Source organism: Sminthopsis crassicaudata, chromosome 5 (assembly GCF_048593235.1).
Source record: "Sminthopsis crassicaudata isolate SCR6 chromosome 5, ASM4859323v1, whole genome shotgun sequence".
NCBI classification, from domain to species: domain Eukaryota; kingdom Metazoa; phylum Chordata; class Mammalia; order Dasyuromorphia; family Dasyuridae; genus Sminthopsis; species Sminthopsis crassicaudata.
In genome coordinates, this window is record NC_133621.1 from 200,484,573 (window position 1) to 200,556,661 (window position 72,089).

The following is a 72,089-nucleotide window of genomic DNA, read 5'->3' on the forward strand; positions in this document are numbered from 1 at the left end:
TAGCTCTCTCATTGGTTGGCTGTGTGTGTGTGAGACCTCATAAGCCCTTTATAAGCCCACTGCAGACAGCAGTCGCTCTCTTTAACCTGGCGCTCTTTAACCTGGCTCTCTAGCCTGGGGTAGCCAAGCCAAGCCAAGCTGATGGATAGCCGAGAGGTAAAGAGTTTGGTAGTGAACACGTGGGTCTTCAGACCAGGTGTTCACTAAGGAGCTGACAAGTCAAGGCACTATGTGAGTAGGTATAATAAAGGCTTTTAAGATTACATGTGGCTGTCCTTGAGCGTGCTCTTGGTTATTAAACTATAGATTCAAGAGATCGTGGCCAGAGACCTTTGAAGGCCTCAGAGGAAGTGAGCTGGATAGAGTTGACACTGCAAAGGTCAGTGGTCAAGGGTACTCTGTTGGGCCTAGGACAGACTGGTAATAGTAACTGCCAGGAGGGCATGTTACAAAATCCAGACCCATTTCAGAATGCTGAAGGAAAAGGCTCTGGAAAGAAATTGTCAGGAGGGGAATTGGCAATCATCACTTCCCTATCCCCAGCTTGCTACACTAGAAACTTTGAGGAATGTCTCCTTGGATGAGATCTAGAACTCCCTCTTGTGGTTGAGCTGAGTCATCTCACTTCCAAAGGAGAGCTCTAGTGTTTGGTATATTTTCTTATATGATTTCTGTTTTTGCTACTGGATTAAATGGGCTTCTTTCCTCATTGCTGTGCATGTTCATTGTGGAAATGTTATTTGCTAGGGAATTAAGCCTTAGATATAAAACTTGGAGTCTGTTAGCTTGAACCTGAAAAGCAGATCCTTTAGACTAAATAGTATTTAAGAGATTAGATAAATATGATTCTAGCTTGGTATCTTCTCTCTCTGAAGAGAGAAGAGTGGCCAGATTTTTGATCTACAATCCTGAGTCCTTTCCTGGCAGGAAGGGTGGGGAAAAAAAGACTAGAGATGTCTATTCTGCCCTCTTCAAGCTATATATCTTATTCTTGTAGGAATAGACTGTCACTTATAAATGCTTATAAATTTGAATATGGATGTGTGTATTTGTGTGTGTGTATGTTGAATATGAGACCTTTATCATAGAAACAGACTTCAAAGATTTTTTCCCCAGTTATCAGTTTATCCTATTAAAATAAAAGATTTTGCACAAATAAAACCAATGCAAGTAAAAACTTACATTGGTTTTGTTTGTTCAAAATCTTTTATTCTCAGGTGAACTTCTTTATCCTTTGTTTAATTAAACACTTTCTCATCCATACATGGGAAATGTGATTACTTCCTCTCTTATATGATCTTTTATGTAGGTTGTATATTCACTGGCTATTTCATAATCTGGTTTCTGCTGGACGGACCTACTCCCTACTGGTTTGGAAATTGAGGAGATTAGGACAGCAAATGGTTAATTGAGTGAACCACATTGATTCCATCCTATGACTTAATTCTGGAGCTAACTCAATTCTCTTTCTATTCAACTATAGGTCTAGTCCAATATCTGTATTGTGAGAAAACTTTATTCATTTGTGAGAATTGGAAGAAAACTTTATTGCATTGTTTGAATCTAGCCCTGCATGGCTGGGAAATTAGATCACAACTTCCTGATGCTTAGGGACCCTTAACCAAAGACCTAGGTTATGCTGACCAGAAACTTAATCACATCTAAAGATTGATTCTCACAAATGTACATCTCAAGCAACCCATATGTCTTCTCTGAAAACTGGTCCATACTGATCTATCAGTTATTGTTTCTATGTTCCTTTGATTGTTTACTGACATTTGAGGAGAGGGGCACCTCTTTTTCTGAATTAAAGAATTGTATCTGTTCATTCTCCCTCTCCTGATTTGGAAAGTCCCTAATCTTTTCTCCAGCTAGAAATCAGATTGCCTTATATTGTATTGTTCCTTTTCAAATATTTGATCTTATTTGATTAATTGTTTATAACTTATAAAAATCTGTCTCTCCCTGTGTTCAGGGTCTAGTTCCAAGTTGAGCAAGATGCCTGACCCTGATTTGTTAGGCAACTGGCATACGTTACTTAATTGGAAAATTGAACATTTGTTTCCTCAATCATTTCATCTTTCACCTATTACTGGACACATCGTCTACCACTGCTATTCTAATGAATGTTCTTTATATGCATACTACACGCTGATGCCTCCTGGAATAGGCTTGATTGGGCATGTGACGATGGAGTTTTTATCTGTTTCCAACTTTTGGCTTTAGCTCTAATCCTTGGCTAAAAGTATTCCTCATGAGAAGAATGTGATCTGTCAAGCTTTTTTATTTCAAAAGCCAGAGATTTTTTTAAATCTTTTTTTAGTGAAGGAGCCACTCTTATCTCATCCCTAGGTCTATCACTTCAAATATTTAAATATTCAGAAGGACCTGTGATTTCATTGAGTTGGAAATTCCCCTGAAGAGAGGCCCATGCATGCCTGCCCAAGTTGCAAGATTGTTGTATGTGTTCTTATATGTTTTGCCACAGGGTTCCACCCTGACTATAACTGTCTGTTATCTCACCTCTTTGACAAATGGCCACTCCATCATTTCTTCCTACCATACATTTCCATGATAACATCTTTTATTCTTGTTCTTTAAAGATTCTCATTGATTATCTGTTGAAGCTTGTTCATACTTACCATGCTTCTCTCTATTACTTGTAATATACATTTTTAATTCTTCAAAGACTATTATATTCCATGTCTCACTGTCATACAATATTAATAGAATGTTTCCATAGCAAGCGTGGGGTAATTCAGGGAACTTTGCACGTTCCCTAAAGTAAGCTAGTCCATTTCCTGAATGCTGTCTACTCCCTCTGCTAGACTCTGAGCTTAGCTTATTGTAATTCTGTATTATTTGTCCTACATATACCTACTGCCTTAGGACTAAGAGAGAAGAAGTACAAGCAGCCCTCCATTCCATTGCGCCCATGGGTATTCTCCCTTTTTTAGAAGTGGCTTAACCCCGAACTGTTACTATTAGCCTTCTTGAATCATGATTTCCCTAATAATAAATACGTTTTATATAGATAACACCTATAAAGATTTTGTAGAAGTTGGGTTCCTGGCAGCCTCACTGTGAAGGGATGAAGGTGAGTGAATTTGACTCATCAGATGAAGAGCCAATTGAAAACAAACAGAATCCATTTCAGGTATCATGACAACCCTTGCCCCTTGTGAAATGCTCTGTTTTTAGATTTATGTTCTCTTCTGGGTTGTAGATGTAAAGATGTTAGGAGAAATTTCCAAAAGGACATGGTAAAACTAAAAAACTATGGTATACAATTTTTTTGTGTATATATTTTTGTGCTCTGAAACAGAAGAGAGCTGTCAAAATATCTGGTACCAAACCTTTTGGACATCTATTAACAACACTGAATCATCATTCACTGCCATTCATCCCAGATGGACTTACCTCTGCCACAGAACTATGCTACAGAATCCTGTAGGAGCTTGCAGTCTATCTTTAAACTAACCAGAAAAACTGAATACATTGTAATGGAGGACTTGGATGATCTTGTTTTGTAGCATCTTGTCTCCTACTATATCTATCTGATACAGTATCATCACAGCAGGCAATTGACATCCTTCCAAATTTAATAGCATATGGAGCCATGGAGACTATAAAGCAATATAATTATCTCCATGATTCTCAATATAAACTGACTGCAATCTGTCAACAAGCAACTCAGCATCAAAATTTGTAGATAAAGAACAGTATCAATTTACACACATAAGTAAGAGCCTTTCTGAAATTTTATATAATCATCAGAAACTGTTACTAATTAGTAACCAATTCAATGAACCAATTCAAATGAAAACATACCTGTGTGTGTGTGTGTGTGTGTGTGTGTGTGTGTGTGTGTGTGTAAAGGGTTTTTTTGGATAGTTTTCATTGTGTGTTCTTATTTGGGGATAGTAGATGTATCAAAATATTCTTTCTATAAATGAGTTTCTTGTAAGTTTTGTATGATATTGTGTCGTAAGATTGCATTTGACAAGCATTTAGATATTTGTTGTGACCCCTATGTAATACTAATTAGTCAGAAGAATTGAAACTATGATGGTCCTTTGCATCACTATGTAGTGCTTGACTATGAGAAGACTGGAAAATGCTCTGGGTACCTTGGTTCTTGATTTTTGTTGATTCTAGTTTACTTACTTTTAATTATCTGCATCCTGACTGTTATATAATTTTTTTTCCTTTTTGTGTACTGTACATCTGAATTTCTTTCACTTACTTTTCTCTTTTTAACCTATAAAATTATATATGTATCTGTTTTCTTTAAAGGTCTCATGAATTACATGCAACAAGACTCAACTACATTAAGAAAATCTAAACCAATTTAATAAAGAGGTATTATGTTTTAAATTATGTTCATAAGAACACCCAAAACTCTCACATGAACTTTCGATAGGGAAGACAACAATAATTTTAATTGGTCATAGGCAGTGATTCCATACTCTATAGAGTATTGATGTATCTCTAAAGTATAATCAGCTTCCATTGTACTTTAACACTAAGACACTCCAAAGAAAATCTTTGTCTATCAATAATCCAACAACTAAAGCACATTTTGCTAATAGAATAATTGTAGTACTTCAAAGAGATGCTTCAAAGTTATCATTGTTTTCAAGAATTGTAAAACACAAAACTTATCTGTGACAGAAAGCTCATTATATTAATGTCTATTTTAGCTAATTAGAAAGTCATCTCACAGTGGTACTAAGAAACATGCATATTCCATTTAGTCCAAGTGAAAATCCTAGTTACTTAAATTACTTTCTCAAAGCACAAATGACAGTACACATTACCAAAAGCAAAGATTATTTTTGAAGTTGTTGGAGGACCACACCTAAGTGTGAAGGGGTGGGTTGGTTCTCTGGAAGCCCTCACAGCTATGAATCATAACACCCCTGAAGGAATTGCAAATCAGCCTTTACTTGCTCAGATGTTGTTTGTGGATTGGGAATGAAATAAATTGGAGTAAAAAGGGAAGAGAATGCAACTGCCTTTCAGTCTCCTTGTATTGTTATCATCCTCTCACATGAAGGATCAATTCTGCTGAATAGAATTAGATCCCCAGCAGCCAGTAGCATTGGCTTCTTAAACAAACGGTGAAGTCAGAAATAATGAAATAGCACAGAGAGTTTCATGAGAAATCACATTCTGCAATTTGAATAAAAGTACAATCTAAACAATTTTTTTTAACCTCAGATCTTGATTTTGCTTTCACATATTATAATTTATTCTGCCAACTCTTTTATTCAGGATAATAGAGAAAGATAATGCTTATGTTTCCATTTACATGCCATTTTAAAAAATCTTTAACATATAGAAATCTACTTAACTAATTATTTTAAACAGCAAACAAACAATATTTTCTCTATAATAGAAATATACAAGACAAAAGAAACTTATTGTACCTAATACTGCAAGGAGTTGTTGTTAGTGTATGGCATGATAGTTGGAGAAGATCTTTTCTCTTCTTGATCTTGGGTGAAGAAGTTCATTATGAATGACATAGCCAAAACGGGAGTGGCAAGGTGTGGAGAGAATAAAAACTAATCTGAAAGAGTTTGATAATCCACAAAGCAAATAAGAAGTAATTGCAATTCAAATTAATAGCCTAGGTTGCTATCGACATAAACTACACAAACCACAAATACTTTGTGACATGACAGTTTTTATTAAATATACAAATGTAGAATAAATCCATCGAACATTAAGAACCAATTTTAAGTTGATTTTCTTTGGTCACATATAAAACTTTGTAAGGTTAAAACATGATTATTTTAGCAAATGGCAAAATGCTAAAATAAACTATATTTTGTTCAACTTGTCAGTCTTAATGTCCAGACTTATCTCTTGTTCCAGTGTACTACTTAATTGCACCATTATTTCCAGGAGAGAAAACAAGAAAATTGTAATCAAGGAAATGCAGATTATGTATAGAAAAGAACTTGTCAATTTAAATGTAAAATCTAAAATGCCAATTCTGAAATACATTAAGACACTCTCTAAATTAATGTACAATGAATACAATGAACATTACTAAAACCAGTAGTGCTTTTGAAGTGACACCATTATTACATTACAGTAGCACCTCATACTTAAAACTCCCAACAAATCAAATAACAAAGTTAAAATTTGGTGATTAAAGCTATATCCTTAGTCTAACTAAAGCAGTATCTTTTATAATTAGATAGTTACCTCAAACAGTAATAGCAATAAAAGCAGAAGAACCCTACTTTCCCCTCACTACAAGCTATTATTATATACTGATTAACTGAATTTATTCATATCAAAATATTCTTTGCACAGTAGTAAACAAGCATAAGGCTAATACTAAAGAACTTGTTTCTGGAAAAATAATTTAATATACATTATTTCACTTTATACAACCTGACATAAAAAGTTGCAAAAAATTTAAGAACATTTTACATTACTAGTGAACAGTTATCAAGATTTTCTTCCTCACAAAAATGATTATTGCCATGTCAAAACATAGTTCTTATTTATCAATGCTTCTGAATGACTTACAGTTATATTGTAGCATTTCTTGCCAGATGCACAACATTTATGGAAAAGCTTATGGAAAGATCAAAGACACCACATAAACGCATTTGCAGTTTTGATAAATTTTGAGATACAAAATGTCCAACCAATTGAAAATCTGCTATTGCATATAGGATTTTCTAAGTACACTCTAATGTTAACTTACATTAAAAGTGAGGATCAATAAACTGCATTTGCAGACAACTCAAGGGGAAGGAATGCTATTTTATTTCTTCCAAACCAACAGCATCTAAGAAGGTAATATTTCTCTATCTGTATTTCATCTTAATTGTAAAAAGTTGATTGAAATTGATGATCTCAAATGACTGAAACATTAAAAATTTGACATTAAAAAGATTTTATACAGATAGGAGAACATGCATAAACAATGGTAGTTATTAATGTTTCTTTAGTTTCTTTTTTAAAAAATTAGCAAATTCTAAGATATTATCTTTGATACTCATGTATGCATATATGTTTACACATATATGTATGCACATATGTAAAATATAAACACACATGTATATGTACATATATTCCCTCCTTTCCCCCAACTGAAAAACAAAGGTGTTGGGATTGATATCTCAGATCTCTTTCTAAAAAAGGTAGGGTAGTAAAGTGACAGAAAACTAATTATGGAATCAGAAAAACTGTGTTCAAGATTCACTTCTAGTACATCCTGGCTCTGTGACCTTGAGCAAATACTTTTCAGTGCTTGCTAAATAGTACAATATTTTCTGATCTGGTTTTTAAAGAGTGTCTCCTCCCATCACTTACATTAATAAAATCACAGTTCTCAAAAAAATAAAATCTTTTCAATGGAATCTACAACTTTTTTATTATGAATTAGCTCATGGTGCTAGAGAGGACAAGGTTGTTTATTGATTTTTTTTCTATAACTAGAAATTATTTTTAATTATAGTCAGCTATCTGAAAAACATATGCCCTTGGGACATGATTGGCAAGAACTCTTTAATGGTTCCACTCCAGAAGAAAAAGAACATATTCTTACTAATATTCAAGAATGTGTCTGAAATCTTTCATGACATTTTTTTTGAAGCAAAAATCAGCTAATTTTTTCATTAATTATTTCAACTTTTTAAAAAAATTATTTCTGCAGTGAATGAGAGTCCATTAATGTTGGGAAGAAGTCTTTGTGAATGAATCCAGGTATTATCCTTTGAAAACCTTAAATTGGTTTGCTATAGGCTAAGTATGGGAAGAAAGAATACATTTATAAGATGAAATTTGTTCTATTGGAGGAATAATTAGGAGCATATTTCTCCTTTGTTATGGCTCACATTTAGAAACCAGTTCTATTTGTTAATGGAAAATAAGCTCCCTTCAAATCAAAAGAACTATACTCAGTGCATAATAAATGTTTTGTATTGAGTCACACCATTTAAACCCACCTCATTTTGAAATAGTATTCCTTTTTGGGTGGTGGTGGTGGTGGCAAGGCAATTTGGATTAAATGACTTGCCAAGCATGACATAGTGAGTATTAAATGTTTGAGGCTGAATTTGATCTCAGTAACTTCAGGACTGGTGCTCTATACACTGTGCCATCTAGCCACCTCTGAAATAGTATTCCTAATGGAATTGTAATACCTATCTTGGTAATAGACATTATTTAATATCTAATGTGCATTAAGCTAAAAATAAAATAATTCATAAAAGTATTTCTTTACTATGCATAATTTTGAGAATTTTGTTTAGCTGAAAGTCAAAGACTATAGAATTTGTTTGGACAGAAAATTACCTATTTGGCTTAGCTCTACTCAGCTAATAGTACAAATAGTTTCAAATGATCTTAAAATGCAGATTTAAAAATTTTGGATGGCTCCTACTTGGCCATATGCTTATCTGAAAATAGATTTTAGATTTGTTTTGTAACATATATACATGCTAAGTATGAAGTATATTCTATTTATGTGGGGCTTTGCTTTGTGCATTCTCAGATTACTTAACATGAAGACTCCGATGTGGTAGATGTTAGGGACCTGCTTTTGGAAGAAGACTTTCTACATTTTATTACCATCTACTTAAAGATAGTCTTTTCCCTTTGTTTGCATAGTCAAAACGAACTATACCATTTTAAAACTACCAGACTGAGACATCTTTTCTGGTGATGTTCAAAGAGTGGCTATCCTGTTCACTCCCATGATGGCTTCTCCCACCAGGCTCTATAGGCCTAAGAAATGGCTCAGGGTTTGGTTTTGCTGATTGTTTTTATTTCTAGGCACAAGTGGTAGAATCTCTGGATCTGGAATTGAATCATGATGATTATGCAGGCAGGATTTCAGGCCAGATTTTGCAGTCAACCTGGCAAAGAAGTCAGGACTGCTAGGACCTGAGTCCAAGGGGAGCTCTGGATTTGGAACTCTGGTGGATCCATGCTGTTTCTACCAAGAACAATTTGGGAATTGAGTTAAGCTACGAAATCAAAAAGAACTCCAACTCCCACATTTGCTAAGAGGTGTTTTCTGATATGTATGTTTGTCAATGTTAGTCTCATACATTCTGATTTAGGTCAAATGTGGTCAGAGAAATACAATTAAATAATTGACTTGATTTGTGTTTTATATGTCATGTATTCTAGTCAGTCACCTATTGAGGATAAAGAATTATAAGCCTGAGTGTTTCCCTGATATCATTGGGATGTCAGGAAAAAAATAAAGAGGGCCTCTGCAATGTTGATTGAACCTTGTGTGGCAAACTTATGGAGGACATAGACAAGAGCTTATATAGAATGGGCAAACATGAATGGATTGACAGTTTTATCATTAGAAGGAGTATAAAAATCAATGAGGTCACAGATACATTGGTGTATTTGAATTACAGTCTAGTCCCAGTGGTAATCATCTGAGATCCTTTGAGCCCTAAATTTTCTGATTATAACCATAGTGCCCAAATGGATGAAATTCTATGTGAAATGCTATATAAAGTTATAGTCATGTCACTTGCTTTCTGCGAGTTTATAATCTAAGTAGCTGTTTCTAATGAAGACAAGATAGAATTAAGCTATCTTAATAAGAAAAACTGAATTTGTCTGTAGCTTTTAGTGTGTTTAACATCAATTCATTAATAATCAAATATTTTAAAAATGCCAGATATGCTCTAGTCAGCATGTTAAGGACACAAATACAAAAAAAAAAAAAAAAAAAAGAAGAAGAGAAAGAAAGAAAAAGAAACAATCTTTTGTTTCTTAAAAACTTACAGAAAGCAGGGCAGGTCATTAATGGTCAGCAAAGGAGCCAAAGGGTCAGGTATCCACTTATATTTGTGCTGGAGTTTTGTTTGGTTGTGTCATTCACTATTAGGAAATTGGGGCAAAAGTAAAACAAATCCTAAAATAGTGAGCATTTTTTCTTTATGCTCTATGTAGTTTTTAGGAATATTATATTTATTAGCTAACATCTTCATTCATATCTCTGGATGATCTAGATGATCCTTCCCTTTTCCCTCAATAATCTGAAATTTCAGATATGATATCCACTAAACAAATGGTGGCAAAAGGGTTATATCATAGTTCTAGTTTTGCTTTTTAAATTTTTTTGTCACCTTAATAAAATTTGCTTAAGGTTTGCTTAAGCAAATTTACTTCCCCTCTGTTCACCTCTGCTTTCCTCCAGTTGAGACAAAGATATTAACAGATAATATATTCAAAAAGATCCAAAAAGGGGACAAAGGAAATAAGAAGAAATTTCCTGTGCACGGGAAAAGAATGAAGATTGTATCTAGATACTGGAAAGAAGGAAAATCATATTGTTTATTTGTGTTAAAATTTTGAGGGTAGGTTAAAAATTTGTAGTTATACAGTAGATTTCAGGTAGGTTGATGCTTTAAAAATAGTAATTCTTTTCTCATTTGCCTCTAAGCCTGGGAAGTAAGGTCAAATACACTGATATTCTATTCTCTTGAGAATTATTACTAAAGAAGTATGTGTGTGTGTGTGTGTGTGTGTGTGTGTGTGTGTGTGTGTGTGTGTTCACGTCCTTTCTCACCCCACAACCAAATAGAACTCTTTTTAAGGCATAAAGCAAGACTTATTTATCCTTGTATTTCATCAAGTCTTAGCACATGTTCTATACATAACCATTGGATAATATACATTTTGTTGAATGAATGAATATATGAATGGAAACAGACTATTTTGACACTTAAAGTGAAACTTACTATTTTAGTTTAGCAAAGAGTTCTATTTTTTTCTATTTCCCTACTAGGCCATTCTAATAGAGAACTCACCAGCTTGTCACAGCAGATGGATCAAGATGGACTGAGTTTAGAAGCTGATAGAGCCCATGTAAAGCAGTCCTAATGAGCACTGATCTTTGTTTTTGCTGTAACTATGGTACTATGTCTTCCTTCTTAAATTAAGTGATCAAATATGTCAGTAACTGACACTTCTGGAAGATTTGCTGCCATTAACTTTGACTCGACAGGTGAACATTTAGCTTATATGGTTGCTCTTTGGCATGTCAGAGAAAAATAAGGAAGGCTTCTAGCATACTAAGTATCTAAAAGTCCTATGGGATAGTCAGTCATATGATCCTTGCCACAGTATTTCTGGCTTCTTACTTCTCTTGCTTTGGTCTTTTCTTTGTCAGTTTGCCTTCTCCCCCTTCTCCTGCAATAAGAGAACACAAGCACAGTTATGTAAAATAATATAACACAATTCTAAATAAAATGCTATTCTCTATCCTCATTACAAGAAGAAATTAAAATTAAAACTTTAAATAAATATTTTTAGTTTTAAATTCCATTCCAAGATATTGTTGTAGTCAGGACACTGACAATATTTGTCACAAATTTTCACCAAAAATTTTTTAGTCTTCAATGACTATACTATACTATACTAGAGGTCAAAGCTGACTGTCTTTCAAAGCTGGTTTCTTTATACTATTGTTATTACAAATTTTTTTCCTACTGATTCTGTTTACATCATTCTGCATTAGTTTATATAGTTCTTTCCAGGTTTCTCTGAAACTATTTTCCAATTTCTTATAGTATAATTCTATTCTATTCTATTTATATATAATTTGGCTATTTTCCAAAAGATGGGCCCCCTTTTAGTTCCCAGTTCTTACTTCTTCAAAAAAGATGCTACAAATATTTTACACCAACATAGTTTTCTTTCTTTGATCTCTTTGGGGCACAGACCTAATAGTAATATTGCTTAGCCAAAGGATATATACATCTTCAAATCATTTTCCAGAATGGCAAGATCAATTCACAGCCCCATCAACAGTATATTACTTCATATGTACCCATACTACATTTCCAGAAATTATTATTTTCTTTATTATCTTTATCAACTTTATATGTGAGAATGAACCTCAGAGTTACTTTCATTTGTATTTCTCAAATTATTAGTGGTTTTGGAGCCTTTTAAAATTTGTTTCTTGATAGGTGGATTTTTTCCTTTGAATACTGCATATTCATATTGTTTGACCTATTAGAGAATAGCTCTTTTAAAAATTATGTATCTTGGATATGAGATTTTTATCAGAGAAATTTGCTGTAAAGCCTTTCCCTAGTTATGCATTTATCTTCTAATTTTAACTATATTGGTTTAGTTTGTTTAAGATCTTAAACATTTTGTGTAATCAAGATTGTCCATTTTATCTTCTGTGATTTTCTCCTGTTTTTAGCTATAAACTCTTCTTCTAGTCACATATTTGAAAGATAATTTCTTTCTTGCTCCTCCAATTTGTTTCTGATATCATCGCAACTCAATATTTGTTACAAGGGTTTGAATTTTTTCCCCCACCCCCCACCCCAGTGGTGGTGTTAGGGAATGGAAGGGATGGAAGAAATGGAAGAGAAAGAAAAGAAATGCTTGTTAAGTAAATAAAATAAAAGTTAATGAATCTATTCAAGTTCTTAATATGTTTCTTGTTTATCTTTTGTTGCTTTTATATAGAACTAAAAGAGAAATATTTTATAGTCTATTTTTGTCTATTATCTTTTTTATTTGTAGTATAATTAGCTTTTGCTTTAAGTGCTTAGCTATTATGCCATTAAGTACGCATATATTAAATATTTATTTCATCAACTATGGTGACTTTAAGCATAATGTAAGTTTCCCTGTTTATCTCTTTGAATGACATTTATTTTTACTACCATGATTCTTACTCATTTCTGCTTCTTTGAATTCAACTGAGGCTTAACACATTATTCTCCAAATCTTAATTTTATCTCTTTGTGAATTTTTTTGTTTTGGGTTTTTCTTGTGAATAATATATTGTTAGATTCTTCTGATGTATCTTTTTCCATTTTATGAGTATTCACATTCATTGCTATGATTGTTAACTATGTGTTTTCCTCCATCATATTGTCTTATAATTTTTCCTTTCTTACTTCCTTCAAAGCAAATAAAGAAAAAAAAAGAGCATAGGTATCTACTCTAATAATGTATAACTGGAGCCATTCTTCTGCCCCTCTTTTCCTTTTAGCCCATATACTAATCTTTGATTTTCCTTTTTTTCTCTTCTTTAAAATCTGCTCTTCATAGCTGGAATTAGTAGTACTTTTGAATAAGAAATAAGGGTCTGATTCATGAGATATATGCACTCCCTAGCCAGCATTTCCATGTTTGTATATTCTTCTGGTATACTGTCCCTGCCAAACTCACCTCTCTTTTAATCTTTGCTGTCATTAGAAGACCATTTTTTTTTTCCAGCTTGGGTATCATTTTTCAAATCCTTACTGTTAGTAAACCTACAGAGAAAACTTGTGGCCAAATCATATCTACACAATATCACTTGTATAAATCAACTTTTAAAATTTAATCTTCTGCATTATTTCTTCCATCCACTTTTGGAGTCCTTATGGCCAGCCATTCTTTTTTCAGAAGTTGTATTTGTTACTTGTTTTAGAATTAATTTCTTTTTTTGTGGGAGTTACCCTTTTTGGGCTTCTCTTATTCCATAGTATTTCTTTATCATGCCAAGACGAGACCCACTAAAAGTTTAGTGACTTGCTTCTGGAATTCTTTATCATTATAAACTTCTAGAAATATTCTTATCAAGCATTAATATGGGTACTAAGGATTCTGTACATATTGCCAGGATTGAGACTGTATTGGCTATTTTCCTATTACATTCATGTCTTCATTTTTAGTTCCTTTTTATGACTTTGTACTTTTCCAAGTTCTATCCTATTTTATAGTTCCTTTTCCCTGAATTTTTCCACAACTTTAATCTGGAATAAGAAACAAGATCTGGAGCTACCACCATCTCCTGCTTTCTATGTGATTCCCTACTTGCCCAGTACACTGGCCTCTATCTTATTCCTCTTGTGTTCAGTCACCAAATGGTAGCTGGTTCCCTTACTCAATGATTCACAGGCCAAACAATATATCTAAGACTTGCGATCAACCTGGGTACATGCTTTCTTGGGAATCCCAGCAATAGTTTCTAAGAAGGCTCTGATCTGTCTATTTCTCAACTTTTACAAATGATATGTCTCTGACAATTTATAACTAATATTGGACTGACTCAAGGGGAATTCATTCATGCTGAGTTCAGAACCCTGACATGTATTTAAAACACACACACACACACACACACACACACTGGACATCTGGTCTGATGCTTCCTTTTGTTTTTTAGTTGCATCATTTCTTCTTTTGGTGCTCTTTAAAATCTTTTCCAGGGGTATTTCTTAGGGGATATAGACTTTTCTAGACATTTCATATTGCCATCATTGTCAATAGTTTTCAGTAATTTTCCCAAAGTCACACAAGTAATAAGTGGCAGATTTAGGATATGCACTTGTGCTATCCCATTATTTCTTTTCTTTTCTTTTTAAAATTCCCTTTCTGATTTTATATCTATTTCTCTTTTTTTTATTAAAGTTTTGGGTTCCAAATTCTACCTCTTTCTTCCTTTCTCCCTCTCCTCCCTGCTCTCTAAGACAGTAAGCAATCTATTCTCACATTTTAAACCCAATACTTTAAAAACTAATTCTGCTTTTGTGACAGTTAAGGTTGGTTTTTTTTTGGTATAAAAAATTAATCTCAAGGAAGCAGAAAATTCTCTCCCTAATTGTTTATCACAATGATAGAGATTCTTAGTCAGGAGAAAGAAGGAACAGTAGAGGCAAACTCAACCCAACACTAGTCTGCTTAGCAGTCACCAATTAGCTGATTGCAAAATGAAGTGAGAATGCAGACAGAGAACTTTCACAGTTCTTGTGTCTGACTCACATGACAGTAGAGGTGATGCCAGGCTCTTTTTTTGATGCTATCAAGGAGATTTACAATAGTAGTTAGTCTGGGAAGCTTCTCTTCTACATTTTACTAACAGATAATAAGGATAGGTCTCTTTTTAAGAACTACTACTGTTAATGAGAAATCAGAAAGCAATTGAGACCTCTCTTCCCTAACTCCCCTTTGTTTTACAGTCTAGCAAAAATGCTGTTGATCATTGTGCAAGAGAAGTGAGGCAAACCAGAAAATGGGGACTAGGATGACCTAGGGAAAGGAAGGGGATAAAGGTAGAAAATGTTTTGCTTATAGTTTAGAAACCAGTGGCAGTAAGGATTGGGATTCCTTTAAGAGAGAACTCTGGGAATGAGAAGTCAGAAACCAGTTATCAGTCAGGGAATTTCCTCAGAAGAATTCCCAAAAGATCATGTGATAATGGTTGCTAGATTACAGACTGCTTCCCCCCTCCCATACTAGGACATAGCCCCCCCCCCCATACATTTTTGTGGCAAAAAATATATGGATGTAAGGTCCCTACCCCTACCCCTACCCCTACCCTCAGTAAGATTATGTAGTTGGTCAAGTAGGACAAGCAGTATAAACTAGAAGACTGGGACAAGGAGGATCCAGGAGCTCACCTTTAGAATAGATCACAGAAGAACTTTGAGTACTTTGGTAGAATAGGAAATTAAAGAGAAGGAAATAGGAGAAAAAAAGAGGAGGAGGAGGAGGGAGGAGGAAGAGGACAAGGAGGATAGCTTGGAAGATTTGTTTTCTATGAGACTGCAATCTCTGTCCTACAACACTGTAATTCTCCTCTTTCTCCAAAAATAAGAGATCTTTCCTCTGTGCTGACCTCTTACTCTTGAAACCAAACAGGAATAAGATCCAGAGGTAGTCTCCAGGCTAGCTCTCCCCCTTCCACCAGGGATATGGAAATTACAGACCATATGTCCTAATGATTATCAACTGACTGAATGGGAGAAATAGGCATTTTCTGGATTTCTTAATATTGAAACCCAAATGATTGTAGTTCCAGGATACTCATGTGTTGAAAGTAGAAGAATTTCCTTTATCAGCTTTGACCCAGGACTTACCTTGTGGGGATTCTAATTGACTGCTGCAATTGTAAAAAGACCATTCTAGCTTATCTAAAGGAAAAGTGGCAACAAGAATTAACAGCAACAAATCTTCTTCTGGAGCACGAATGCCACTGGATGATTGTACCTCTAAAATCATCCTACTGTTGTGCTTTCATTGTTCAAAGGACAATGGAGACAACTAACCAACACTGTTCCACATTGGTTTATATTTTCCTCTTTCTGTTGTTTGTAGTCATGAAGTTTGTTAATATTATCTCTCTTCAAGGCCAGTACAAATTTATTGAAGCCTTTCCTAATTCTCACAAATGTCAGCACCATTCATCCTTCCTGATTTTTTGGTACTAATTGCATACATAACCTCTTTTTTATATATCTAAGAACATGTAATTCCCTGAAAAGTATAGATTCTTTGCTCATAAGAACTATTCAATTTTTATCCTTATTAATTATTATTGATTTTATTAATATTAATTATTAGATATCTTCTATATATACATCAAGATAGATGCTAGTAGGGAATGGAAATATACATTATATAATAATATTAACATGTTAATATTATTATTATTAATTTTATCTTTAGCACCAACCAAAGTGATTGGTACATAGTTGGGGATTGATATTTGCTTGCTGATTGATTGATTGAAGTTATGTGTACCTCACAAGGATATTCCCCAGACCCATTACCTCTTTTATTCTTAAGTTTTTTTCCAATTCTGAAAAAAAGTTTGTGTCAGTACTTGACTTACCATCTTTTCCTCCAGATGATCCAGACCAGGAAGATTACAAAACTTATGAGGAAAAAACAAGCAGCAAGTACTAAGGAGATAAAATACAGAATTAAGTCTATTAGCTTATAGGAAGTAGTAGGTAGCCTGAGCCTGGTAAACTAGACAAATCTCCTTTATGATTAGATTTTTTTAGGAAAGTGTTCCCCAAAGAAGGAAATGCTTATTGGTCAATTGATTGCTGCTTTCTTGTTCAACTTTGAGCAGATATAAAAAAAAATTCAGGTTCATTCAACTGGGTTGAGGAGGAAATGTGGTGGTTTCATCCCTATTATTCTTTACTTGAGAAGGCTGAGAGAAAACAATTAAGAAAGGTCTAGAGGTCCAGCACACAACAGTAAAGAGAGAATACAAAGCTCAGGCCTATTAACCTTAAACTTATTTCCTTCCTCCAGTGCTGGACATTACGTCAGCTAATGACATCTGTACTCATGGCAGCTGAGCTAGCCTGTGGAAAAGCCTATTCACGTCACCTCCCTGAAAATCTGGCTAGGAAGGCAGGGAGTCATATCAATATAGGAAGGGAGGTAAACAGTTGGGTCCACACTACAGAGTGAAGCCAAGTAAAGAACCCAGCCAAGGCCAGTTCAAAGATCTGAGTTCTACTTTTCACATATACTGATATCAAACTAATTTCCAGGATGAAATCAGCCCTTGTCTTCTCACAGCAATAATGGCTGATGAACAGTAAGCTGATCTTGAACCTCAAGATAGATGTTAGTAAGGAATGGAAAGTTCTAAGAGGTTGGGGAAAGAACAGCAAGATGATTAATTTGCTTGGAGTGTAGAATATGTGAGGAAGAATGATATATAATTAGTCTGGAAGGATATATTGGAACTATGTTTTCAAGGACATTAAAGGTCCAAACAGAGGAGTTTGTACTTTGGAGATAGGATATGTCAGAAATGTCTGGGCAGTTTGCTTTAAGTCAAACCTGGAATTTAATAAATTTCATAAATGTCTTAATATGAATTATTCTGCATTTAATCTTAATTTTGACAAAAATTACATGGTAGTTTTTAATGTGATTAATAACTGTTCTTAAGGTACAAATATTATACATAAAATAATTTAACCCACCTGCTATCTTATATTCTGTAGTAAATGAAGATGGCATAGATGTTTCAGTGGAAGCTGTAGAATAAAATTGTTAAGAATTTAAGAATATTTTTGGTAGTTGTATTGAGAAGGATAGATGAGAGAGAATGTGTTCAGGGAAACCAATTAGGAAGTTCTTGCAATAGTTCAAACGAAATAATGTGAATTTGGAGTAGTGTCTGAACAGACAGATAGATGGAAGAATGTTCAGTGACTGAAATCAATGAGACTTGGCAACGGATTGAATGAAAGGCCGGGAAGATGACTAAGAATAAAGGGTTGAGGATGACCCTATGTTACTAACCCAGGTGACTGGAAGAATGCTGATCTTTACAGAAATAGGGAAGTTAATTTTCAGGCAACTCTTAATCTAATAGGAATCATCCAATTTTCTTATGAATGATTAATTTTTTTTGTCAAATGCAATATCATCCCTTTTATTAATTATTCCCATAGTTCCAGAATTGTTCTATTTTTACAGATATAGTCTCTTGGGTCCGATTTTCCTGATAAGAAAACAAAGATTAACAATTATAGAATATTATTTCTCTAGTTCTAATCATATTTTAATCTTACCATCACTTTTGTCTTCACTTATATTTATCTTTGTCCTATCCAACATACTTAAATATGACCTGGTCTGAAAGGGCATTTTGCTGTTTCAAGTTAGATATCCTGGAGATGGTTGACTATGGTTTGAGAACTTAGCACAAAAATATATGCTCAATATGAATTATACTAATCTTTATCTGTCCTTAATTTTGACAAACATACCTAGAATGGCTGCTTTTAATCTTTTTAATAATTGTTCTTAAGATAGAAATATTATACATAAAATAATTTGACTTACTTGACATCTTATATTCTGTAGTTAATGAAGATAGTACAGATGTTTCAGTGGAAGCTGTAGGAAAAAAATTGTTGAGATTTAAGAAAATCAATTTGATAGTCATATGGAGAAGGATTGATGAAAGAGAATATATTCAAGGACATCAGTTAAGAGGTTCTTGCAATAATTCAGATGAGATAAGGTGGTAGTATGGAGATTATGTGGACAGAAGGAAATGGAAGAAATGTTGAGATAATAAAATCAATAAGACCTGGCAATTGATTAGATAGGATGGGAAAGGATGATTAAAAATGAAAAGTTGAAGATGACTTTCTAGTTCCCAACTCATTAATTATTCATATTCCTTTCAAATCATTCCTATGTTTTCAGAATTATTCTACTTTTTACAGATAGAGTCTTGTGAATCAGATTTTCCTGACCAGAAAAACAAAGATTGACAATTCTAGAATGCTACTTCTCTGATTCTCTCTAGTCATATTCTCACCTCACCACTAGTTTTGCCTTCATTTATGTTTATCTTTGTCCCATCCAACACACTTAAATATGTCTTGGTCTGAAAGGATTGTGCTGTTTCAAGTTAGCTCTCAGCAGATGATTCACTATGGTTTGAAAATTTAGCACAAAATGTTATGCCTCTATATTGTATTTAATTTATACTTTAACATATTTAACATGTATTGGTCAACCTGCCATCTGGGGGAAGGGATGGAAGGAAGGAGGGGAAAAATTGGAACAAAAGGTTTGCAATTGTCAATGCTGAAAAATTACCCATCCATATATCTTGTAAATAAAAAGCTTTAAAAATAATAAAAAAGTTATGTCTCATATAAGTTATGTCTGGATCTCTCCTTAACTTGGACAGATATTATATGGTACCTAGAATGGGGGCTTTTTAATATAACTGTTCTTAAGATTGAAGTATTATACATAAAATAATCTGACTTACTTGATATCTGATCTTCCACAATAATTAAAGATGGTACAGATGTTTCAGTGGAATCTGTAAAAAAAATTGTTAAATATGTTGTCTAGAAACTGTGTTAGGTGGGGAAAAGTCCATATTATTCCAATTATATCAAACAATACAATAATTGAAACAGTATAATAGTTCATGAATGGATAAAAGTTCAATTGTCTGGTAAAAAGAGGGAGTAAGATGGACAATGGGTTCTCCTCCTAATCATCTAGCATTTGCAACACATTGTCTTCGAAGTTAAGTGTACTTTATCTTTTCATGAGGCATAACTACTTTTTATTCCCTGAAAGCATTGCATAAATGAAATTTGAGCAAAGTTAAGGGTACTGATACTTGTTAAATTTCTTTCTCCATTGGGGTTTCTTGGAAATGGAAGGATTGGCTGTGCCTTTAAGTTGTATATTCAATTATGTCAGTCTTTAGAGTTTACTGATATATCAACACTGTGTCTCCTAGAGGAATTTACGTAAGTAAATCACTTTTCCATGTCTGTTTCCTAGTATTACAATCAATACTTTCTCTCCATGGAAAATCATTTTGGCACTTGTGTTGAGGATATTTTGTTGTGAGTGTTGAGGGAAAGAAAGGAGGTTATGCAATATTCCAAAAGTGAAGTGATGAAGATTTGAACCATGTATTAATATAGAAAAGGGGATGTGTAGAAGTGATAGTGAGACAAGTTTTTGCAACAAATTTTTTTTGCATGAGTTTAGTGAGCATATGAATTAGAAAAGGATACCAGGTTGCTTATATGGATGATTGTAAGGGTGGAGATATTTTCAGTGACAGGGAAGTTTGGAAAAGGGGTAAGTTTGAGAAAGTGGAATGATCAGTTCTGTTTAGAATATGTTGAGTTTGGTGTAGTTTGATAAGTTTGAAATATCCAATAACCATATAAAAATGCAGAACTGGAGCTTAGGAAAAAGACAAACAGCTGGATGTAGACATGGTCATGTGTTTATAACTGACAATTGAATTATTGGGGGCTATTAAGGTCACTAAAGGAAAGACTAAATTAGGACAAATAAGGAGCCTTGGAGGATGTCCATAGTTAGTGGCTGTCATGTAGCTGAAGATCCAATAAAGCAAACTCTATTGGAACAGTGAAAAAGGTAAGAATAAAACCAAAAAAGAGAAGTTTTACAAAAATCTAGAGAAAAATAAACAGGAAAAGAAGATTGTCATTAACATCAAATATTTCAGAGAAGTCAGAAAGAATTGAGAACAAGAAAAGATTAGTAAATTTGTCAGTTAAACATCATTGGTAATATTGAAGAGAGAATTTTCAGTTGAATGATGAGGTAAGAAACTAATGAAAAAATTTAGAAGAGCAAGTAGAGGCATCTAATGTACTGATTTTCAAAAAAAATTAGTTTAGGAGAAGATAGAGAATAATAGCTGGTAAATATATTAGGTATGGGTTAATTTTTTTTCAGAGGTTGGGAAAGAGTTTATTTGTATGAATCAGGGACTGGATCTCTGGAGAGAGAGAGAGAGAGAGAGAGAGAGAGAGAGAGAGAGAGAGAGAGAGAGAGAGAGACAGAGACAGAGACAGAGAGAGAGAGAGAAGAGAGAGGAGAGAGGGGACAGGGGAGAGACAGAGACACACAGAGAAACAGAAACAGAGAATCAGAGAGATAGAGATGAGAGAGATTGAGAGAGACAGAGAGACAGAGAGAGAGACAGAGACAGAGAGAGACAGAGAGAGACAGAGAGAGAGAGACAGAGACAGAGACAGAGAGAGAGAGAAAGAAAGAGAGAGAGAGAGAGAGAGAGAGAGAGAGAGAGAGAGAGAGAGAGAGAGAGAGAGAGAGAGAGGAAGAAGGAGGAAAAGAGAGAGAATGAATGTACTAACACACACTATCATAGTAGATAATGGTTACCAGAATCTGAATTGGTTGAAAAATTTGGGTAGAGTGAAATGTAAATGAAGGAAAGGTGGCTATTCTGTTCTGTTTGGAAGTCCAACCAGAAGGCAGGAGATGTTGCTGTGTCCTGGGTATCTGGAATCAGGGCAATAAATGGCTTTAATGTCACTTCCATGTCATTCTTGCATCAATTCAAATTGCATGCCACAACTATTCAGAATCACTGATCAAATCATAATCACTAAGAGATCACCCATTTATTAGCATTTATTTATATTTATTTATTTAATATTTATAATATTATATAATAAATAATAAATATTTATTAGTATTCAAACTGAATCTCAAAATGGGGACTTTACTCTGGATATTTGAATAACACTTTCCAATGTTTTGATTGGGAAGCTAAAATCATGCTACTGACTATAAAAGAAGCTATATATTAGGCTGGCAGTGGGGAGTGGAAGAGGAATGAAGAAGAAGGTAGGGATCAGAAAGCTCAGTGGAAAAGGATTATACTCACTGACATTGGTGCACTTCAGATCAGGTTTAGTCCAAGTTGGTTTTCCATTGATTTTACTGCAGATACTCTCAACAGTTCTCCCATACTTAGCTGTTTTGAGACACTGATACTGAAGTTTCTGTCCCACCACAAACTGATAACTCATTGTTTCACTAGCATGGCTCCAAAGTACAGGTTCTTGGCAATGATCTTGAAGAGAGGAAAAAAAATCTGAGCAAAAAAAATTGAAGATAGTGCTAAGAATATAAGTAATTGACTTTCTGTCTAAAAGGTGGGTAGAGATGGAGCCTTGGTTCTTATTCATTCCTGACTTCAAAAAGCCAGCTATTAATTTTTTGTTTGTAGAAAGAACATTCATTTGTCTTAGTTCTATTTTATGAACTTTAAAATTATTTATGTATATAATATTGTCAATAATGTTAATGTAAAACAAAGAACAAAATGAATTTTTGAGACTTGCTTCTAGTGCTAAACTGTAGTACCTCTGTCACATTATGGTTTTGAAAATGAATTTTTGTGCATGTTGTATGTTCTTGTTCATTGTTCCCTGATGGGAAAAAAACCATTTATGTAGCATCTACAATGTGCCAAGCACTTTAACAAATATTATCTGACTACTCTGAGAGGTAAGTGCTAATATTTCCATTTTGCAGTTGAGGAAACTTAGGCAGAGGTTAAGTGACTTGCATAAGTGTCTGAGAGGACTGAGTGTCTGAGGCTGGGTTTGAACTCAGATCTTCCTGAGCTCCATTTACTAAGCTACCAGCTGCCTCACAATGTGTTTTACATACATTATATTCATATGCATACATTGATCAAGTGACCTGAATTCTAGTTCCAGTTTGATACCATCTCTCTGTGTGAATTAGACATTGTGTTGGTGTGGTGTCCTTGGACTTAGAAAGACCTAGATTCAAGTTCATCTTCCCAAATATTCTGTTTGTGTGGCCCATAGCTTTTAAACTCTCTAAATCTCTAAACTGGTAGAAAGAGCTTCTTTACTGGAAATTACTTTTGTTGATGAAATCATACACTAAAAAAAATTATTTGATCCATAGTAATATAGATAAAGAAAGGAGAGGTAGGAAGTGAGACAAAGACTATGGTAATAGAAACTACTAAGACAGAGTCACAATACTGTGGGTACCTGGGAAGAAGAATTAATGATGGATGGTTGTGAAACAAGATCATTGCGTGTATCTGCGTTGCTTTTAGAAACAGAGCTTATATAGAACTTTGTGAATTCAGACAACTGACAGCTTTTGTGAACTTCAGGTTACTCCTTTGTGAAATGCTAACAATTACTTATATCACAAGTTGCAAATAAAGTATAATGATAACCCTAACATTCTATAAAATTATAAGTAGCTATTATTATTCAAGTCTCCATCCTGTCTCTAAGAAGTTCACTAATTAAAATATGCCAGAAAATTGCCTTTCAAGCTTTTAAGTATTTTTAGAACTAGGATTTCCAACATCTTTTGTGATATTTTGTTAGGGTTTAAGTACGCTGACATGTTAGAAATTATTACCTTCATCTAACTAAACTCTCTTGTTCATAATTTGATGTTTGATGCTTGAAAGAAAAACACAGTGGAAATCCAACTTGCAATTTTATTAGTCCACCCAAACTGATAAAGCCTATATTACCTCTAGGAGAAGAACATTGAGTCTGGATTGCTATAATGTAAATTTGGCTGAAATTGGGATAGGCTTTTCCTGCAAAAGTTATTAAATGAATTCTTTTAATGTGTGATATCCTAAGAGGAGGTGAACAGATAATATGATTTTTTAAGTCAGCAACATACTTATGAGCACATATTTGCTGCCAGAGGAATCCATTAGAGAATTCTAGTGTTATCTACTCCATTTCTTACTTGTGAGATCATAAGTCTGAAGTCTGTTCTTTGTGGTTTGTGTTCTGTCTCTCTGTTCTCCAGGAGCACTTGTAATACTTTGTTCTTCTTGGCTCTGAGGGACTAAGTGTACATGGGAACAAAAAGCAAACAAACTCAAAACTTGAAAATTATATGGAAATTTATACAAATCTGTGAAAATATTGCATTTTAGTAGTTACTACACAGTACTTTGAATTAATAACTATAAGTGATTAGCAAACCAGTCAAATGCACCAACAACTCTTTTTACTCTTGTGAAACTCATAGCATCTCAAGTAATTACTTTTAATTACTATCAATTGAATGTTGATGATTGCAGGGGTCAGGGATGAAATCCCTTTAGGGAAAAGAACCGAGTTTCCAATTTCTGGCTTCCCAATGAAACAAGCAATTTGAAACATCTGATTTTTTTTTGGATGTCTATTGTGCTCCTTCTGGATCATTGGCTGGTACAACACAAATAAAGAAATCACTTGAGAAAAGACAGGATACTTCTGACTTCTGATCAGGATTGAGATTCCTTCTACACCAGAAGCTGTACAGGCCCTAAAACATTTGTGTCTAAATTTTTTATTAGTTGGTATCAGAAATCAGAAGCAACAGAAACTTGTTCTTTGAATACTTCCAATATTGTAACTTTTTTGATTCTTGATTTTCTAATGCTGAATGAAAGGGATATCTTTATATTTTGTTAGAGGAGAAAATGATATTGGAACATCTTCCACCCCCATCCACATCTATCATTTCAATAATCAAGTGAATCATAAGGATATCTTCTTTCATTAGATTAATAATTAGTATTCAAAATGATCACATAGCTATTAAGGGTTGGAAATAAGAGTTTAAAACCAAGTCTCTATATACATGGTCCTCTATATACATTTAGAGGACAAAAATCATGGCCACCTGACCATTGAAGGTAGAGAAGGCTGAGGGAAAGCAGCACTGGAGACTAAGGAAGGAGAAATCAGAACCAGTTGTGATAGTTGATTCATTTGAGAGGCAGAGGCAACATAACAAAATGAATTGTACATATTTCTATGTGACTTTTGATGTTGCAGCTTCCCTGGTATCCTGGGTCTTATCTGTACAAGATGATCCATGAGTTTGTTTTAGCTTTAGATTTGTGATCTTATCCCCATATAGAGGAGAGACTTTGAAGTCAGAAAAACACAAATTCAAGTTCTGTTTCTGATTGCTGCACACTAGCAAATCACTTATTTTTTTCAATGCCCCAGGCAAGATCTCTAAGATGTATGCTGAAGAATTACCAATCTACATTAGTGGAGGAAGTTTGCAAATTTGTAGACCAAAATAAAAACAGGAAGATATGTTTTGCTTTTGGAGAGCTCTCAATGACGCATATTAGTAAATTTTCATCATTTTCATAAGCAAAAATCCAAATATCATTTTATTAGCAGAAATTCTATAAGAGAAGGAGAGAAGTCTGTGGATCCCCTGGAGAATCCTTATAGAATTAGAAAGTTCCCATTGCAAACCACAGTTTTCCTTCCTTGAATGAGAAAAAGAAGTACTTACACTTAGGCTTACACTGACACTTTCCGTTCCAGGAAGAATACCTGGAGCTGACTCCTCCACACACAATGAACAAAGGAGTGCCTTCCTTCCTATCATAACCACGTTTACAGGAACAGTCTAGGATTGTGCCCTTCATATACACTTGTGTTTCAAAGAAGGCAAAGTCAATTTGAGGTGGTTGTGGGCATTCTTCTGAAAGAGAAAAAACCCACAAAAATCAATTGCACATTGAGACATTGGTTTTATGTTAGTTTCAAAGACTTACCTTAGGAGATGATTTGAAATTCTTTGAACTTGTGGAGGTTTTTGGCTACTGTGAGACCTGAAAGCGTTCCTTCACTACCATCAGATAAATAATTGCTTCTTCTTTGGACCGATTCAGATTATTAGGTTGAAAGCAAGCTACTAGCCGCAGAAGGTCCAGAACTCATTCCAGGAAGCACAGAAGAACTATTAAAATTTTGTGGAAAATCTACATTAACATTTTTTACTTCTTTAGTAGCAATCCTAGAAGATATTTCTGGTTTTGTGTGGGCACAACAGCTGCCCTCTTTTCACCTCACTAGACTCTTTTCTTTATATGTGACTACTTCCTCAGCCTTCTTGTTCTAGGGAGATAGATGTCACTTCCTACAATCCTGTACCTGATCACCTAACCCAACATTTGCTGAGAATATTTAGTCTTCATATTTCCCTATATACCACCAAGGTCTGGAGGATTCCAACTCTAATCAAATACCAGAAGGATCTTGGATAATCTGTGTACTTAGGAAATCAATCAGCAAACATTTATTAAGCATATACTATGTGTCAGGCACCACAGATATAAAAATCAAAGTGAAACAATCCCAGCTCAGAGTCTTATTTTCTATCTGGGAGACAATATGTAAAAATTTTAATCATTTAAGCAAGCAAATATACTATAGATCTGTGATCTCATCAATTCAGGAATTCCTTCCAAAGATGCAGATTATAACACATTAAATCTTGTTTACCCTATACGACCTTGTCCACATTCTCCCAAAAGTTCCATAAACGGTTTATTCAATGTACCGACACATTCCTCCATTTCTTTCAAAATCAAGAGGATAACAATGGAGTATTGAGACTGTTCATCTGTGTTAGAGGTAAGCCTGACTCAGAGCAGTATCCTGTTTTTCAAGTTGGGATGAAAATGATGGAGTACAAGGGTTGAATTCCCAAAATATATTGGTGTTTTAGGCTAGTGTTGTGGTGTCTCAAATGAATTTATAGGCTTAGACCATCTTCAAATCAAGAGGAAAATATTTTATTATAATGCCATTGACTGGTGGGCTAAATTCCAAAAGGGAGTTAGCAAGTTTTCACAATTAATAACAAAGGTGGAGACGAGAATAACCTGATACCACAAGGTGGGCTAAATTTAAGATGCCATAAGGTAGGCAAAATTCCTAGAGAACTTGTTGCCACAAAGTGGGCAGTTCCTAATCAACATGCCATTGTGATACTTAGAAAGCAGACTAAGTTCTTCTAAGGGATTAGTGAAGAACTGGTACCAGTAGATTCTTTTAATAGGAAAAAATAACCTTGGGCAATCCCCATTTATACCTAAGCTTTCTGATTGGAAACAGTAACTGTGGGATCATGATAATTTTGTCAATGCAAGGAATTTAACCAGGGCCCACTGCAACAAAGGCCTCAGTTAGAGACAAGATAATCAATGTCCATTCCCAATCTCCCCCATTGTGTCAGGGAGTAACTGTGGAAATTGCAACAAAGGACTGATTAAATTTTACTTAAATTCAACAAAAGCTTTCTTTAATCAATGCTCTTCCCTATGGTATCACTATCCTCCCAATCAGGTTTACACTATTAAGGTCATACTTGATTCATTTTCCCTCTTTTATCATTGTGTCTATCATTTGCTAAATCTTGTCACTTCTATCTCTACAACATATGTTGTATTTGTTTTCTCTACTTACATAGCCTCTACAAATTCAAGACCTGAGAAGAGCCTAAGGAGCTATCTGCTCTCCAGCCTGTCCTTTACACAACTGCCCCAATGATATTCATAAAACATATATCTGATCATATCATCATACCATCATTCTATAATCTTCAGTGACTTCTTACTGCCTCTAAAGAAAAAAAAAATTCAACCCAACATCTAAAGTCCTCTGTAAAATGACTTCTATCTTTCAAATGTTATTTCATATTAATCTTTTTTTATACACTCCCTGTTTCAGTTAAAGTAAGCTGTTAACAGTCCCCTGTACATGACATTGTTTCCCTTAGATCTATGCCTTTGGCCAGGCATTCTCATATCTGGAATGCACTCCCTTTTCATCTTTGCCTCTTAGGATTTCTTCTCATTGCTGTTTTAGTCATTCTAACTCTTTATGACCTTTTTGGGGTTTTCTTGGAAAAGATACTTAAGTGGTTTGCCATTTACTTCTTCAGGTCATTTTATAGATGAGTAAATGGAGACAAACAGGATTAAGGATTAAACTCTTGTAGTTATGGACATAGTCTTAATGTGTCCTATATGGCATATAAATAAGCCAATAAATTTATAGTATGCTGAGCCAAAAGGGTTAACGAGATTAAACAAGACTTAGAAATATTTCATAAATATAGAGAGAACCAGGAGTAAGTCTGGGTAATTTAATAAGGTTAAAAGACTAGGGTATTTTTTGAAATTTTAATCATATTTCCTTGATAGGTCAAAATATTCTTATTAATTTACTGGCTGACTTTTGGCATTCAGGTTATTTAATTGTGACAAATTGTTCAAGGTCTGGATATCTGAAGCCAATTTAAGAAGAGAGAAAATAATTTGTAAAAAGCTCTAAGAAAACTTTGGGGAAGAGATCATTCTCAGATGGATTTTAGTGAGGAGCTGGTGATGATACTAGATCTTCATTATCTCAAATTGGGACTATTACAATAGGCAACTAAATAGTTTCTTTGCCTTCAATTCAACTTATATAACAGAAGAAATTTACTAATGCACAATTCTTTTATTGCTTGGTAAATGGGAATCAGCTTCAACTAAATCCTACTCATAAAACACTGAAAAGGGACATTTTTATTTCCATGCCAATCCTCTTTCCTCCTCCCTCTCAACCCTAGAGGGCCAGGGTACAATAGTAGAGTAGCAAGAATGAATGGAATCTGAATTGCCAGAGACAGAAGTGGAGAAACAATATTTCCAGAACCCCAGATTTCTGGAAGAATGGCAAAAGTTTCTGGACCTGTTCTGGAGGAGTGTTAATTGTTCTAGGTCCTAATCTATTAGAAAAGGAAGGGATTGCCTTAATAAAATGAGTTAAGAGAGTGTTAGAATCCTAAAATAAATAGACCTGAGCATGTGGCCTGGAAACTACAGGAACAGCAAAAGACTGAATGACTTCTACTAATGTGAGTAATTTAGAGATTGTAGGTCCTATGGGAAGGAGGTGACTCCTTAGCATTTCAAATGCTAAATTCTTTTATGGGTAATTCTAAATTTCAAGAGTAGTATGATGAGTTTGTAGAAAAATATAACTTCTAGAAGAATTGGTGAGGCATAAAGAAAGTGAGGGGTTGATTCCCTAGCAACTCTAAGTGAACAATTACTTTTTTTTGATTGAGGGAGTCCTTAAAGTGGTACTATAATGGGTTCCTAGGAGCATAGGAACATTTATAACAAGATGTATGTAGGACTGACTCTATTGATCTGAAGTACAATATTCTGTTATTCCCTGGATAAAGCTAAAAGGGGACCAAATTCTGAGCTTCCTAGGAAAGACTTTAAGTGGAGTCACAAGTTCCAAAAATTTGGAGCAAATTAGGAGCAGACCCTCCTCCTCCCCTCCAAAAAAAAAAAACAAACAAACAGGGGAAATCCAGCACTTTGGATTTTGGGTTTGGGGATTACATAAATTTAAAAAAAGGGGAACCTTAAAGCTAAAGTCCCTTTGTTTAGTTTCCAGGAGGAGGTGAGATTTTGGAGAAATACAAGTGATCACTGAACCTCTGCTTGAGTATCTTGATGATGGTGATGATATGTGTGTGTGTGTGTGTGTGTGTGTGTAAGGTGAGCAATACCCATTTTTGGACATCTCAAATGGTAATAAAGCTCTTATGCTGAGTTGGAATCTTCTCTCTTAACATTCAATATTTGGTCCTGACTCTGTCCTCTGAAACCATATAGAGCAGGGAAAATTGTATCTCCTGCCAGGCAACATAAACTATTGAGGTTTTTTTTCTTTGTGGTAAAGACTGAACCCAACAGATTCAAGTCTTGGTTGGATAAAAGACAAATTTATAGCAGAATGAAAGAGAGATATTCTTGGAGCATCAACTGAGAGCAACAGGAAATAGCTGAAGGAGAGCAATTCTAAATGTTTTCTTCTGGGGTGATGGAGGAATTGTGAAAAGGTTCCATGAGGAAAGCAATAACAAGTGATATCTGCTGTTAAAACTTGGTTCCATGAGAAGGCAATAGATGAGAAGCTGATGAATGTCTAAGGACTTAGGATTTCAAGGTTGGAATGGGTATCAAATAGAAACTGACTTTACAACTTTCCTAGGGTATCCAGCCTTTTGGATCTCTAAAACAATCTTTAAATTAAAAAAAATTAAATCTTTAAAACAAGATTGTTTTAAAGACTTATTTTAGAGAATTCCCCAGAGTTACTTCAGAGACTTCTTACGGGAGTTACTGGAAATAGAACCATAAAAGCAAATTTGATGGACAAAATGTGATGGATTTATTTAAGTTCTACTCCCTCCAACACTAGAATGAATCTAGTTTAATGTGAGATAGAGCTCTTTCTGGAAGACAGACTTGAACCATAGCTTTATATCTCTCTCTCTCTCTCTATATATATATATAGTTATAGATAGAGATATATAGATAGTTATGTAGTTATATAAATGTCAATATTAATATGCAGTATTTAGAACTGACTATAGTATTCTAGACTGACCTATACAAAATACAATTTTTTTGTATAATAATAAATTTTTTGTATAATAATAATTTTTTATTATTACCTTCTTCATTATGGGCATTGTGTGTCTATTAATGTCATTTAAGATGAAATTAACTTTTGTCAGGATTATCAAAATATCCACTCATTTTGAATTTATTGTCAACTAAAACGCACAAATCATTTTAAATTAATTTCTAAGTAGCTCAGCAAGCTCACTTGCAAGTTCTTTTAACTATTGGGTCAATTCCTCTGGAAGATGAGATGAACTCATTTACACCAATTAGGGATTATTTTACTATTTCTTCACATGTTATGCATCTACATAATCTTTTAGCCATGTTGGGTCTATACTTTCCAATGTGTGGATCATTTCCTTTGACAATAGAATGGAATTAACCCTAATTATTTCTGAGTCAGCAGTCACTATTATTTTTTGGCTTATAATTTTTGATGTCTTGGTCCTATCTAAAGCACTATGATCAATTCTTGTATGCTATATAATTTAGGAAAGAAGTTGAAAAGCAGTTCAGAGGAGGGCAACATATTGGTGAAATGTCTCATAGTCATGATATATAAAAATTAATTTGAAGAAATTGGGAATGTATAGCTCAGTGATCCTCAAACTTTTTAAATAGGGGGCCAGTTCACTGTCCCTCAGACTGTTGGAGGTCCGGACTATAGTAAAAACAAAACCTCACACTCTGTCTCTGCCCCTCAGCCCATTTGCCATAACCGGTGGGCTGCATAAACGTTCTCAGTGGGCCACATCTGGCCCAGTAGTTTGAGAACCCCTGTTATAGCTTATAGAAAAACCAAGAGAGATGATAATTGCAAGTATTTGAAGACCTGTAATGGAAGAGGGTCCCTGAAAGCAGAATTAGGAAAATAAGATGGAAAATGAAACGAGATTAATGGTTTCAGTGTTAGATGGCTTCAGTCTTCTGGGAAGGTGGAGAAAGTGAATCACATCTTCAAGTGAGTCCTTCCTAAAGAAGTCCTTCCTGTGCCTGGAGACTCGGGAGAATTGGGTGCAAATTCAAAGGATTCCCCAGCTGGATTCATATTTCAAGAATTAAAAGTGCTATTCCTGTTAGTTCTTCTCTCTCAGATATTCCTGAATATGTGAACCCATAGAGGTCCTGAAACTACTCTTCTGAAGGACTCCTGGAAACACTGGAAGCATACGGATAACGAAGGGTGAAATTGCTTGTGTCTTTCTCTCCCTCACTTTGGCTTTCTTTTTTTCTTGTTATTTTTCACTTTTTCCAGGTGTATCTTTAACAACACTCCAAGGATAAAAGCTTTGCTTTTAGTATTTTTTCTCTAGCTCTCCTGTGGGCTCCTGCCAGTAGGGAGATAACTCCATCTTTAGTCAGGTTAGGGAACTCCGTGGGCAGTGGGGGCATTCAGGATTGTTGGGTGTGCTCTCAGCATCCTCAAGGCAGCCCACATATGTGACCTGATGCATTTTTTGCAAAGGCTCTATTCCCAGATATCACCATCCCACCTTGGATGCCACCCTTTTTGTACTAGCTACCTCCCCCAGGGAAATAACTTTAACCTATCTCCTGTTTTCTTACCAGAAAGGATCTCTTACCACATAATAACTATAGGATATCTATTCCAAAATTATTCTGGAAAACTCACTCATAATGCTTCTACACCACCTTTCTTGAAGCTTCTTCACAACTTCCATTCTCCAAGTTATATTTCCTCCATTCTCCAAGTTATGAACTTCCATTTATTTGTTCATCCTAAATGCCACTGACTAATTCTGACACTCAGCACCCCTCTGAATGCTGCTGCCACCATCATCAGGTTGGATGCTTCCCTCTCCTCTATCTGGACCCCTTGGAGGCTTGGAGAGACTTACATGAACTGATGCTAAGTGAAGTGAGAAGACCCAGGAGATCATTATACACGGCAACAATAAGATTATATGATGATCAGTTCTGATAGAAGTGGCTCTCTTCAAGATTGAGATGATTCAAATTAGTTCCACTTGTGCAGTGATGAAGAGAGCCATACACCCAGAGAGAGAACCATGGGAACAGAGGGTGGAACACAACATAGCATTCTCACTCTCTCTGTTGTTATTTGCTTGCATTTTGGTTTTTTTTTTCCTCACATTTTCTTTTTCTTCCTTCTTGATCTGATTTTTTTTTCTTGTGCAATCAGATAACTGTATAAATATTTGCACACATATTGGATCTAACATATATTTCAACATATTTAACATGTATTGGACTACCTGCCAGATAGGGAAGGGAGTAGGGGGAAGAAAGGGAAAATTTGTAACAAAAGGTTATGCAAGGGTCAATGTTGGAAAAATTACTCGTGTATATGCTCTGTAAATAAAAAAGCTTTAATAAAAAATTGTATCCATGCTATATAAATAATTAATAAGTATATATTAGACTAATAGACATTTTTCAATAGATAAATCACCAAAAGAAATGAAAAGTTTTCAAAAGCAGAATTATAAAGAGTTCAGAGCCACATCAAAGAATGCTTCAAATTAAGAGAAATATAAATCAAAACAACTTTGAGATTTCATCTCATATTCTACAAATTGTCCAAAATGACAAAAAATGGCAACAGTTATTGTTGGAGGGGTTGTTGAAAGAAAGACACACTATTGCTTTGTTGGTGGAGCTGTGACTTGGGACAACCATTTTGGAAAGCAATGTGGAATTATAAAACCCAAAGCTTCTAAATTGTGGATTGTGACCCCCATATGGGGAAAGGCCATATTTTATATAATTATATACCCTAAGTCACATAAAAATTTCTTTGGGCAAAAGAGTTGTAAGTGGCAAAAGTTTAAAGTGTAACATGTGTAACTAATATGATTAAAATGTCCATATTTTTTGACCACAGATTCCGCAAGGCCTCAGAACTCAAAGAAGCCATGAAGAAAGTCCATATATACCCCAAAGTGTTTATAGCAGCACTTTCTGTGATAGCTAAGAATTGGAAACAAAGTAGATGTCCACAACTGGGGAATGGTTAAACAAACTGTGGTAGATGAATATAATGAAGTATTCCGGTCTTTTCAGAAAGGAGCAGCTAGGTGGCACAGTGGATGGTCAAGAGGACTTGAGTTCAAAACTGATCTCAGATATTTAGAGACTCTGGGTATGAAACTTATCCTGTTTGCCTCCATACCTTCTCTGTAAAATGGAGAAGATAGATAATGGCGAACCACTCTAGTATCTTTGCCAAGAAAACCCTGATTGATTAAACAACATCATGTAAAAATGATGAATGTGCTGAATATACAGTCACACAGAAAGCTCTTCATTAATGGAAATAGAGTTTAAAATAAGCAGAGCTGGGGAAACATGAAATACACACGCAAAGAAAGACTTCTTATAAATATTAAAAGTGAATATGGCAAAATTATAAAGATCAGGTATGACTCAAATGAAGTGATATGAGAGGGCACCTAGGAAGGCAGGATGGAAAATTAAATTTTTTGCAGCTCACGAAAAGGTTAGTCATATCTGGCTATTCTGGCTACCCTCCGTCTCTCCCCCACCTTCTCTCCAGTTGTTTTCTCAAGAAAAGAGACCAATCTTGAACTGCTAAATACCCACAGAGGCCTCTCTGAGCTCATCTTCTTGCAAGGATCACCACACTGGTCGCTTCTGCCAATAAACTTTGTCAAGAAGTTCCTAACACAGTCATCTCTATCGGAATCTTTACTCTCATGATTCATCCTCTACAATTCTCTTCCCTCTTTCTTACCCACGGTCAGGGATCTTATTCTACCAGTTCCGTAGGCTTCCTCCTGATTTAAGCAACTTCAGGAACCTGAACTGCAGTGTTTCTCTCAGTCCCCGAGACGCATTCATAAAAGAGGAAACTTCTAAGTTGCTCAAAGCCATGTAAGAATCCAATGATTCTGTCTCTCTAACAAATATTCTCCCAACTCTGTTAGAAACAGTGGTTTGCACATAGTAGGTGCTTAATAAATGCTATTGATTGTACTCGACTGTATTTCCTTCCTCGGTGTCCAGTATGGAGATCTCCCCTCTCCTGGAATTAGATCCCATCCTTTCCCAACAAGCAGAGGCTTTGCATTTTCTAAATCCTTTGATGTTGGTTGTCTTCCTTCTAACTTTTCCTCAAACCTAGTTAAATCCTAAATTCCTCAAACCTAGTTAAATCCTAAATTTCCTCTTTCCTAGTTAAATCGGAACCACCCATTTCTGCTCCTTAAGAGTGAGCTTTCAGTGCCTAAAAAACACCTGACCGAGAAACGCGGCTCCCGTCAGATGTGACTGAAAGTCGAACGGATGACACTCTCGGGAGCTCAGCCCAGAGGCCAAGAAGTTGGTTCGGACTCCCCGGGATTGTTTCCGTTTGAGCTGAGCCTAAAGCTGGGCACCGACTGGCCCGAAGCCCAGCGGCTGCTTCTCCGGCTTGGGACAGCTCCCTACTTTGTAGCGCCCGCGCGTCTCCGAGTCAGGGGCCGGCGCTCGCGGGCAGCTGGCGTCGCGGACCGGAGGCGCGCGGGCTCTTTTATCCCCAGAGGTCGGACTCCCGCGCGTTCGGGACCGCACTGGTCTGGGAGGCTGCATGCCCCGTGCAGCTTCTAGCAACTCCTCCCGCGCGCTCGCGTCTCCTGCCAGTGTCAGCCGGGCGCAGACACGGCGTTTCTAGGGATGGAGCGAGCTCTCCTCCCAGGAAGCCTCCGTCCACGCTTTCCCCGGACGCTTAAGCCTGCTCTGCTTACCTCGCACGGCGCAGAGGGGCAGCGGCGGGAGGAGCTGGAGCCACAGCAGCTGCAGGGCGACGAGCCGACGGCGCAGAACCCGGCCGCACTGGGCCATCAGTTGAGCTTCCCGCCTCCGCTCTCCCCACCCCTCCGCGGTCCCCAGCGTCCGAGCGCCAGAGCGCCCCCCTAGGTGAGTGAGGCGCGTGCCCGCTCCAGCCCACGCTCTCCCGGTGGGCAGCAGCAAGCACTCTTCCACCGCGAAGCGGCAGCGGCTCCCGGGCTCCGGCTTCCCCCACTAGAGGCAAGGGAGAAGGAGGTGACGGGAGAGACGCAGCAAAGGCAGAAAAGAGACTGAGCCAGCCTTGCTGGTGGGCGGAGGTCGGGGGGAGGGGGGCACAGGGACGCTCACTTTCGCTTTTGCTTTTGCTTTGGCTCCAGGGAGGATTGGGGAGAGGTCGGGAGAAGCAGCTTCTCCAGCCTCTCCCTCTAAAAGGAGAAGTTCCTCGTCCTTGTCCCCATCCTGAACCGTTTCTGGGCCAGCGCCCAGAGGACCTTCACCTGTCTTAGCAGAGGCCGCCTCCCAAAGAGGAAGGCAGCGAGTGCTCCCGAGGCTCTGCCCCCAGCTTAGCCTCAAGCGCTTTCCTCCGCTTTCTCGGTCACTTTATCTCAAATACCCACCCAGGCTAATGGCACCAGGAAAAGTGAGAGTTTCCCGAGTATTACAATGTCAGCGATCACTTTTGTCAAGTCTAGAGCAGTGAAAACTGTGCGAGACTTAAAATTGCCTTAGCCAGAGCTCTCCTGATTGGTCCCTCCCCGCCGAAAGTAAACTCTCCTTCACAGTTTCTCGGAGCGTTTCCTCAAGGTTCCTACATCTAGAAATGGAAGGGACCCCTTAGATCCCTTAGGGGGAAATGGAGGCTCCGAGAGAGAAAGTGACGTGCCCAAGACCCTACAGGTGTCAGGCAGATCTTTTCTGCGGCTTCGTCTTTTCCCACTAACGCTCAGCAGCCGGATGGTTCAGGGGTTAGAGCAGTGCGCTTAGAAGCAGAAACACTCAGACCCTTACTGGCTGTGTGAGTCTTGGCAAGTCACTTAACCCTGTTCGCCTCAGTTCCCTTATCTGTAAAATGAGAAGGAAATGGCAACCCCCCCCCAAATAAAACCCAAATGGGGTCATGAAGAGTGGGATAAACTGAACCAAAACGGTAAAGCTAATCATGAGCAGGGATTGTGTCATTCCTGATATCTGAAGTGTCTGGATTTGAAGTTGAGAGTCATGTTCAATTCCCATGGAACCAGAACATCATGTTCCTGGCTGATTATATGACTATGGGAAGTAGCAACCTCTCTGTCTCTCTATAGTCTCATAATACCTGTGGCATTTTTATGTAGTCTACCTGCATTCTGGAGTGCATATCCCAAAGCTGTAATAGAAAGAGAACTAAATTCAAAATGAGGACACCTCCCGTCCAGTTACTCTTTCATTAATTTAATGTGCAGCTTTGTGTAGAAGGCATTGATGTCTCTCTCTCTCTCTCACTTTCTTCTTGTGGAGAAATAAGTATTTAGTATATTCACAATTGTGAATAAATCTCACAGTTATTGTGAGAATTAAATGAGATGAGTGTGAAAGGACTTAAAAATCCTAAAATGCAAGAAAGGTTTTTATATTATTTTTATCATTTAATGAAGTTCAGAGAGAGAGTATCAGAAAGCAGCTCATTATCTTGCTATTATTTTTTTATGGTTAACCATATATGGCCTTTTTTTGGGGCTATTGTTGTTGATGGTAGTAAATGAACAGAAATATTGGGATATAAGTTCATCTCCCTATTGAATGTATCTGTGGAACAGCTCCAGTAGCAGATCGCTTGGATACGATGAAAGAAATCGCACATTCCTTTTGTTATCTGCCTTTCACATGAATTTCCTTTTTTTCTATTAGGTCTCTATGTTTTGAGAACTTTTAATTCCATGTAGTTTGGAGATTATGAACATTCACAATGTGAAGGGAATTATGGCTTTCATTTTATGTGTAAAAGAATATAATAATGATTTAGATTTTTCAGAGCTACTATTTTCCCAGCAGATTCTGTTGGGAGTTAGAGCCTCACAATACAGTTTGAAATGATCGATCAATTCTTGATAACACTCTTTCATTTATGGTAAATGAAGTGGATCAAAGATTGTAGAACCTGCTTCCATTATAGAACTCTGATCTGGTCTCCCCGAGTAACGATCTATGGGCTCTGAAATAATCATTGAAGAACTGTTCTCATAGGACTCAAGAACACCTATATTGTCCTGCACTCGGGGGCTTTTCGTGGAAATTCACTCAGGCCTTGAAAATGATTGTATCATAATGCCCCTTTCTCCTTCCTTCCCATTTATAATTTCTGTAAAAAATCTCTGCTTTTGCTGCAGCAGGGAAGGTCTTTTCCTCAAGAGAACTTCCGGTTTGCAAACCACATTCCTCACTCCAAAATTGATTAATTAAATTGTTTGATCTACAAAAAAACCTGTCTCTAGTTCTGTTTTGTATATATTTTGTATATATATTTCATAGTTTAGAAATTAATACAGTAAAATTCTCTAAACAATAGGATAATACATTTAGAGATGAAGGGGACATCAGAGGGGACATCATCCTTCCTTTTTTCCTTTGTTCCCTCTTTTGTTCCTTCTCTCCCTCCCCCTTCCTTCCTCCTTCCCTCCTTCCCTCCCTCCAGGTATGGCATATTATACCATTTTCCTTTGAGGAAGTGTGAAGAAAAAAAGATAACCAGAAAAGGAGAATAGTCCCCTATGCTGAGGAAGGTTACATTACACACTTTAAGAAGAAATTTAGCCCCAAAGAAGTGCAAAATGACGGGAGAGGGAAAGTGAAACTAATGGGTCTGGTTTGGGCAAAGGAGAGCAGTGAAAGCCAAAAATGAAAAGTAAAAATAAATGAAGATCAAGAGCTAACTTCTAACACATATGTGGTCTCTGTGTTCTAGCCAGTGGCTGCTAACAGGATATCTCTCTCTCTCTCTTTTTTTCTATTAAGAGAAAGAATAGATCTTGACTCTGAAATTGGCATGTGGTATCAAAACAGCTGAGAACGTCACATTACTCATAAAGTATGGTTTAAAGGCACAGTTCTGTTTTTATTCAGAGGTAGAAACAATATAAAAACATTACCTTTGGGCAGAAAAGATGTGTAAGCACAGTTTCTCTGAATATGATAATCTTGTTTTTAGTGAATGTTGGGATGCTTAGGAAGGCAGAAACCTCTGGGTCCTAGGAGTCCGATTGAGGAGTGGAATACACTGACTCAATCAATCAGAAAGCATTTATTAAATGACTGCTTTGTGCCAGGCATTGCTCTAAGTGCTGAGAATATAAAAGGAGACAAAAGACAGTTTCTGTCCTCAAGAAGGCCACAAACCACTATGCTCCTCCCCTTTTCCTTAAGATTATCTTTTGAACATAGGTTAGCTTTTACAAAGAAGTACTTATTAATAATTGCTAATTATTAATTAAAAATCATCTAAAACACCCCCACCCAAGTCTATAACACACTTTCCTACAATGTTATACAGAATCCAGGAGAATGTGGGCTTAAGTTAAGCACAAGTGACAAAGGGACAAATGTGACAAGGACAAATAATCCTTGGTTATGCAAAATAATTTTGCCCCTTTTATAGCATGCTCAGAAATTTCCTTTTAAGCATGCTGAAACTATACTAGTTTGTCTTTGGCTTCTGATGTCCTGGGATGGGGGGGGGGGTAGAGATAGGATAATGCTAACACTCCAATGAGAAGGTAGGAAGTAAAAATCCTCTGGATTTTGGAGTAGACAAGGTCACATTCTGACCAAAAGATAAGCAGAAGGAACTGTAGGGTTGGACAATATTTGCTTTCTGGAACTCTGATTCAAGTCAACTTTTATGGAGGACCCAGAGGGCCTGACAAAATCTCTTGGCCAATTGAAACAGACTTCCTGTCTGGCACCTTTTCCTTTCATTGAATGGTTTTCAAAGATTTTTCACACTTAGTCTAAAGCTGAGATGAATAGATTGAAATTAACCTTCACTTATTTAAGGTATCAAGCTTAAGCACCCAACCTTATGGATGAATTCAAAAAGTCTGTAAAGTAAGGCACCTGGGAGATAGTTCAGTATCATCCTCTAGAGATGGGGAAATTTACAGAATACTGTTTGGAAGAAGTTCAATAGTTTAAGTCTTGGAGCCCCTAAGTGAATTCTAATAACATACTAATAATTAATAACAAAATAAAATAACGGAAAATAGACATAAACCTAATAAATGATTTTTCATGTAAGAAATTTTCTTTCTCCCCATTCTTCTTGAAGAAAGCACAATTAAAAATTTTAACTGAGACAAAGGGAAACCAATATGAAAAGACTTTTTTTTTTTTAAAGGAAATAGCAATTTTTTTTGCTTTTATAACTCATTTATTCAAACTCCCATAAGAACTATTTGGCACCTGAACATTCATAATTATCATGGTAATTGCTTGAATATGAATGGTGTTCATACAATGTTAATTGGTGTTTGGAAGAAGTTATAGTTTGGCCTTTTAAGAATTTTAAGCATTTTCATTTCTAATAGCTTATCCTATATCTTTGTATGACTTATGAATATTTGTACTCTCCAAGGAAGAAAAAAAAATTGGTCCTGCATTTTCTAATTCAAATTTCCAGTAAGTGGAGTCTGAGTGGACATTTTTCTTTTGAGCAAGTTCTTTTATTTTCTATACTTGGAATATCTTCTTTCTGGCCATCTCTTTATATTCAAATATTTATTATCTATTTTTCCAAACTTTCTGAAATTGACTAGTCAAAAATATCTTTTTTTTGGAGTGGGGATACCCACTTTATACTTCTTTTAAGCACTTCCCATATTATCTTTTGAATGGTAATTATTTGTTTATATATTTTCTTTTCTTTATAATATTGTTAAAGCCTTGAAGTCAGGAACTGGGTCATGTTTATTTTTATATTTTCCTTAAGGTGTAGCATAGGGCTTTTCCCAGAGTAAAACATTTGTTGAACTGAATTATAATTGGAATTATAAAACAATATTCTTTGTGTGTTGAAGTGGAAAGGACATGAATTATGGAGTAAGAGAATTTGTGGTCTAAAAAGGCAACTTCTGTGACTTTGGACAAAGCACCTTTCTTTTTCGGATTTCATTTCCTAATCTGTGAAAATGAAATACTTAGGCAATTAGATTCCTAAAGATCTCTTCTGGTTCTCAAATTCTATGATCTTATTAAAAGGGGAAAAAAAGAGAACTATTTATATGTAAATATTCAGAGCTACTTTATTTCAATACGAAAATGGATTAGTATTGAGTTGTAATAGTCCTAAAGGCTTAAATGGGGGGAATGGTCTGTGACATTCTCAACCAGGTCCAAATACACCCAAGAAGCAACTGATGCTGTTTAGGTATTCAATAGTCTTATTTAGGAGGAGCCAGCTCTTTGTCTCCCTAGCATCACTAATATCAGGCCATTTTTTGTTTGTTAGAGTTGTTTTTGAAAAGTTGATGATTTTTCATGCACTTGCAGATCACAAATTTAGTAGATGCCTTAGTAGATGGTCTTTAGGCAACTGCTATAGTCACCCAAAATAGACACACACTAACAGATCATTAGGTATAAGCTCTCTTCTCAACCTGAATGACACATAATGGTAATGAAAAATCTCCACTTTTTTAGTCATAAAGCTACTGCTTAGAGGTTTCACACAACCCCTCTAAAATTATGTAGAGTGATTCCTTGAATCACCAAGAGGAGAAGGTATTGCAAAGCTTCTGAATAGAAATCTATTTTAGTCTGTTTCAGAAAATAGTGGGTGATTCCGTGGGTAGAAACGGCAATTCCTGAATGTAGTAGTTTAGTCTAATTCTGAGAGGCTCAGAATTTCCTCTGTTTTGTGGGTTGTTCAGGGCAGATTTGATTAGATTGTGGTGCTTTCTTTGAAATTGGGTTATATGCAAAGAAGGAACATAAAACTGTTCTTTGAGGAGGAGAGAGAGAGAGAGAGAGAGAGAGAGAGAGAGAGAGAGAGAGAGAGAGAGAGAGAGAGAGAGAGAGAGAGAGAGAGAGAGAGAGAGGGGAAGGGAGAAAGGGAGCAAGATGTGACAGAAGCAGGATATAGAGAATCAAAATTGGCAAGAGGGTATTTCCATCATACAATTAGGATAATTAATTGCCATCAGATCACATGAACAGTGGTGCTTATGGAGGGTAATTTTAATAATCAAGAACAGTGATATAATATGACTATTTTGTTCATTTGTACTTTTTTTTAATGAAAACATTCCTTTATTAACTTTACATTTATTTCTTGCTTCTCTCAGCTTATTAGTTACTTATTAGTAATTAACTGGCTACAACTTGATTCTATTATTACTTAACTTATAAGTTTGACTTTTCTAAACATTTCCTCTGGCAATATTTAACTATATTTCTCTTACCCAGAGATTTCTCAATACTTTTTTTTTTTTTTTTTTAAAGGGGAAAAAGTTCAACCCACTCTGTCCTATTTTGCCCATCCCATTTTCATTGTTCTTTAGAGCAATGGCTCTTATCAGCCACCATCTCCATATAAATGACTCTAATAAATGATAACGGATAATATTTAGTGTCAATGACAGCTGCCTGTGGGATATTTCCAGCTGGAAAAAGATATTTTAAATCCATTTTTTCCAAAATCAAATTCATCCTCATCATCTCTCTCTCCTCCAAATTCTCATATTACTGTTGAGAGATTATATTTCCTGCCATTCACGTTCAAAATATTTTCCTTCTCCCTTACTCCATATATATGATTTTGACAATCTTTCCATTCTATTTTTGCAATATTCATTGTATCTTCCTCCTTTTCAATAACACAGCTACTATTCTAATTTCGTCCTTGATTGAACTATTATACAACTTTACAATTGGATTCCTGGCTTCTAGTAACTCATTTCTACATAGATATTTATTTCATCTTCTACATAAATATCACAATCAATCAATCAACAAACATTTATTAATTACCTACTACCTACTCCAAGTCCTGGACTAGATGCTAAAGATGAAAAAATTAGCACCATCTCCACAAGGATCATTACCCTTAACGATACATATGAGCTCTAGGCTGTCAACAAAATCATATCAAAGAAATGGGAGACTAAAATTGACTTGCCTTATTTATATGGTGCATATGAAGATTTCTTCTTCAGATTATATTCTAACTCCGTTTAGGTATTGGAGGTGAACATGAAAGTGGTATGTTACTAGTATGATTCTAGTCAAAACTATTAAAATGTATTTTTAAATTACTGAGCCAACACCACTATGTGTGCTGAGTTGTTTTTCCAATAGTAAATATACTTAGCATAATAAGCATGTGTTTAATAAATAATTTTTGAATTAATAAATTCATCTATATTGTCTTCTCCAGTCTCCCTTATTAAACAGCAGGGTATAGATGATCATAAATAGGAGGCAAATCTATAATTATAGATTAAACTCATGGCCTTGACCTCATCAGCACAGTGCTTTAATCAACTGAGATAACCAGCAATGACTTTTTTATGTACTTATAGAGATGATAAGTTAGAAGTTATATCTTAGTCTCTGAAAGCTCCAATCCCATTATATTCATAATATATAATAATTTTTTCTTATGATATTACCATGATTTCCAACCTCCCGATAATGACCTACTTATTTCAAGCAATGTTTATTACAATCACATTCAAACTCACTGAAAGAGGATGAAAAAGTTTTTTGAGTTTGATATAATCAAATCTGATCTATATTCCATCATCCAGGACAAATCAAATTGCTAACAGTGGCACAGCTCAGAAATATTAATATTGCTCTCTGCCTTGATAGTTTTAGGACAGAGTTTGTCTTTAGACAAAATTAGTCTTTATCCATCTCTTAATCCTTCATCTCTATTTTCAGTGCTTTGTTATCAAGGCTGTCATTGTTTTCTTGATATTCTCAGACTGTCCAGCAACCCCCACTGAAGAGTCTCATTGGAAGAGAAAAGGAGGTAATAATTTTTTTTTTCCTCCTTCATTCTCCCTATGAAGGCTTACCTTTTCTACAGCCCATTTCTATAGGGGCCATATTTTCTACATATTTTCAACATGTTTTTCTAGGTTAATCAAAAATTGTGTTTGTTAATTTGTTAACCACCTACTATACCTTCTTTGGAAAGTAAAATAGATTCTTTTAGTTGAAATTCACAGTCTCCAGAAATTGCTGGCAGATTTGGCATATTATTGGTGGGGAAGATAATTTTTGATGAAGCGATGTTAAAATCTCTTTTAAATATAAATTTTAAATAGCTAATTTAAAAAGTTACAGCATATACTTTGTCTATACATGGGGTTGACTGCTAATATAGCTTAACAAATTATTTATTAACATTGTGTGTGTGTGTTTTAGAATAACAGAAAGATCATGAGATGCTCAGATACTATTCTCCTCCCTTCCACAAATAGAATTACAATATTTGTTACAAAATAAGAAAAACTGAATATGGAGGAACAATTTTCTAAGGGAATGCCAAAGTCATTAACTGAAGGCTACTTCTGATGGTTCTCAAAGAATTTGAGATAGAAGAAGGAAGATGCCCCAATTTAGGGATGGAAAGTTGAGTCACATCTATTTTGAGGCCCTTTAGACTTTTGTAGATTCAAGCATTTCGTATTAGATTTGTACTTTTCTGCTCTCCCCAGAGTTCAAAGATGCTGAAAGGAGTCTTGTACTAGTGGCCCCCCAGATAACAAAAAGGTAGTGTGAGAATATGAGCATTGAGTCTTTCGAGGAGGTTGAATGAGATGATTCTTGCTCTCTTTAGAGCACAAATTTTCCTTCCTTTGCTCTGGATGGTGGTGACAGGAGAGATGAGAATAAAGTAGCTATCATTAATTTCTCCACATTCCATAGTTTTTCCTTCACTTTTATTTTTAGTGAGAAAATGGAGTTAATATAGGAAAGCTCCAGTTCCTGGAGCACCTGATTGAGCTTAATTAGTGTACTTCCATAGTAATTCCCCCTTTTACCTTGGATTTCTGTTCATTATCTTAGCTCTGTTTACTATGTTACTGTGTTATATAAAATATATCAGTGGCTGCTAAGTTGATTGATATTTGGGCAATAGAAAATGGAAACCAAAGCAGTCTGGAATAATGTTTTGGAGGAAGACACTTGGGTGGGAAAGTAATTAAATAATATGCAAACAAGTAGCTCACAAAACATGGTGGTACTGTGAGATTCTTTTTCTTTCTTTCTTTCTTTCTTTCTTTCTTTCTTTCTTTCTTTCTTTCTTTCTTTCTTTCTTTCTTTCTTTCTTTCTTTCTTTCTTTCTTTCTTTCTTTCTTTCTTTCTTTCTTTCTTTCTTTCTTTCTTTCTTTCTTTCTTTCTTTCTTTCTTTCTTCCTTCCTTCCTTCCTTCCTTCCTTCCTTCCTTCCTTCCTTCCTTCCTTCCTTTCTCTTTCTTTCTTCCTTCCTTCCTTTCTCTTTCTTTCTTTCTTTCTTTCTTTCTTTCTTTCTTTCTTTCTTTCTTTCTTTCTTTCTTTTCTTTCTTTCTTTCTTTCTTTCTTTCTTTCTTCTCCTTTCTTCTCTTCCTTCCTTCTTCCTTTCTCTTTCTTTCTTTCTTTCTTTCTTTCTTTCTTTCTTTCTTTCTTTCTTTCTTTCTTTCTTTCTTTCTTTCTTTCTTTCTTTCTTTCTTTCTTTCTTTCTTTCTTTCTTTCTTTCTTTCTTTCTTTCTTTCTTTCTTTCTTTCTTTCTTTCTTTCTTTCTTTCTTTCTTTCTTTCTTTCTTTCTTTCTTTCTTTCTTTCTTCCTTCCTTCCTTCCTTCCTTCCTTCCTTCCTTCCTTTCTTTCTTTCTTTCTTTCTTTCTTTCTTTCTTTCTTTCTTTCTTTCTTTCTTTCTTTCTTTCTTTCTTGCTTGCTTGCTTGCTTTTGTATGAAAATTAATCCCTTCAGAATTTTATAAAGGGCTCAGTCTGTGTTTAAAGTATACGTTTGTGATTGACATTCAACAAATATATTTTTTTCTAGGAGAGGGGAAAAGCATATGTAAGTTGTATGTTAAAGCTAAACATTTTCTTCCTGATGATTCTTAGCTTTGGTGATATGTATATTTTAGAACTTATCTCAAGAAAACCATCTGATTAATCCATCTGATTAGTATATTCTCCTACAATTCATTTCCATTAAAGTTTTCTTAAAATGCATTTGTGTTCCATGACCTGTCACATTTATTGCTAAACTGATTTGAATTAAACTTATTTAATGATATTATATTTTGTATAGATGGAGCAAAGCTGGACTCAGAGACATGAAGACCTTAATTCAAGTTCTCAGTTAGGAATATTTTGACAAGTGACTTTAAGCACTTAATTTCTCAGTGCGCCTAGGCAACACTCTTAATACATAAATAGCAGAAAAAGTGTTAACCTGCATTGGTAGAAAATGTTTCTGTACCTAGAAATTCTTTATATCAGTGAAATAATTGGACCAGTCCTTATCTCTATCATTTATACCTACTTCTCAGTGTCATCATAAGAGAGGAACAAGAAAGTGTTGGCAATATCCTTTAAAGTCTGGAGGGAATGAGAGATTTTTAATGCAAACAGTAAGTTATACTGTGTCTTCATGACAAAAATACAAATGGGAAATTCCAGTGTGGGCTGCACATTTTATAAGAAGGAATAATTATCCTAAAAAGGTCATCTCCAAGAGTTTCCACCCTTTTTTCTTAAGTCTAGAAATCAATATTTGATTAGAGAATTCCTAGAATAAAGACAAATACTCAAGAGACTGGTGACCTCTCAGCATTTCCACAATTCTGAGAAAGATGCCTCTAAAAATATGCTGTGGTAACAATGGTAGAACATCTCTTTCAACCATATCCCAAGAACTAGTAATATAGAGATTATGAAACCACCCATGTTGACTGATTCTCCACTTCACACAATTTTGCACAACAGCTTTGGGAAATTACAGACTGAAAAAATGATGTTATAAATCAGCAAGAAATTGTGTCTGTTGATAGTTTGATTTGGGTTGTCATACTGTCCACTGGACAATCAAAATAGCATGTATTTCAAGCCTTCAACATGTAGTTTGCTTTGAAAGAGAAAGTTTGAAATAAGACATTCAGTTTGTTAGTTATTTTTTCCCAGTACACTGACCACAGAGTCAAAATGCAATTTGTTATAAATATAGCTTCCCCTCCACTCCACTAATACCTGGAATCATTTTTAGATCTTTCACTGAATGTTATTAATGGTCAGTAAATATCTGAATTCATCTGACATATGTCTCCCTGAAATAATTTGCAATTTTGGGAAATGTTAGCATATACTCAAAGGATCATATTACTTAATCTGATCTCCTACTTAGCAATATAGGCAGGATATAGGTTGCATCCTCCATCACAACTTTCTCCCCAAAATTATCTCAATTCTAATTCATTGTGTCATGTGCAAGTCCTTCTTATGATGGTTCCAAATGACCCACTTGACCAGAATATAGCCCAAGAGAGATTATCTGGTAAATAGTCACACTTAACCACTTGACTCCCTTTTTTCTTTTTCCCCAATACTTCCCCCCCTCCATTCTCATGAAACACTAACTATGGGCATGCTTGACTTTATAGTCTATCATTTTTGCACCCAAATGATTATGACACTTTTTATTTAAAAAAACAGTGTTAATTACAATGAATTTTATAGGATCTCTTATTTAGTCTTTTTTTGAAGGAAAGAAAGTATTATGAAACATCCTCAGCTAGAAAGAGTTGGGAAAGAAATATAAAGGAGAAAAAGAATGGTACTTTATTTTCTCTTTTTGTTCCTATTATACCCTTTGAGAAAACATATTTCAAATCATGTCAGCAAATATAAATTCTGTTGGCCTAGATACATCGTGGAGGCAAAATTTTCCTGGCAGCAATTCTATAAACAAAATTGAGACATTTAAATCAGACCTCTATTTTGACTATCAAAATAACATTTTAGAAATATCAGACTTGAAATCTGTAAGATCTGCTACCTTTTCTTAATATTTCATAATATAGACAGGAGTGTAAAACAGACACCTAAAGGCATTTTGATTAAAAAAAAAGAGAATATCTTGAGATATTGACCAGTATCATCTCAACAATGAACTGTTATGCTATTGCTTTTCTTCCAAAAAAAGTTTAAAAATTTGAACAGGAAAGCCCAAGAGTTCAACACACTTATTTATAGATAAATCAGTGAGGAACAAAATGAAACTTTAATGGAATCAGCAGTAAAACCCTAGACTCATAACTATTCTGAACTTGTCATTGTTATAGTTAAAAGCAAGTTATTATTTACTGTTAAAAGAGGAAAGGGGTTTCATGATGGGATGGAATTATAAAACAGACTGAGATTTAAAAAATATGCCATGTTCTCTTACCTCTTGCATAATCTGCTGCTGTGAGTGAAGTGAATATTCCCCATATCAGAAGAAAGTTCCACGCCATCTCTCTGGCCCCTGTGTTTGCCCACCTGGAACCGATGAAAAATGAAAGTTCCTTTTTCTCAGTACATTTCTTAGGGGTTGCTTCCTCACCTCCTCATTGCATCTAGTCCAAGAGAGTAGGTTAAATACCTGTTTGGGAGAAGACCAAATAGGTCTTTAAGAAGAAGACCCATCAGTTAATAAACCATCTTTCTGAGGTATCCAATCCTTCTGACTAGTGGCAGTCACTCTCTTTAATTATTAGTAGCATTCTGCCAGGAAATCATGCTTGGCGCTCTTTCTTACTAGGCCACAAGTGTGTAGGAAGTGGTTTGATGACACTATAGTTTGTGGTAATTTTTCAGACGTGGGTTTTTTTCTTCAATTTTAGTAATAGTAATGGTTCTGAGAGGAGGAAACTATAGAGCTGACAAGAGGAATTTTATTTGGTTCCATATTTGGGGTCCTTCACACCAAAGAGGGAAGATAAAGCCATTGGCTTGTAGAACTAATATTTCTTGCCTTTTTTGAATACTTTCTGTTTCAACATCAAATTCATTTTCAAATCTATTCCTTAATTCTGTCTTACATAGCAAGTCCTTACTTGTTTAAAAAAAATTAGAAAAAAAAGTTCAATGAAACTAAACAACATATTGGCCATACATGATAATATAGATTTGCATTTACCATTTCTTAAACTGGGGTTTGGAAACCTTTTGATATGCCTTGTGGCTGATGAGGTGGTTGGTAGATGTGGTTGTATTATAGAGACAGACGAAGAACATCGTTTTAAAGATTTAAAAGATCATTTTAAAGAGACCTTGTCATTCTTCTAGTTCTCATTTTATATGGAAACTTGGGACCCAAAGGAGTGACTTGCCCATAGACATGCAATTATTAAGCATCAGAATTGGGATTAAAGCACAAGTCTTTTGACTTCACATCTTTCCACTGTATTATCCAAAATGTTTGACAAGTGTGAACTTTACTAATTCTATTAGGGAGTAAAAACTTCTAAATATAAATATGATAAAAATAAATAAAAATGACTTGAAGCTATCCATGCTACTGTTTTCCTTCATTTTTATGTATGCTGTTAGTTATGATTGTTGTCTTTCACTGAAATAAATAATTTCTTCCTCTTTTGTTCTTTTCTTTCTTTTTCCCTAGGGGAAAATAAAAAAAAGTAAATTTGCAGCAGTAGCTGTGAAAATTTGTTCTGTTTTGATCATACACACACACACACACACACACACACACACACACACACAAACATACACGTTTGTCTCCCTCTTCTCCTCTGCCTCCTGGCTTTCCTGTCTCCCTTAAGCATCAGATCAAAATTTTCTTCCTATCAAAAGTTTCCCCAGTCCCTATCTATCTAATATTAGATAGAGAGCCCCTTCCCTTTAGATTTACCTTTCATTATTGTGCATATATCTTGTACATATAGTTGTTTGAATGTAGCATCCTCCTAAGAATATGAACTCTTAAGAATAGGGATTTTTTTGTCTTTTTTTTATCCCCAGGGTTTAGCAAAAGATTTCATACATAGAAAGAGCTTTATAAATATTTACTGATTTCTTTGCCTGATGATGTGTCCAAACAATGATCCTGAGATGGACTTGTCCAATCTTAGAGGCAACCTCATGACTTTAAGAGTTTGGAAATTCAGATCGGCTAAAATGACAGGAAAAAATAATGATGGATGTTGAAGAGAATGCGAAAAAACTGGGACACTAATACATTGTTGGTGGAGTTGTGAAATGATCCAACCATTCTGGAGAGCAATGTGAAACTATGCCCAAAAGGCTATCAAACTGTTCATACCCTTTGACCCAGCAGTGTCTCTACTGTAAGAGATCATAAAAAAGGAAAAAAAGACTCATATGTACAAGCATGTTTGTAGCAGCCCTTTTTGTAGTAGCAAGAAACTGGAAACTGAGTGGATGCCCATCAGTTGGAGATTGGTTAAATAGGTTATCTATATGAATGCTATGGGATATTATTGTTTTATAAGAAATGACCAGCAGGATGATTTCAGAGAAGCCTGGAGAGACTTACATGAATGGATGCTAAGTGAAATGAATAGAACCAAGACAATATCATACACAGCAACAAGAAGACTATACTATGATCATTTCTGATGGATGTGACTCTTCAACAGGGAGGCGATTCTGGCCAGTTCCATTGTGATAGAGAGCTGTTTGCATCTAGAAAGAGAACTGTGGGGACTGAGTGTGGATCACAACATAGCATTTTCACTTTTTTTGTTGTGTTTGGATTTTGTTTTCTTTTTTCATTTTTTTTCTTTTTGATTTGATTTTTCTTGTGCAGCATGATATTTGTGAAAATATGTATAGAGGAACAGCACATGTCTAATATATATTGGATTTTTGCCATCTAGGGGAGGGGGTGAAAGGAAGGGAGGTAAAAATTGGAAAACAAAGTTTTGCAAAGTATTGAACTCTATTAATGCTAATGTTTTGAAAATAAAAAGCTTTTTTTAAAAAAGGGCTTGGAGATTCTGGTCTATTGGCCAGGGCAAATTGGCAGCAAGGGAAATTTTACATCATGATGATTACTGGCTTGAGACTGAGATCAAGCTCCAATCTAGTTTTTCAAAAGACATGGAACCTGAAGTTGTTTGGATAGTGCAGAAGGTGAATACCTTTTTAAGAATACCTCTTTAACAACCTTATGAAATTGTTGTATGTCTGTGAAACCTGGACAGCATATAAGTTCCATGTCAGGAAATTGAATTGCTTCTATTTGATTGCCTTAGGAGTTTTCTGAAGATCCCAGATGAAGATACCAGACTTTGTGGTCTTTTCTCAAACTAACTACCAAACATTCAAATTACTGTAGAGAGCATTACTCTGATGGGCTGCTCATGTTGTTTGAATGCCAAATATAGCCCCCAAAAAAGTGCAGGATGGCCAAAGTTAGAGAATACACCCCAAATGTTCATTTGTGCCTAACCTGGGACAGAGCCTTCTGAGATCATACATAATTGGATGTATTGTAACTTGACTCTAACATAGATATATTATTTTGGTCTTCTTCAAGAACAAAGAACTAAGAACAAATATACTAAATATTTCACATTCCAGTGTTTTAAGTTTCAACCTTTTAGTAGAGTCTAAAAGTAGGAAGTACTGAAACCTGTGTATCAGGTTTAAGTGTCTGTCAATGAGCACTGCTTATAACAGTAGTTATGTTATTGAATTATTGAATCTTTTTAAAAGTCTTTCTGTCACTGCGAATTGGTGAGACCATTATTTGTGTAGCATTTGCTTTGATTTTAGGAAATAGCATCTGACTTACATTGTTCACTGAATGTCTTTTAGCTTTTCCCTTTTAAGGATGCTAACTAGACATGGAACAAACCTAAGCTTTAAGTAATTTTACTGGGTACGTTGAGATGGAAGTAGAAGATTGTGAGAAAGGGTGCCTAACCCCATTCATTAGCAAACAGCTTCTCTCAAGACTGACCCCACTCAAAGGACCCTTTATGAGAGGAGAGAATGTAATGCTCCAGACTTTGTGCTTAGAAGTGGTTTGTTATTTTAATGCAATCAGGATATTATATTATAGATTTTTTTTTTTTTGAGGCAATTGGGGTTAAGTGACTTGTCCAGCGTCACACAGCTATAAGTGCTTGACGCCAGATTTGAACTCAGATCCTCCTGACTTTGGGTGCTCTACTCACTACGCCACCTAGCTGCCCCTGATTATAGAATTTTAAGCTAGAAGAGACCTTAGACACAATCTAGTTCAATCCCCTTATAAACACTGATGGATAAACACTGATATTTATTGCATATACTATTTTCAAATTTTTATATAAATATTTTTAGTTTGGATCAGCCCAGTGATCATCTAGATTCACTTCTGTCTATAATCCTCATACATTTCCTGCCTATTAAACCATCTTTTAAAGCAAAAATTAAAAAAGAAAGAAAATTCAGTAAAATTAACCAATATATTGACTTTATCTGATTTCATATTCTTGACTGTGTGAAAAGCATTAGATCTGGGACTAGCCCTTTTAAACTAGGATTTGAAAACTCTCTGACACACCTTGTGGCTGAATAAGTAGACAGAAGACAATGTTGCACCATTGGGACAAGGTAGGAAATAATGGGACCATTGATATAAGGATAAATGGAACCTTATGTGTTATCTAGGTTGGTTCACTTGATAGATATAGAAACAATCTGAGGAAAAAGAAGCATTATGAACATGTAGTAAATGATAGAACCAGGATTCTAGTTCAGATTTTCTGCCCTAAAATCTAGAAATCTTTCCAATGTACCACAAGATATAGAGATGTTAAGAATATCTTCCTCCACTTGACCCCAATTGTCTTAAGAAAAAGAGAAAGAAAAAAAAAAACTTTGAGTGTCTTCTTCAATAAGCAGTTTATGGAAGATGTGACTGAGATCAGAGTCCTGATGAATACTAGAATAGGCAGGTGTACTATACTAAGGGAGATGTCCCAAATCTATGAATCATAGGACTTCTTGTCAATTAGCACATATTCTTGTCATTGACCACATATTTGCTGTATTCTATTGTTGGTTATATTTTCATGCACATTCATCTTGTTTTGCCCATTTAGATTTTATGCACCTGAGTACCGGGGACTATAGTTTATGGAAGGAGAAAATTTTCTTTGAGGGGTCAAAGAAAAGAGAGAGAGAGAGAGAGAGAGAGAGAGAGAGAGAGAGAGAGAGAGAGAGAGAGAGAGAGAGAGAGAGAGAGAGAGAAAGAGAGAGAATCAATGATATTTTTTGAAAAATTTGAGTGAGTTTTTGATAAGTAGAACGGGGCTAGGAATTCCAAACTCAAGAAATGATATAAGGAATCATATTGTCAAGAGTGAAGGAATTTTGTAGGGGAATATTAAAAGACAAAGTTGAAAAAGTTTATGTCCTTGAAGGCAATACTTAGGAGTCTGGACTCTATAGTTATCGGCAATAGAAAGGCAACTAGTATTTATATATTGCCTGTTATGCAACATGTCCTATGCTAAGTGCTTTTTATAAATCTTTATCTTATTTGATTCTCATAGCAACCCTGAGAAGTAGGTACTACTCTTATCCCTGTTACATAGTTGAAGAAACTGAAGCAAAAAGGTCTTGCTCAGGGTCACACAGTTAGTATCTGAGACTGAATTTAAACTCATATCTTTCTGATGCTAGGGCTGATGCTCTGTCTATTGCACCATTAGCTTACATAAATAGGAAATTCTTACAAGTTCCTGAGAAAGGAGGTGATATGAATATAGAGTTTTAGTAAGATTAATATGATGATTTTGTGAAGGATGAGAGGGGGAGATACAAGAAACAGATAAGATATGAGTTGGCAATGAGAATGGAACAGATGAGCTATTTTAAACAAAAAAGTTTTTTTTTTTTATCTTATCACTCTTATTTTACTGAAAGTTCTTTTATTTCTAATTGAATAAAACAAGTATTTCCATAACTTAGTACAATAAAAAAGATGATTGTAGATGAAACTGCAAATCTACTGTACACAACATTGTATTCCTTTCAAATAGAAAACAAAATTATCATGTGAATTTCTTTTTTTCTTCCCTCTTCATAGTTCTGTCCTAGAGATGATTATCATTAGATATAAATAAGAATATATATGAAAAAATTTACATATATATGTATGTAAAATTATTTTATTTATATTTCTATTTATCAGTTCTTTCTCTGGATTAAGATAGTATCTTTCTTCATATATCTTTTATAATTAGGGTTTTTAAAATAGTCAAAATAATGTTGTTACTGTATATCATGTTTTTGCGGTTCTCATTTCACTCTTCATTGTTTCATTTAAGTCTTTCCATGTTTTTCTAAGATAATTGAGCTCATATTTTCTTATAGTGTAGTAAAATTCCTTAATCACATATCACTACTTGTTCAGTTGTCCCTCAATTGATGGCCATCCCTGAAATTTCCAGTTTTTTGCCACCACAAAGTAAAGTTCTATAAACATTTAAGAACATATAGATTCTTTTCCTTGGAAATAGACCTAGTAGATCAAAGGGTATCAGTAGTTTAATGATTCTTTGGGCATAAATTCAGATTGCTCAACAAAATCCCTGAATCAGTTCACAACTCCACCTACAATGAATCTGTGTCCCAATTTTTCACATCCTCTTCAATACTTGTCATGTTCCACTTCTATCATTTTAGCTAATCTGGTAGGTATAAAATGATATCTCATGGTTGTTTTAATTTGCATTTCTCTAATCAACAATAATTTAGAGTATTTTTTTTCATATGCCTACAAGTTGTTTCGATTTCTTCACTGGAAAACTGCCTGTTCATATTCTTTGATCATTTATAATTGGGGAATGACTTAATTTATTATTATTTTTATTATAGATTTTTATTTAACAAGACACATGCATGGGTAATTTTTCAGCACTGACTCTTTCAAAACTTTCTGTTCCAACTTTTCTCCTCCTTCCCCCTATCCCCTCCCCTATATGGCAAGTAGTCCAATACACGTTAAATATGTTAAAGTATATGTTAAATACAATATATGTATACATATTTATTCTTGCTGCACAAGAAAAATTGGATTTAGAAATAAGGTAAAAATAACCTGAGAAGGAAAACAAAAATGCAAGTGAAAAATAACAGAAGGAGTAGAAATGCTATGTTATGGTCCCATAGTTCTTTTTCTGAGTGTAGCTGGTTCTCTTCATTACTAAGCAATTGGAACTGATTTGGATCATCTCATTGTTGAAGAGAGCCATGGAATGACTTAAATGATTATAGATTTGACAAAGTTCTTTACATATTTTAGAGATGAGACCTTTCATTGACAAAATGTCTATAAATATTTCCTCCCCAATTTTTTACTTTCCTGATGATCTTGGCTACATTTGTTTTATTTGCATAAAACTTTTTAAAATTTATGTAATCTAAATTATGCATTTTCACACAATATTGCTCTCTATCTCTTGTTTATTCATAAATCATTTGCCTATTTCTAAGTTTTAACATTCTTTAAATACGAGAATTTTGTTTTATTTAGTATCCATGCACTATATCTGTACTATAATGTCCCCCAAATGTATACTCACTTGAGGCTAGTTTACTGACTGCTGCCAAATTGATTTTGTCTTGGAATAGTCTTTATTTGTCTATTGCTAAGATTTAATGGTACTCTTAGTGAGTCAAATGCATTCCCTTTCGCTCCATATCTGAATTTTCAGATTAAGTAGATAAACTCATATTTCAAAAAATTTTTTTGGCCTTTGCTTTAATATCTTATTTAAAGAGCATTAGCAACATTGCAGTTCTGAGTATTTTCAATGGGCCAAACCATTATTCATAGAAAAAAAAGGAGAGAAAACAAAGTTAGTTAATTGGAACAGGGCAAGGAGGGAGAGTAAATGGAGAGTTGTAATGTGCCATAAACAACTACACAGGTTAGAACCATGTGACTAATAAGATGAAAGACCAGACTTTATTCTGATCTTCATGACCTCTCAAACCTTTTCAAAATAAGAATTATGTGTAAGAGGAAACACAGTTGAAGTTATCTCTGTACCAAGAACTTTCATGAGGTAACAATTAGATAAATCAATAACAAAGAAAGATAATCCCTAATCTCTAGTGCATTCACTCAGTACACTCTTCCTCATCTGGCAACACAACCAGACCCACAGATGTGTGTTCTGGGATGTACTTAGCATTCTCCTTGCTACTGCTGTAGTCTTTTTCAGTAACTTTCATATCCTATTACTCAGATATAGTGGCATGGCTACAAACTCAACTTGATTATTTCCATCCAATCCTCTGTAAAAAGGAGGTCTAGAAAAGAGAGTGTGCTCTGCCTGAGGTGATGGTACATAAGCTGTTCTTCAAAAGGGCTCAACCAGGTAAGTAAGGACAGAAGGACAGGGATAAAAGACTAATACATGTGTGAAAGCTCTATGAGTCTGGAAGGAAAAGAATTGGTTTTATCTCTCAAAAAGTCACTTGCAGGGATAGAGCCAAGATGACAGAGTAAAGGCAGCGACTCTCTGGAGCTCAACCCTAAAACCCTCCAAGTATCTTTAAAGAGTGCAGAAAAAAGTGCTGTGTTTGCTCAGACTAGAGAGCAAGCCAGGAGAGTAGTAAATACACTTCTCCTTAGATCATACCACCTTGGAAGAACTGAAGATTTACAGGTCCTTAGAAGTATCTCTGAAAACAGCTGCACACAACTTGGGACAGTGTACCCTCCACTCTAGAAATAGGACCCCAGTTTAACAAAGAGTTAAAAGTCAAGTAATAGGTTGGGGAAATGAGCAAACAATGAAAAAAGATTCTGACCATAGAAAGTTATTATGCCAAGAATCAACTGTCTTAATAATAGATAATAATAAAATTAATAAAAATAATAAACAATAATAAAAAGATAATTGAACATTATCTTTCAGGGAAGAAGATGGATATTCAATGATGCTGGTGAATTTCATTTATTTCTGATGAAAAGACCAGAGCTGAAGAAAAAATTTGATCTCCAAATACAGAACTTGAGAAGCACAAAAAGGTAAAAAGGAAAGAACTCTTGAGAACTATATTTCTATTATGGATATATTTAGAGAGTGCAGGTATAATTAGATTTTAGGTGATAATATAAAAAAGAAATTTGAGTTGGAAAGGGGATTGTACTAGAAAAAGAGAAGAATGGAGGTAAAATGAGGGAAATTACATCTCATGAAGATGTAAAGAAGACCTATGAGTGAGGAGAAAAAAGGGAGGACCATGAACATTGTGTGAATCTTACTCTCTTTAGATTTGGTTCAAAGAGAAAATATTATGCATATTTGGTTTCAAAGAGAAACTTGTCTCACCTTATAGGGAAGTGGGAGAGGAAAGGGGAAAGGAAAAGGGGAGGTTAATAGGAGGGAAAACAGAAGTAGTAGGGGAAAGGTATTAGAAAGGGGGAGGGGCTCTAAATGGGGAGTGCTGTTTGAGGGACATGGTGGTCAGAAGCAAAATACTGGGGAGGAGGAAAAGGGGAAATGAAAAAAGAAAAGCACATTTTAGGGTAAATAAGAGGAAATACAGAATTATTCATTTTAACTGTGAATGTGAATGGGATGAACTCTCCCATAAAATGAAAGTAGAGAACAGACTGGATTAAAAGCCAGAATCCTACAATATGTTGTTTACAAGAAACACATTTAAAGCAGAGTGATACATTTAGAGTAAAGGTAAAAGGCTGGAGCAGAATCTATTATGTTTCAGGTGAAGTAAAAAAAAAAAGCTTGATCTTAGATCAAGCAAACACAAAAATAGATCTAATTAAAAGAGATAAGGAAGGAAACTATATCTTGCTGAAGGATACCATAGATAGTGCAGCATTATGAATATTAAACATATATGCACCAAGTGATATAGCATCCATTTTCCTAGTGGAAAAGTTGAGAGCTATAAGAAGAAATAGACAGAAATAGACTAGTGGGGGATCTCAATCTTGTTTTCTCAGAACTAGATAAATTAAACTACAAAATAAATAAGAAAGATGTTAAGGAGGTTAGGTAAGCTAGGTCTTTGGAGAATATTGAATGGAGATAGAAAAAAGTACACTTTTTTCTTGGTGGTTCATGGAACCTATACAAAAATTGATCATATTTTAGGTCATGTAAACCTCAAAATCAAATGCAGAAAGGCAGAAATAGTAAATGTTATTTTTTTCAGATAATGATGCAATAAAAATTACACGCAATAAAAGACCAGGGGAAAATAAACCAAAAATTAATTGGAAATTAAATAATCTAATCCTAAAGAATGAATGGGTGAAACAACAAATCATAGACACAATCAATAATTTCATACAAGAGAATGACAATTATGAAACAACATACCAAAATTTATGGGATACAGCCAAAACAGTTATTAGGGGAAATTTTGTACTTCTAGATGCTTACTTGCATAAAATAGAGAAAGAGCAGATCAATGAATTGGGCATGAAATTAGAAATAAGCTAGACAAAGAACAAATTAAAAACCTCCAATTAAATACCAAATTTGAAATTCTGAAAATAAAAAGGGAGATTTATAAAATTGAAAGTAAGAAAACTATTGAATTAATAAATAAAACTAAGAGTTGGTTTTGTGAAAAAATCAACAAAATAGGCAAATCTTTAGGTAATTTGATTAGAAAAAGGAAAGAAGGAAATCAAATTGTTAGTCTCAAAAATGAAAAGGAAGAACTTTCCACCAATAAAGAGGAAATTTAAGCATAATTAACAGTTATTTTGACCAACTATATGTCAATAAATTTGATGATCTAAATGAAATGGAGGAATATCTGCAAAATTATACATTGCCCAGATTAACAGAGGAGGAAATAAATTACTTAATTCTATTTTAGAAAAAGAAATAGAGAAATCAACTCGCTAAGAAAAAAAGTCTCCAGGGCCAGATGGATTTACATGTGAATTCTACCAAACATTTAAAGAAAAATTAATTATGATACTATACAAACTATTTGAAAAAATAGGGAAAGAAGTCCTACCAAATTCCTTTTATGATACAGATATGGTGCTGATACCTAAACCAAGTAGGGTGAAAACAGAAAGAAAATTATAGACCAATTTCCCTAATGAATATTGATGCAAAAATCTTAAATAAAATATTAGCAAAGAGATTACAGAAAATATAAAATAATATAAAATAAATCCACATAAATCATCAGCATTTTAATATATTACCAACAAAGTCCAGCAGCAAGAAATAAAAAGAGCAATTCCTTTTAAAATAAGTTTTGATAATATAAAATAATATAAAATATAAATATAATATATATATGATATAATAAATAATATAAAATATTTGGGAGTCTATCTGTCAAGGCAAAGTCAGGAACTATGTAAACACAACTACAAAACATTTTCCACACAAATAAAGTCAGGTCTAATCAATTGGAAAAATATCAAATCTTCATGGATAGGCTGAGTGAATATAATAAAAATGACACTACTACCTAAATTAACCTACTTATTTAGTGCCATACCAATCAAACTCCCAAGAAATTATTTTACAGATCTAGAAAAAAATAATAACAAAGTTCATCTGGAAGAACAAAAGGTCAAGAATCTCAAGGAATTAATGAAAAAATGCAAATGAAGGTGGCCTGGCAGTGCCAGACTTAAAACTATATTATAAAGCAGTGGTCATCAAAACCTTTTGGTATTGGCTAAGAAATAGAGAAGTCAATCAGTGGAATAGGTTGGGTTCACAGGACAAAATAGTCAATTACTATAGTAATTTAGTGATTGACAAACCCAAAGATTTCAGCTTTTGGGATAAGAATTTTCTATTTGACAAAAACTGCTGGAAAAATTGGAAACTAGTATGGCAGAAGCTAAGCATTGACTCACACCTAATACCATATACCAAGATAAGGTTGAAATAGATCCGTGATTTAGACATAAAGAGTGATATTACAAGTAAATTAGAAGAACATAGGATAATTTATCTCTCAGATTTGTGGAGAAGGAAGGAATTCATGACAAAAGAAAAACTGGAATTCATAAATGAACATTAAATAGATAATTTTGATTACATTAAGTTAAAAAGCTTTTATATAAATAAAACTAATGCATACAATATTAGAAGGAAAGCAGTAAATTGGGGAAAATATTTTTACATTTAAGGATTCTGGTAAAGGCTTCATTTCTAAAATATATAGAGAGTTGACTCAAATTTATAAGAATTCAAGCCATTCTCCAATTAATAAGTGGTCAAAGGTATGAACAGACAATTTTCAGATGAAGAAATTAAAATGATTTCTCGTCATATGAAAAGGGACTCTAAATCATTATTGATCAGAGAAATGCAAATTAAGGTAACTCTGAGATACCACTACATACCTCTCAGATTACCTAAGATGACAGGAAAAGATAATGATGAATGTCGGAGGGGATGTGGGAAAACTGGGACACTGATCCATTGTTGGTGGAATTGTGAACAGATTCAGCCATTCTGGAGAGCAATTTGGAACTATGCTCAAAAAGTCATCAAACTTGTGCATACCATTTTAACCAGTAGTGTTTTTACTGGGCTTATATCCTAAGGAGATTTTAAAGGAGGGAAAGGGACCCATATGTACAAAAATGTTTGTGGCAGCTCTTTTGTAGGGGCCAGAAACTGGAAACTGAGTGAATGCCCATCAATTGGAGAATGGCTGAATAAGTTATGGTATATGAATGTTATGGAATATTGTTGTTATATTTGAAATAAAGTATGATGATTTTAGAGAGGCTTGGAGAGACTTACATAAACTGATGCAAAGTGAAATGATCAGAACCAGATCATTGCACACGGCAACAGAAAGATTAAACAATGACCAATATTGATGGATGTGACTCTTCCTAATAATGAGATGATTCAGGCCAATTCCAATGATCTTGAGAGGAAGTGAGTCATCTATACCCAGAGAGAGGACTAGGGGAACTGAGTGTGGATCACAACATAACATTCTCTCTCTTTTTGTTGTTGTTTATTTGCATTTTTTTCTCACTCATTTTCTTTCTTTTTGATTTGATTTTTCTTGTGCAGCAATATAATTTTGTAAATATTTACATATATTGGATTTAACATATATTTTAACATGTATAACATATATTGGATTGCTTCCATCTAGGGGAGGGTCTGGAGAGAAGGAGGGAAAATTTGGAATATAAGGCTTTGCAAGGGTCAATGTTGAAAAATTATCCATCCATATGTTATGAAAAGAAAAACTTTAATTAAAAAAACTTATCTTGGCTTAAAAAAAGAACTTTGAGGGTATTAATGAAAAAAAATGCAAATGAAGGTGACCTAGCTGTGTCAGACCTAAAACTATATTATAAAGCAGTAGTCATCAAAACCCTTTGGTACTGGATAAGAAATAGAGTAGTTGAACAGTGGAATAGGTTAGGTTCATAGGACAAAATAGTCAATGACTATAGTAATCTAGTGTTTAACAAACCCAAAGACCCTAGCTTTAGGGATAAGAACTCACTATTTGACAAAAACTGCTGGGAAAATTGGAAACTAGTATGGCAGAAACTAGGCATTGACCCACATCTAATGCCATATACAAGATAAGATTGAAATGGGTTCATGATTTTGACATAAAGAGTAATATTATAAGCAAATTAGAAGAACGTAGGATAGTTTATTTCTCAGATATATGGAAAAGTCAGGAATTTGTGACCAAAAAGAACTGGAACTCATTATTGAACACAAAATAGATAATTTTGATTACATTAAATTAAAAAAAATTTTGGAAGTAAAATGAATACAGACAAGATTAGAAGGAAAGCAATAAATTGGGAAAACATTTTTACATTCAAGGGTTTTGATAAAGGCCTCATTTCTAAAATATATAGAGAATTGACTCAAATTTATAAGAATTCAAGCCATTCTCCAATTGATAAATGGTCAAAGAATATGAACAGAAAATTTTCAGATGAAGAAATTGAAACCATCTCTACTCATATGAAAAAGTGTTCTAAATCATTATTAATTAGAGAAATGCAAATTAAGACAACTCTGAGATACCATTATACATCTCTCAGATTGGCTAAGATGACAGGAAGAGATAGTGATGAATGCTGGACAACTGGGACACTGACACATTGTTGGTGGAATTGTGAATTGATCCAACCATTCTGGAGAGCAATTTGGAGCTGTAGCTCAAAGGACTATGCATACCCTTTGATCCAGCAGTATTTCTACTGGGCTCATATCTCACAGAGATCTTAAAGGAGGGAAAGGGACCCATATGTGCAAAAATGTTTATGGCAGCCCTTTTTGTAGTGACAAGAAACTGGAAACTTAGAGTGGATGTTCATCATTTGGAAAATGGCTGAATAAGTTATGGTATATGAATATTATGGAATTTTATTGTTCTATAAGAAACAATCAACAGAATGATTTCAGAGAGGCCTGGAGAGACTTATAGGAACTGATGCTAAGTGAAATAAGAAGAATCAGGAGATCATTTTACATGGCAACAGCAAGATTATATGATGATCATTTCTGATGAATGTGGCTCTTCTTAACAATGAGATGATTCAGGCCAGTTCCAATGATCTTGTGATGATGAGAACCTAGAGAGAAGACTGTGGGAATTGAGATTGGATCACAAGATAGCATTTTCGCTTCTTTTGTTGTTTTTTGCTTAAATGTTATTATCTTTGTCCTTTTTCTTCCTTTTTGATCTGGTTTTCTTGTGCAGCAAGAAAATTGTATAAATGTATATGTCTATATTTAATTTACATATATTTTTATCATGTTTAACAAATATTGGATTGCTTGCCATCTATAGGAGGGGATTAGAGAAAGGGGGAAATTGTGGCACAAGGTTTTGCAAGCAGTAATGTTGAAAAATTATCCTTGCATATATTTTGAAAATAAAAAACACCAATAAAAAAGAAGAAAAAGAAGATTATTATGGTAACACGAAAGATCAAAACACACCCAGAAGATAACAAACTGAAAGTTCCTATATCCAAAGCCTCCAAGAAAAATATGAAATGCTCTCTGGTCATGGAAGGGCTCAAAAAAGGATTTTGAAAATCATGTCTGTAGAAGAAAAATTGGGAAGAGAAATGAGAATGATGAAAAGAAATAATGAAAAACAAGTCAAAAGCTTGGTAATCTGGTACAAAAAAATAATGAAGAAAACAACACTTTTAAAAAGCAGATTAGGCCAAATGATAAAGGAAGTACAAAAAGCCAATGAGGAGAAGAATGTTTTAAAAAGCAGGATTGTCAAATGGGGAAAAATTTACTGAAGAAGACAACTTCTTTAAAAGTAGAATTGGCCAAATAAAAAAGAAGGTACAAAAGTTCATTGAAGAAAATATTTCTTTAAAACTTAGAATTGAGCAAATGGAAGCTAAATTTGTGAGAAATCAAGAAAAAAATGAAACCAAAATAATGAAAAAAAAAAGACAATGTGAAATATCTCATTGGAATAATAACTAACCTAGAAAATAGATCCAAGAGAGAAAAATTTAAATTTATTGGACTTCTTGAAAGCCATAATCAAAAAAGAGCTTTCATCTTTCAAGAAATTGTCAAGTAAAATTTCTTTGACTTTGTAGAACTGGAAGGTAAAATAGAAAGAATCCACTGATCATCTCCAGAAAGAGATCCCATGATGAAAACTCTTAAGAACATTATAGCCAAATTCAAAAGCATCCAGATCAAGAAGAAAATATTTCAAGTGGGCAGAAAGAAACAAGTATTGTAGAACCACTGTCAGGATAACACATGATTTAGTAGCTTCTAAATTGGAAGAGAGGATTTGCCCAGAGAGTAGAGGGCAAGAATCACTTATCCAACAAAATTGAGAATAAAATTTCAGGGAAAAACTGATATTAAATAAAATTGTGGACTTTCAAGCATTCTTTCCCCTCTCTCATAGCATTTTTATTTTTCCAAATACATGTAAAAATAATTTTGAATATTCATTTTTGTAAAATTTTGTGTTCCAAATTTTTCTTCTTTCCTCCCCCTTTACCCTCTCCTCAAGACAGCAAGCAATCTGATACAGGTTAAATCTGGGCAATACTTTTAAATGTATTTTCATATTTGTCATATTGTATGAGAAAAATCAGATCAAAAGGGGAAAAACACAAGAAAGGAAAAAAAAACAAGCAAGCAAACAAAAAAAAAAAGGTGAAAATATTATGCTTTGATCCACATTCAGTTATCTTTAATTCTCTTTTTGGATATGCATGGCATTTTCCATGTGAAATCTATTGGAATTGCCTCTTTCAATCATTCTTTTTTTTTTATATTTATATTTATTTTTTATTATTTCTTTTTTTTATTATATATATATATATATATATATTTTATAATATTATCCCTTGTATTCATTTTTCCAAATTACCCCCCTTCCTTCTATTCCCTCCCCCCGACGACAGGCAATACCATACATTTTACATGTGTTACAATATAGTCTAGGTACAATACATGTGTGCAAATATCATTTTCTTGTTGCACAATAAACATTAGAATCCGAAGGTACATGCAACCTCGGCAGACAGATATTAGTGCTAACAATTTTCATTCCCCTCCCAGTGTTTCTTCTCTGGGTGTAGCTACCTCTGTCCATCATTGATCAACTGGAAGTGAGTTGGATCTTCTTTATGTTGAAGATTTCCACTTCCATCAGAATACATCCTCATACAGTATTGTTGTTGAAGTGTACAGTGATCTTCTGGTTCTGCTCATTTCACTCAGCATCAGTTGATTTAAGTCTCTCCAGGCCTCTCTATATTCCTCCTGCTGGTCATTTCTTACCGAGCAATAATATTCCATAACCTTCATATACCACAATTTACCCAACCATTCTCCAACTGATGGACATCCATTCATCTTCCAGTTTCTAGCTACAACAAAAAGAGCTGCCACAAACATTTTGGCACATATATGTCTCTTTCCGCTCTTTAGTATTTCTTTGGGATATAATCCCAGTAGTAGCGCTGCTGGGTCAAAGGGTATGCACAGTTTGATAACTTTTTGGGCATAATTCCAGATTGCTCTCCAGAATGGCTGGATTCTTTCACAACTCCACCAGCAATGTATTAGTGTCCCAATTTCCCCACATCCCCTCCAACATTTGTCATTATTTGTTCCTGTCATCTTAGCCAATCTGACAGGTGTGTAGTGGTATCTCAGAGTGGTCTTAATTTGCATTTCTCTGATCAGTAGTGATTTGGAACACTCTTTCATGTGAGTGGATATAGTTTCAATTTCTTCCTCTGAGAATTGTCTGTTCATATCCTTTGACCATTTATCAATTGGAGAATGGTTCGGTTTCTTATAAATTATGGTCAGTTCTCTATATATTTTGGAAATGAGACCTTTGTCAGAACCTTTGTTTTTAAAAATATTTTCCCAATTTGTTACTTCCCTTCTAATCTTGTTTGCATTAGTATTATTTGTACAGAAACTTTTTAGTTTGATGTAATCAAAATCTTCTATTTTGTGATCAATAATGATCTCTAGTTCTCCTCTGGTCATAAATTCCTTCCTCCTCCACAAGTCTGAGAGGTAGATTATCCTCTGTTCCTCTAATCTATTTATTATCTCCCTCTTTATGCCTAAATCATGGACCCATTTTGATCTTATCTTGGTATATGGTGTTAAGTGTGGATCCATATCTAATTTCTGCCATACTAATTTCCAGTTTTCCCAACAGTTTTTTCCGAATAATGAATTTTTATCCCTAATGTTGGAATCTTTGGGTTTGTCAAAGATTAGATTGTTATAGATGTACCCTTTTTTGTCCTTTGTATCTAATCTGTTCTACTGATCTACCGGTCTATTTCGTAGCCAATACCAAATGGTTTTGGTGACTGCTGCTATATAATATAGCTTTAGATCAGGTACACTTAGACCACCTTCCTCTGAGTTTTTTTTCATTAGTTCCCTTGCAATTCTTGACCTTTTATTCTTCCATATGAATTTTGTTGTTATTTTTTCTAGGTCATTAAAATAGTTTCTTGGGAGTCTGATTGGTATAGCACTAAATAAATAGATTAGTTTGGGGAGTATTGTCATCTTTATTATATTCGCTCGGCCTATCCAAGAGCACTGAATGTCTTTCCAATTATTTAAATCTGATTTTATTTTTGTGGCAAGTGTTTTGTAATTTTTCTCATATAATTCCTGACTTTTCTTTGGTAGATGGATTCCCAAATATTTTATACTCTCAACATTTGTTTGGAATGGAATTTCTCTTTGTATCTCTTGCTGTTGCATTTTGTTAGTGATATATAAAAATGCCGAGGATTTATGTGGATTTATTTTGTATCCTGCCACTTTGCTGAAATTTTGAATTATTTCTAGTAGCTTTTTAGCAGAGTCTTTGGGGTTCTCTAAGTATACCATCATGTCATCTGCAAAAAGTGATAGTTTAATTTCCTCATTTCCTACTCTAATTCCTTGAATCTCTTTCTCGGCTCTTATTGCCGAGGCTAGCGTTTCTAGTACTATATTGAATAGTAATGGTGATAGTGGGCAACCTTGTTTCACTCCTGATCTTACTGGGAAAGGTTGCAGTTTATTTCTATTGCATATTATGCTTACTGACGGTCTTAAATATATACTCCTGATTATTCTAAGGAATAATCCATTTATTCCTATACTCTCAAGAGTTTTTAGTAGGAATGGATGTTGGATTTTGTCAAATGCTTTTTCTGCATCTATTGAGATGATCATATGGTTCTTATTAATTTGATTATTAATATGGTCAATTATATTAATAGTTTTCCTAATATTAAACTAGCCCTGCATTCCTGGAATAAATCCTACTTGATCATAGTGTATTATCTTGGAGATGATTTTCTGAAGTCTTTTTGCTAATATCTTATTTAAGATTTTAGCATCAATATTCATTAAGGAGATTGGTCTATAATTTTCTTTCTCAGTTTTCGATCTACCAGGTTTAGGTATCAGTACCATGTCTGTGTCATAAAAGGAGTTTGGTAGGACTCCTTCATCCCCTATTTTTTCAAATAATTTATATAACATTGGGGCTAATTGTTCTTTAAATGTTTGGTAGAATTCACATGTGAATCCATCTGGCCCTGGGGATTTTTTCCTGGGGAGTTGATTAATAGCTTGTTCTATTTCTTTTTCTGAAATGGGACTATTTAAGCAATTTATCTCCTCCTCTGTTAATCTAGGGAGCCTATATTTTTGGAGAAAGTCATCCATTTCACTTAAGTTATCAAATTTATTGGCATAAAGTTGGGCAAAGTAACTCCTTATTATTTCTCTAATTTCCTCTTCATTGGTGGAAAGATCCCCCTTTTCATTTGTAAGACTATCAATTTGATTTTCCTCTTTCTTTTTTTTGATCAAATTTACCAAAGGTTTATCTATTTTATTGGCTTTTTCATAAAACCAACTCTTGGTTTTATTTATTAATTCAATAGTTTTTTTACTTTCAATTTTATTGATTTCTCCTTTTAATTTTTGTATTTCGAGTTTAATTTTTGGTTTGGGGTTTATAATTTGGTCTTTTTCTAGCCTTTTAAGTTGTAAGCCCAATTCGTTAATCTTCTCTTTCTCAATTTTCTTCAAATAAGCCTCTAAAGATATAAAATTTCCCCTTATTACTGCTTTAGCTGCATCCCAAAGATTTTGATATGATGTCTCATCATTATCATTATCTTGGGTGAAATTGTTAATTGTTTCTATAATTTGCTCTTTCACCCAGTCATTCTTTAAGATGAGATTATTCAGTTTCCAATTACTTTTTGGTCTATTTACCCCTAACTTTTTACTGAATGTAGCTTTTATTGCATTGTGATCTGAGAAGAAGGCATTTATTATTTCTGCCTTCCTACATTTAATTTTGAGATCTTTATGTCCTAATATATGGTCAATTTTTGTATAGGATCCATGAACTGCTGAGAAGAAAGTATATTCCTTCCTATTGCCATTCAGTTTTCTCCAAAGGTCTATCATACCTAGTTTTTCTAATGTTCTATTTACTTTTTTAATTTCTTTCTTGTTTGTTTTGTGGTTTGATTTGTCTAAATCTGAGAGTGCAAGGTTGAGATCTCCCACTATTATAGTTTTACTGTCTATTTCTTCTTGCAGTTCTCTTAACTTTTCCTTTAGAAAGTTAGATGCATTTATTATTTCTGCCTTCCTACATTTAATTTTGAGATCTTTATGTCCTAATATATGGTCAATTTTTGTATAGGATCCATGAACTGCTGAGAAGAAAGTATATTCCTTCCTATTGCCATTCAGTTTTCTCCAAAGGTCTATCATACCTAGTTTTTCTAATGTTCTATTTACTTTTTTAATTTCTTTCTTGTTTGTTTTGTGGTTTGATTTGTCTAAATCTGAGAGTGCTAGGTTGAGATCTCCCACTATTATAGTTTTACTGTCTATTTCTTCTTGCAGTTCTCTTAACTTTTCCTTTAGAAAGTTAGATGCTATACCACTTGGTGCATATATGTTTAGTATTGATATGGCTTCATTATTTATGCTACCTTTCAGCAGGATATAGTTTCCTTCCTTATCTTTTTTAACGAGATCTACTTCTGCTTTTGCTTGATCTGAGATAAGGATAGCTACCCCTGCTTTTTTGGCTTTACCTGAAGCATAATAAGCTCTGTTCCAACCTTTTACCTTTACTCTGTATGTATCTCCCTGCTTTAAGTGTGTTTCCTGTAGACAACATATTGTAGGGTTCTGCTTTTTGATCCAATCTGCTATCCGTCTCCGTTTGATGGGATCGTTCATCCCATTTACATTTACAGTTAAAATTACTAATTCTGTATTTCCTGCCATCGTATTATCCCCAGATTATACTTTTTTCCCTTGACCCCCCTGATCCCCCTCCCCGATATTTAATTTACAAACCCCCCTTGTGACGCGCAACCCTCCTCTTTTTTTTTTTTTTTTTTTTTTTTTTAGGATCCCTCCCCCCTCCCTCCAAGTCCCTTCACTTATTCTCCTTTTCCTTTCCCCTTTTCCTCTCCCCCCTTTTAATGAGGTGAGAGAAAATTCTCTGAAAAACAAATATGTTAATTATTTACTCTTTGAGCCTCTTCTGATGAGAGTAAGATTCACACAATGATTCTCCCCCTCACTAAGTTCCCTCAGATATGGTGTATTTTCTATGTCTCTTCCTGGGATGTAGTTTCCCTCTTTTTATCACTCCTTCCCCTTTTTCTGAACCGACCTCCTTCCCTTTACTACACCCCCCTTTTTTTCTTTTATATCAGTAAAATCAAATTATCCTTGAGTATTTTTTATATACCCACAACAGAGTTACAGTTCTCAAGGGTTCTGTGTACCTTTTTCTGTTTCTCTTCAGTCTTGTGGATGTAGATCAAATTTTTTGTTTAAGTCTGGTTTTTTTCTTAGAAACATATAGAATTCCTCTGTTTCATTGAATGACCATCTTCTTCCATGGAAAAAGATGCTAAACTTAGCTGGGTAGTTCATTCTTGGTTGCAGTCCTTGATCTTTTGCCTTTCGGAATATCAGGTTCCAGGCCCTTCTATCTTTTAATGTGGAGGCAGCCAGATCTTGGGTGACCCTTATTGTGGCACCTTGGTATTTAAATTGTTTTTTTCTAGCTGCTTGCAGGATTTTCTCCTTTGTGTGGTAATTCTGCAGCTTAGCCACAATATTCCGTGGTGTTCTTTTTTTAGGGTCTATTTCAGAAGGAGTTCGATGAATTCTTTCCACATCTACTTTCCCTTCTGTTTCTATTATCTCTGGACAGTTCTCTTTGATAATTTCCTGTAAAATAGAATCTAGGCTCTTTTTTTGGTCATAGTTTTCTGGAAGTCCAATAATCCGCAGATTATCTCTCCTAGATCTATTTTCCAGGTCTATAGATTTTCCCAGTAAGTATTTGACGTTGTTCTCCAGCTTCTCATTTTTTTTTTTGTTTTGTTTGACTGATTCTTGGGTTCTCTGTGAATCATTCATTTCTATTTGTTCCATCCTGACTTTTAAGGAGTTATTTTCTTCTTTCACAGTTTTTAGTTCTTTTTGTAAATGCCCAATTTCGTTTTTAAATGAATTATTTTGCTCTATTGAATTTTTTTCCATTTCCCTAATTTTTTTTTTTGAGAATTATTTTCTTTTTCCAATTCAGAAATTCTATTTTCTTGAGACTTTTTTATCTTTTCCAATTCAGAAATCCTACTTTCCTGTGTTTTTTTAACCTTTTCTAATTCACTAATTTTGTTTCCCTGCATCTCCTGTGAATTCTTTATTTTTTTCCAACTCCAATTTCAGGACGTTGTTATTCTCTATCATAACTTCCCTTTCCTTTCCCCATTTTTCTTCAATCTCCCTCAATTTTTTAAGAGCTTCTTCTAGGAGAGAGTTATGTGATGGGGGGCAGGAATCGTTCCCCTTGAGGTTGTTGTCTGCTGATTCTCTGCTGTCAACTTCCTCGGGGTTGGATACCCGCTCTTTCTCTGTATAGAAGGAATCTATGGTTTTTCTAGCTTTTTTGCTCATACTTAAAAAAATCTTTTGGGGTCTGTCCCTGGGGTAGGAAATTATTTACTTCTTTACCAGCTTCCTCCCAGACCGGATGGATGCAGCGGCTCCTGAGCCTGAGCTAAGAGAGAGCTCTGGGAGAGAGTTCCCCACCCCCTCCCTGGAAGTGCCTCAGAGGTGATTAGCACTACTGTGCTTCGAGGGCGTAGAATAGTGAAGACAGCACGAAGCCCAGCCTATGTGTCCGGGTGGGGAGTGGATGTCTGCAGCAGGTGACGTGAGAAGCCCCTGCGCTCAAACTGGAAGTGTCTGCCAGAAACCGCGGTCCCTAGTTCAAAGGTTCCGCTTCTCTGGGACTTCCTGGAGCTGAGTTCCACTCCCTCCAGCTAAACTAGGCAGAGTGTGTTGCCTTGGGCCGTATCCACCCACTTGTCAATCTCTTAACTATTCTCAGGTGGTAGCTGAGGCCACACCCCCTGGTGGCAAGAGTTCTGCTGAGTCACCCCCCGGATCGAGGAAAATCTAATTTGAGTTTTAAAATATTTTGGCTTTCTCTTCTGAACTGCTAAATAATTAGCAGAGAAGAGCTAACAGCCTGTGCCAGATTCCTTTACCTCAGTGGCTTCTCTGATCCCAGAGCCCTTCCCAGCGCAATGGGCGCAGTGTGCCCCATACCCCACCGTCTGTGCTGGTCTTTCTTATTCCTCCCCTGAGAACTGACCTTTCCTGTTGAAACTCCAGATTCTCTTCAGCTGGTAAGTCGTGCTTCAATCCTTGTGGTATCTATCAGTCCTGAGCTAATTTTGAGACTTAATTTATCTAATTGGTTGTGAGGGAGTGAGGACGTTCACTGAGTCGTGTGTTTCTTCTCCGCCATCTTGGCTCCGCCCTCCTCTTTCAATCATTCTTAATGAAAAGACCAAAGCTGAACAGAAAATTTTACTGTCAAATATAAGGTTCAAGTGAAGCATAAAAAGATGATTAGGAAAGAGAAATCATAAAGTATTTAATAAGGTTAAACTATCTATATGGAAAAATGATCCTTGTAACTTATAAAACCTTTCTCATCACTAGAACAACTAGAAGAAGTATATATATATAGAGGGCACAGGGTTAGTTGAATCTAAAGGGGTGATATTAAAAAAAATTCAGAGGTGATAGAGAATCTACTGGGAGAAAGGAAAAAGGAGAGGTAGAATTGGGGGAAATTTTTGCAGTAGAGAATAAGAGAAGGAAAATGAGAGAAAGTGAGGTAACTTTACTATCATGAGAACTGGCTCAAAAGAGAATAACATTCACACTTAATTGGGTATAGAAATCTATCTTACCTACATAACAGTAGAAGGGGAAGGGGATATGAGGGTGGTAAAGTGAAAGAAGGGAGGGCATTTTGGGGGAGAGGGCAGTTAGAAGCAAAACACTTTTGAAAAGGTACAGGGTGAAAGGAGAGAATAAACAAGGGGAAGATGCAGTTAGCACGAGTAACTGTGAAAAAAAAATTGAAGCAAGTTCCTGTGATAAAAGACCTCATTTCTGAATCATAAAGAATTGAGTCAAATTTATGAAAGTAAGAGTCATTCATCAATTGATAAATCACCAAAAGATATGAACAGTTTCTAGATAAAACAATCCTAGATATCTATAGCCATATGAAAAAATACTACAACTCACTATTGATTGGAGGAATGCAAATTAAAACAATTCTATCACATACCTATTAGATTGACTAATAGGACAGAAAAGGAAAATAACATGTTGGAGGGCATGTGGGAAAAATGAGAAATTAATGCATTGTTGGTAATGCTATGAACTGATTCAACCATTCTGTAGAACAATTTGGAACTATGCCCAAAGGGTTATAAAACCATGCAGACTCTTTGACCTAGCAATTCCACTATTAGGTCTATATCCCCAAAGATATAAAAAGTAAAAAGTAAAAGAATATAGCAAAATATTATAGTAGCTCTTTTCTTGGGGCAAAGAGTTGGAAATTGAGGGAACACTCATCAATTGGACAATGGCTGAATGTATTATGCTACGTGATTATGATGGAATCCTAAAAAAAAATGAGCAGAATGCTCTCAGAAAAACCTGGAAAGGCTTCCATGAGCTGATGTAAAGTTAAATGTACTACATACAAAATAATAGCAATATTTTAAGATGATCATGTGTGAATAACATAACTATTCTCAGCAGTACAATAATCCAAAACAACTCTGAAGGACTTATGATAAAAAATGCTTATCCATACCCAGAGAAAGAGCTGATGGTCTCTGAGTGCCGATTGATACATACTATTTTTACTTTATTTTTCTTGAGTTTATTTTTGGTCTATGTTTTCTTTTGTAACATGGCTACTATGGAAATGTTTTTCATGATTGCACATGCATATATTGAATTGCTTGCATTCTCAATGTGGGGTGGGTGAGAGGGAGGAAAGGATAGAATCTGGAACT

At 34.9% G+C, this 72,089-nt stretch overlaps 1 protein-coding gene and 1 pseudogene across 6 annotated transcripts; one reads left to right on the plus strand and one right to left on the minus strand.

The window, feature by feature from the left end:
* Positions 1–2,705: 2,705 nt before the first annotated feature.
* LOC141543932 (cyclin-dependent kinase inhibitor 3-like) lies at positions 2,706–10,884 on the plus strand (annotated as a pseudogene).
* Positions 10,314–47,874, minus strand: IL2RA (interleukin 2 receptor subunit alpha). 6 transcript variants are annotated; one of them, XM_074269437.1, is made up of 10 exons: positions 47,766–47,866; positions 47,571–47,662; positions 25,420–25,608; positions 23,860–23,961; positions 21,983–22,171; positions 19,562–19,615; positions 18,616–18,669; positions 17,748–17,801; positions 16,628–16,697; positions 10,314–11,193 (listed from the first exon to the last, which is right to left on the minus strand). In XM_074269437.1, exons 1-10 carry the CDS (start codon positions 47,807–47,809, stop codon positions 11,076–11,078), a joined length of 966 nt encoding a protein of 321 aa, XP_074125538.1. In that variant the 5' UTR covers positions 47,810–47,866; the 3' UTR covers positions 10,314–11,075. The 6 variants fall into 6 exon arrangements, with proteins under 6 accessions (XP_074125538.1, XP_074125537.1, XP_074125541.1 ...); XM_074269436.1 differs by having other exon boundaries at positions 25,420–25,611; positions 47,766–47,865; XM_074269440.1 differs by having other exon boundaries at positions 25,420–25,611; positions 47,571–47,874.
* Positions 47,875–72,089: the final 24,215 nt, after the last annotated feature.

What these genes read in the sequence shown, in the direction of transcription:
- IL2RA (XM_074269436.1), bottom strand. Translation starts at nt 47,809, where the DNA reads ATGGGTCTTCTTCTTAAAGACCTATTTGGTCTTCTCCCAAACAG. An exon ending in TCTGAAGTGCACCAATGTCA is followed by an intron (nt 19,616 to 21,982) that starts GTGAGTATAATC and finishes TTTTTTTTACAG; the next exon opens with ATTCCACTGAAACATCTGTA. An exon ending in ATCATCTGGAGGAAAAGATG is followed by an intron (nt 11,194 to 16,627) that starts GTAAGTCAAGTA and finishes CTCTTATTGCAG; the next exon opens with GAGAAGGGGGAGAAGGCAAA.